Source organism: Leucopleurus acutus (genome assembly GCF_964270905.1).
Source record: "Leucopleurus acutus genome assembly, chromosome: 2".
Taxonomy (NCBI): domain Eukaryota; kingdom Metazoa; phylum Chordata; class Mammalia; order Artiodactyla; family Delphinidae; genus Leucopleurus; species Leucopleurus acutus.
In genome coordinates, this window is record NC_139143.1 from 173,183,393 (window position 1) to 173,248,405 (window position 65,013).

The following is a 65,013-nucleotide window of genomic DNA, read 5'->3' on the forward strand; positions in this document are numbered from 1 at the left end:
GCACAGAGGCTTCTTTAGCATGGTCAACTAAATATAATTTAAGTTCAATAGCTTCCTTGTTAACTTCATTTTGTTTCATTCTATTTTCTTTTTGTGATATTTAATCATAATATAGTAAATGATATTTTTCCCTTATCCTTTAGGATCTATTTTAAATACAGGCAAGGGTTAATGCCTTTGTCAAGAGGGATATTTAAACAGTTTCTACTCCAGACTTATAAAGTGAATATGAATTCCCAATGAAATGTAATTAATTGTACTGATTTAATAAGTGTGTGATTTTTATGTACATGAAAAAATAATATGGATTAATCATTTGACTTAATTTTTTCTGGAGCTATTAAACCATTAAATGACAAGAAGAGATTTTGTAAATTAAATGTTGAGACTGTTAAATTTAATATTTATTTTGTTGCTTGGAACAACATATTTTCCCAAGAAATTAATTTCTAAATGATCATAGATATCAATAAAAGTAGTATTTCAAAAATGAAACAACAAAAAGAGGCACAGGGCCTTCTTGTGATTTTGTGAAAGTGCCACCTCTGTCAACTTCTAAAGCCTGTCCTGCTTCCCAATCCACACCACCTGCTTCCTGAACTCAACTGTCCTCTCTGTAAGGTCCAAGCCTGTGTCTTGTGTAATATTGAATCTCCAGGGCCTAACATAGTAGATTCCAACCTGTTTCTGAATGAATAAATGATAGCATACTGTTGCCTGTATCCACCCTTTATTAGGAAACAGGAGTTAATGAAGTTGGAAATAATTAATGGTCAAAACAATATTATATGGACACATTTAATCCTAATTCTGAAATTAAATAGCTCTTGCCCATTCTGCAGAAGAAAGGAGATTTGGAACCAGTTGGCCAAGGCCCAACAACTTACCCTAAAATGAGAGTCATGGAGTCCCCATGTTGAAGCAGAGATCATCTGGTCAAATTCTTTCGTTTTACAAATGGGGGAACTGAGACCCATAGAGAAGAAAGCGACTTCTCACATGCACACATGCACACACACACACACACACACACACACACACCCCGTTTCTCATAAAGCCTTGAAGCTTTGTGGTCTGATAACACAGAAAAGGGGTCAGACAAAGTAGGAAAGTTCCCTGCTGTTTGTTGGCCATACCCTCTGCCCTGCCCCTTATCATATTGAGCTGCCCAATCCCACCACTGGAAGAGCTCCAGAGATGGGAAGGGAAGGTGGGATGAGGAAGCACTGCCCAAGGCTCAGTGGTCCCACTCCTAACCATACAGTAGTTGGGTCACACATGGATTCCATCTTCACCCTCAACCTCTCTGGTCCCTAACAAGAGGACAGACTACTTGTCTCTCCCTAAATCTTCCTCCACCCTATCTTTGCCTCAGGCAACTAAACTAAAGGCTAAGGACTAGAGTTGGGGGAGGTATCTGGGCAGGATTTTATCCTAGCATCCAGCCTATTGCCATCAGAAGAAAGATGGTCATCCAGGATCCTGCAGGAAAGAAAGAAATGATTATAAAGCAGAATTAGGTGGCTTTGAGAGCCTGGGAAACTTTTTAGGCTTAGATACTCCACTTCGGGGATTGTTTTGTAAGTCATTCATGCATTTTTTCAACAAAGCCTTCCTGGGACTCACCATGTGCCAGTTCCTCTGTTAGACTGGGGGGGGGAGGTGGTTGGAGACACAGAGATGAACTCTCTATCTCGGTGTGGACCCCACTCAACCCCTCTCACTTGTTGTTATCTTCATGGTCCTCTATCTTGAAATTTCAACCCCTACCCTAAATCATTTCTGGAAAGCCTCAGGTTCTGATGAGGGATAAAAGTCTAACTATGACTACCAACAACCTCACAATGACAACTCTACCATGTACAGCTGAGGAAGCTGAGACTTAGGGTAACTGACCTCTCCCAAGTCACATACTGTTAAGTAGGGACGAGATCCAAGACCAGCACGCTCCAGAAGCCAGTGTGCACCCCCAGACCCTGGCGCAGTCATCAGAACTTTATCACAGCAATCGCTGTGTACCAACCTGCCAAACTCCTGCTACTGGAGGCACTGGGCTCTGAAACCACAAAGGAAGAAAGATTAAGCTTAAGGAGGCATCCTGATAGTACCAGGTCAGCACACTCCCATCATTGAAAGATTGGGCAAAAAGAACCCTTTGTTGAAGCAGGGACTCAGAAAGGTGTGATGATGAACCTTCTGCCTCTAAAGAATGGAATTACTAAGAAGATAGGCTTTCCCGCAAGGGTCAGAGCTTTGGAAGGTTGTCAGGGAATAGAGAGAAAGGAGAGATGGTTTCAGACCAGCAAGGAGGATTTACAAAGAGCATACTGGCACAAGGGACAAACAGACTGGTAGAAGATTGGTCTGGTGTGGCAGGAAAGATGAGAATGGGAGGAGAGAAGCTTAATGAGTGAGAATGGAACCGGGACCGGGTGAGGGGAGGAGACCTCTCCAGAGCAAAGGAGGAGCCGAGGAGGATATGGGCTTGGGGAGGACATGGACTAGAATTGAGGGAGGAGTCTGAGGACATGCAGGTAGAAGGAGGCTCAGTGAAGGGTCGGGGTCTCAGAGCAGGTCAGTGGGAAAATCTGGAAGAGGAGTCAAGGAGGCCCCCCCATATGATCCAGTTACCACTTGATCTAATGGGCCCGAACACCATCCAGCCAGCGCCGCTCTCCAGACCCTCCCGAGCTGAGATCTCCCAGGCTCGATTCCTCCCAGGCGGACTCTTCTGACTACAGGTCTGCTGGGACACAACAGAAGGGTAGCGAGGTCTCTTCCCGCCCCAGCCTGGGCGGGCCTTTGTCCGAGACCCCCAGGTAGCCCCAGTGAGGTCTCCAAAATCTTGCCCTTTACGTCAATCCACAGGCCCCTCGCCCTCGGCCCCGCCTTCAGCCCCGCCTCCGGAGGGATAGGCCAATCCCCAGCACCGCCGCCCTCCAGGCCCCTCCTTAGTCAGGCCCTTATTGGTCCCCCTCTCCTTAGTCCCTGCAGGCCCTTCCTTAGTCCCTACCCGACTGCATTGCTTGGAGTCCGGCTCCTCAGCTAGCCACCCGGAGCTGCGGCCGGCGGAGGCTGCAGCGACTGCCCGGAGCCTCTAGGGCTGCCTGTCTGCTCACCGGCGGACACGGGCGTCCCGCCCGCTTGTCACACAGGGTCGCTTGGCTCTGCAGGTAGAGCGTATCGCTAGTCGAGAAGCGGAACAGGTTGAAGGCCAGCGTCACCTCCAGGGAGGCCCCGTTGGCCCGCAGGCCCCACGAGCAGCCTGTTGCTGACTGGGCAGCTGTGGGGAGAGGCAGCGTCACCCACTGCTAGGAGCCCCGGCAAACACTGATTTCCCATTTTTTGCTTGTCCTGTGGGTGTAGATGCTGGGTCTCATAATGAAAATTTGCATGCATTATTTCATTTCATCCTCACATCAGTGCTAGCAGGAAGACAGTTTTGCCCCCGTCCTCTTTCTTCCTTTCTTCCTCCCTCCCTCCCTCTCTCTCCCTTCCTTCCTTCCTTCCTTTCTTTCTCTCCCTTCCTTCCCTCTTTCCCTCTTTCCTTCCCTCTCTCTCCCTCCCTCCCTTTTTTCTTTCTTTCTCTTTCCTTCCTTCCTTTTCTTTCCCCTAACACATTTTCTCTCCCTCTGTCTTTTCCTTTCTTCTCCTTCCCCTCTTCTGTTATTATTTTGATGGTGTGGTGGTAGTAAATCATGACAAGATGACCTTTAATTTTCTTGTTTGTTTGTTTTTCTAAGGCCCTCCCCTTCGATAAAGTTTGCTTCTTGACTGGGCATAGCTTATCAGTGATCACTTATTAGCAGTAACTTCTCCACATTACAAAAGGAAACTTTAGTTACTGGTGGCAAACTCTGGTAGACATAGAAAATTCTGAGCTAAGAGATTCGGAGGTAGGCTTGAACTGTTCACGTTATTGTCATGGTGACTTTTTTTGAGGTAACGATAACCTAGATGTAACCCTTTCACTATAACTGGTAGTATTTGGATAGACCTGTGGTGTAGAGTCCATGGGCAGAAAGAAAGTCTTATTATACATAGGCCCTGTTCTAGGTGCTTGGGAGAATTAGAAAACTGAGTGAACAAAACAGACCAAACCTCCTATTCTCTTGTGGGTGAGGGGAGACACAATAAATAACTTAATAAAAAAAAAAATGATCTCATGTAATGTAGTATGAAAGGAGGTGATAAGTAGATAGAAGAAAGAAATAGGGATCTAGACTGGATGAGTGCAGGGTAGTTGCAATTTTACATAGCATGGACAGGGTAGGTTTCATTGAAATGGTACGATTTTAGCAAAGACTAAGGAGATGAGAATTTGCCATATGGGTATCAGGGAGTTGAGGGTTCCAGGAAGAGAAAACATCCAATGCAAAAGCCTAAGGAACAGCAAATTATCTTCCCACTGAGTTACCAGCCACACAGACGCTACCTCCTGTGGGCATTAGGGAGTCACCTCTGAACTCTGTCTCTTGTTTCTTCCTGAAGCCCATTTAGTCTTTTTTACCCTGTGATCTTTATTCCAGGAATCAAACTCACCATCAATAAGTCCATTCTAGTTTCCCCCCTTGATGGTCTTTTTATTTTTTAAAGATGAGGAAACTGAGGCTCAGAGAAGTTAAGTAGGTTGTCCAAGTTTCTTCAGGTAGCAACCTGGCTGCAGTGCCCTCCCATACCCTTAATCACTAGGTTCTCTTTCCTCCTGACAAAGGAAGAATTGCACACTAGGACTGTTTTTGAGGTATTTCAGAACCAGGACTCTGGAGCATGAGTAGACCAGCATTATGTCCTTTGTCTAGTCATTAAACTCTGTACCCTCTCTAATCCCCTCATCTTTAAAGTGGGGGAAATAATACTTCACAGTGTTGTTTTCAGGTATAAATGAGGTAATGAATGATTCACTGTGTTCTGCGAAGACTTGTTAATATTAATGAAATACAACCAGAAGACAGGAGACACAGCTTCCCTAGACCATGAGCTGTTGAGGGTAAGGACTTGGCCCAGAACTTAGCAAGATCTCCTACTTCGAGTTGTGAAGTTTCTCTATCTATAAAATGGGAACAAAAATATACCTATCTCGTAGAGTGTGTTGTGAGGCTTAAGTGGGTTAATATATGTGAAGTGATTTGAACAGGGTCAGGCATGGAGTAAATGTCAAATATATTACGTAGTGTATAGCACCCTGAAATGTTAGTTTTGTTTTTTTACTTTTATCACTGTAGGTCCTCAGTAATTGTTTGAGGAAAGAATACAAGGAATGAGTGTCATTAATTGGCTGTAATGTTGGACAGACCTTAATCTCCCAACGCCTTAATTTACTCATCTGAAAAATGGGAATGGTAATAATGCTTGAATATTTTTCAACAAACATTCACCCAGCACTTACTTTCTCCCACTGTTTATGTACCAGTGATACAGAGAAGAGTGACAGGATCTGTGCTCGTAAGTACAAAACCATCCAGCACAAGCTATAGTCCAAGAGCTAGTGTGGCACTGAAAAGAGGTTACCAGAGTCCAACAGGTACTTACCTCTCCTTCACAAAGTAGTAGGTGGCCTTAACAGCACCTATCCTGGAGATGCTGGTGCTGGTAAAGACCTCATTGGCCACCAGGGCAAATCTGTCTGGGCCACTACTTGTGGCTCTGAGGACCACGTAGAGAGGCTTGCCAAGGGAAACTGGTCTGTTCTCAAGTGGAGATGAGAGCTGAGGGTCTGTGAAGATGCCCAGGATGACAATGGTGTTCCCAGTGCCCATAATACGGATAGTGATATATCTGGAGAGGGACGGGAATGAGACCCTCACCACAAAACCCTAGAGGTAGGGGCATCACTCGCATTCTGCCTTGCACCCTAGGTCACTGAGCACTGGTAGCCATAGAGAACTAGGGGAGGGAAGGAGCAAAACTTCCAACTTTCCTCCTGCACCTCCTAAAAAGTGAGGGGCCACATCACAGATCCCCAGACCCCAGGACCCTTGAAGCCATCTGAGCCATCCTACCTCAAGGTAATTTACATAAACAACCCATAATGCATTACTTCACAGAACATCTTTTTCTTCCAGTAATACTCCGAGTCTCAATCTAAGAGGTACCTATGATGGGTGGGCATGGCGGGGCAACATCCTGAGGGTGTTGACTCCTTTTGCCTGGATTATAGGTAGTAGTGGGAACTCGAGAGCCTCCACAGGGCCCAGCCCAAGAGGCAGCTGACAGAAAAGAACTCACAGGAAAAAGACCACCGGGTAGGGGTGGGTCTGGCTGACATTTACCACCAGAGGGTACGTGCAGCTGAAGTTGAGCATTGTGGAACCAGTATTGGTATAGTCAGGGTGAACCTGCAGAAGCTGCGCCTCCAGAGAATAAAGGGCATGGCTGTTGTTGGTCTAGAAGACACAGGGAGGCAGCCATTACTCTCAGATCTCCAGGGGAATCACTTTCTTCCATCATCATTTGCTTCAAGTTGTTGATTTAAATAAGAGTAATGACTAAAGTTTACTGAGCGTGGGTTGTATTCCAGGCACTGTGGCCTGACCACTACTCTCTGAGGAGGGTTCTGTTATTAGTCCCATTTTACAGAAGAGTAAACTGAAGTTTTTTTTTTTTTTTGGCCGTGCCATGCGGCTTGCGGGATCTTAGTTCCCCGACCAGGGATTGAACCCGGGCCCTCAGCAGTGAAAGCGCAGAGTCCTAACCACTGGACCGCCATGGAATTCCCTGAACAGTAAACTGAGGCTTAGAAAGTTAAAAGATTTGCCCAAAGCAACTAACAAAGCCAGAATTCAACATCTCTCTGATCCCAGAGCCCATGTTCTTAAACTCCGTGCCAGTGGTTCTCAAATTTCAATGTGAATTTTAGAATCTCTTGGAAAAAAATAAAAGAATCACTGTGGGGCTTGTTAAAATTGCCAAGTCCTGGTCCTTATCCCAAGATTCAGATATCTTTTTGGTATTTCATTGTTTCCATAGGATTTTAAAAAAGGAATCAAAATGATTTGTTTTATTGCTATAAATCAAGCAGTTTATTAAAAAAAGAACACTGATAGAGAATTCTAGGGGCAGAGCCAAAGACTTAGCTATTACATGTTGAAACTACCGATTCTGTTCTATGACTTAGGCAAGAGAAACCATGACTCTGTGGGTGGCAGAACAAGACACTGGAGGAACTAAATCACCCACCCCACCCTGCCGTTAGAATGAACTCTAGTTTTCAAAGTGAGCCTGGGGAGCTCCAGAGCCTCTTTGAAGGGGCATTAAAGCCCACCTATGTGCTAGGGGGAAGCTGACCCAGCAGGGCACTCTTCCGCCCACTCCATTCAATCAGACCTGCCCTGCTTTTATATATTTATTTTTATATTTGGCTTTTATGTAAGATCCCTTCCAAGGAAAGGAAGTGACAGCACAGTGAGCAGTTAGGAGCACAAACCTGCTCTGTTAATAACTAGCTGTGTGACTTGGGAAAATCCCTCAACTTCTCTGAGCCTTAGATTGCTCATCTGTAAAATGGGAACCTCACAGGATTATTGTGAAGATTTAGTGAGATAGTGCACGTGAAAAAGAATTTGACCCACAGCACATGGTACACGGTAAGAAATTTATAAATATTGGTTGTGGTTGTGGTAGTTATTATTTTAAAGGATTCTGTGGCTGACAAGTTTGGAAACCGATTTCCCAGTCCATCAATCATGGCACCGTTTATAAAGGCATTCCCAGTCTGATGGGGGACAATGTGGTCTCTTCCCCAAAAAGACTGGTCTGACTGCCAAGACTGGACTCCATTCCAGATAATTATTCTTCAGTTAAATGGAAATAAAGTCACAACTGGTGCCCAATCATTCATTTCCCAGTCCCTCCCCCAAAACACACATACAGCCCAACTTCCTATCAGAGGGCCCCTCCCAGATGGCTCACAGAAAGGCGGAGTCCACAGGTACCCTCCTTCTTCTCCATTGTGAAGACCTGGACACTAAGACCCTCCTCTGTCTTACTGACACTGGAGCATCCTGAAAAGGCACCTTCTTCCAGGATCCAGTGGCAAGTCTTCAGGAAGCAGCTGCTCAGGACCACCTCAATTTCCTGCAGCTGGCAGCGCAGGGCCACCAACACCCTGGATAGTTCTGCAGGAGGACAAGAGCCAGGGCAGAGGCCTCCTGAGGCTCCTGGGATGACGCCATGGGCAAGGGTACGCATTCTAATCTGGGTGGAGGAAACACTGTGGGGATATTAGCCCAACCCATAACAACTCGCTTAAACGAAGACTCTCCCCAGCAGGAGGTGAGACCCCTCTGCCATGATTGCACTGGGAGACCCTGATTCCTGGACTTAGCTGATCCACTCAGAACCACTTTCCCAGGAACTGAGCCTGAAAGGAGGCGGTAGAAAGCTTGAGAGTTGTGAGGCAGCCCTTTTCTGCCACGTGGGCTGAGAGGCAGGACAAGCCAGTGTGTGGAGAAGGGAACAAAGCAGGTACAGGTGCAGAAGGGGAGAAGCAAGACTGAGAGAAGAGAGAGGCAACGCCCTGGGTTCCACCACATGCGTGGTTCCAAGTCCCTGGAGACCCTGGTTGGAGGCTACCCTTGGGCTCCATGAGATGCCCTTGTAATAAGTTCTCCTGTTTCCCCTTCTCCAGCCCCGCTGGTTTCTGTTACTTGCCTGGCAGATTATTTTTGGAGATATTAATTTGTTTTGTTCTTTGATTTCCTTCTCATTCCAGCAGGTAACCTGGGCCTTAGGGGTTTTTGAGGGACCTAAACTGTCTGAAATCAATGGCTCTTTCTGTCTTATAAAAGCCTAAACTCCCAAAGAGACATTACTGAGGGAGGAGAGGGAGGGAGTGCCTTTGAGAGCCATGAGGGAGAGTCTTCAAGTCCTTTTTAGGATTTCTTAGTTTCATGAGGCAACAAATTTTGTTTTATTTTGTTTAATATTTTCAATTTTTTAAATTAATTAATTAATTAATTTTCCTCAAGCCAGTTAGTGTTGATTTTCTGCCCCTGGCACCACATGGTGCCCTGATACATGTCAGGCACCAGTGGTTTCGGGTGATGAAGGAGAAGCTAATATCAATATTTAACCCTTCCCTCTTTCTATGTCTGCTCTTTCCACACTTGCTGTTGAATTTGGGATGAACTGCTTATAGTTAGTCATTAAAAGTAAAATGTTATGGAAATACTAAATATTTCTGGACTTGTTTTATTACTTTGAATTTAAAGATTTTGTTTTCCTTTCCTTTTTTTAAAAGCTCACTGATTCTATCTTGGAAGGCATGTTTGGTCAGAGGGATGGGCTGCAATATAAGAGCAGGTGCTTTGGGAGTTCCCTGGTGGCCTAGTGGTTAGGATTCCAGGCTTTCACTGCTGTGGCCCGGGTTCAATCCCTGGTGGGGGAAGTTTCCCCACCCAAAAAAAAAAGAGCAGATGTTTTGTACCAACCTGAGTTGGTGGAAGGGGAGCAGTATAAGTCAGTCACATAACTTTCTGCTATTGCAATCAATAGTATATTATGATATGGAATGCCAAATAATAATATCAGTAATAGCTAACACTCAAAAACTGATGCCTGGAAGTTAATGTGATCATATTATCTCCAGCAGAAGAAAATGAGTCATGATTCAAACCCAGACAGTCTATCTTGCAGAGTCCACGTTCTTACTCACAGGGAAGAAAGTTAACACGAAAAGAAAAGGTGTCTCATTCTCAATGTGTGAAAACACAATGATATACTTCCTATATTCTGTGGAGGGACACATGTTGCATTGTACAAGTGGGTACATAACCCTGGTCTCCCCAGGAGAGTTTGTTGAGATGGGGACAAACCTCTAATGAGCCAGAGTTTGACTAAAGCCCCCCTGGGTCAGACTTGTCAACCTGGTCACTTCTACCTTGCCCAGGCTGCTCAACTCTCATCTGAACTCCCTCGTTGGCAACAGGGTATATTCCAAGGTACTGCTTAAATGTTCCTAAGAATGAGATTTCTGGGGACACTCTTGGAAAATGCATGCCATAATCTGTTTTAAAAATCTGACTTTGAAAGGAGTCACAGTGAACAGTGGAATACTATATATTAAAGGCTCTGAAAAGTCCTGCAGTCAAAAAACAGTTTTGTTTAATCCAGTATTTCCAAAATATACTTGACAATACAACCCTTTTGTTTTAGTGTAATGTCTATTGAAATCCCATAGCATTGGTGTCCCACAAAATACATTTTGGAAAACACTGGCCCATAAGTTAAGCACTGCCTAGTTTTAAATGTAATAGGAGCTTCATCCTAAGGCTGGATTATCCAATAGACCAAAGCAGGAATGCCAAGGAAATATTTTTTTAAGAAATTTGATATTTTAAAAAGCAGGGTAGGACTTCCCTAGTGGTGCAGTGGTTAAGAATCCGCCTGCCAATGCAGGGGAGACAGGTTCGATCCCTGGTCCAGGAAGATCCCACATGCCACAGAGCAACTAAGCCCATGCGCCGCAACTACTGAGCCTGTGCTCTAGAGCCCACCAGCCACAAGTAGTGAAGCCTGTGCTCCACAACAAGAGAAGCTACTGCATTGAGAAGCCTGCACACAGCAACGAAGAGTAGCCCCTGCTCGCTGCAACTAGAGAAAGCCCATGCAGCAACAAAGACCCAACACAGCCAAAAGAAGAAGAAAAAAAAAAAGCAGGCTAGTCATTTTAGGAAAATCAGAATTTTGCTAACTTGAAATTTTTTGGGGGTTAGATTTATTTCAACTGTAGGAGGCATATGTTTGGGGGACACCATCATCTTTTTTGGTTCCCAGGACCCAGCTTCTGCCCTGCCAGAGGGTGAGCCTGGGAGTTAGTTGTACTGCTACTAACACAGGGAGACCCTGTGAACCCAGCCACACTGGTCTTGCCTCAACAAGATTTTTGCCTCCGTTTCCCTGTCTAGCCCTCCAGGCCTGTGTTGGGGCTACAGCCTTTTTCTTTGGTGGATCATCATCTACTCCCCCCAGGAAGGCTTAATCTCTAGTCAGTAATTAGAATCCTGGGAGCTGGGGGTTGATGAATTGTCCATTCTACCTCTGCTATATACTGAATATTTGTACACACCCCCACCCCAAATCCATATGTTAAATCCTAATGTCCAATGTGACAGTATTAGGAGGTGGGGCCTTTGGGAGGTGATTAGGTCATGAGGGTGGAGCCCTTATGAATGGGATTAGTGCCCTTATAAAAGAGACCCCAGAGAGCTCCCTTGGCCCTTCCATCATGTGAGGACACAGCAAGAGGACAGCTCTCTATGAACCAGGACGTGGGCCCTCACCTAATAGCAAACCTACCGGTGCCTTGATCTTGAACTTCCAGCCTCCAGAAATGTGAGAAATGTTTCTGCTGTTCATAAGCCACCCAGTGCATGGTATTTTGTTATAGCAGCCTGAATTGACTAAGACAAATTCATATGCTCAGCTACCTTTCCTCTCACTAGAAATCACCTCTGCCCAGATGGACTCTTTAGATGTCAATGTCTGACCAAACCTCACTGGCCCTCCCACACCCTTTGGACATGTGTTCATCTGGGCCTTCAGATGTGAAGAGAGTTGTGAAGAGTTCTTCACTGTACTGACATGAGTTCCTCAGACTTACCTGATGGGCATAGTAGCTGTTATTGCACATACAAACTCTCCTGTCCGCCGGGTATTCATCTGAAGTACAGACTCCTGCTCCAGGACTACTGTTCTCGGTGTGTTTAGGGGAGGCTTGACTGGCTCCAGTGCTGGCAGCAGATTTTGTCATCCCCGAGGAGCTGGGAATAAGGGTTGTTGAATGAGCAGCTGTTGTCTCAGGTGACTGGGCCATTGCAGTGCCAGCACTGGGGGCTGATTCCACTCGATGGGAAGGTGCTTGTGTGATGGTGTTGTGATGTCTTCTGGACAGCATGCTCATCGTGGGGGCTGTTATTGGGGTTGGGGGTGCAGCGGTAGTTACCCCTGCCTGAGTGCCAGGCATGTCTGTCCCCAGGTGGTCATGGTTAGCGAAGCGGTATAACTGCACTGCTTGTCACAGGTAAAGATTCTTTCACATCAGTGATTTCGTCCAATGTTGTGGGGGATAGCGTTGCAGCTGACTTCTCAGAGACGGTGGTTCTCATGGACCCCGATGATGTGACGTCATTGCCTGGTGTGTTTAAAGCCGTTGGAGCTGTGATCGTGGCTGACCTTTGGAGAGTCAGCGACCACTGATGACTGCAATCCATTGGCTCCGGAGCTTGATGCGAATGGGGTTGCAGCTGGAGCACACTGGTTCTGTTTTGAGGGGTTTGCTGAGGTGGCCATGCTGGATGAGGCTGTGCTTCTGGTTGTCCCTCCCTGGTCCTTCAATGTAGAAGTCACCATGGAATTTGGCAGCGTTGTGCCCTCAGAGGTTGTGGTGATAACTGTATTTAATCTCTCCTCTTGAGTCTCATGTGCTGGGGTTGTCTGCTCAGTGGACCCAGCAGAGCTGCTGGCTGGTAGTGAAACTGGAGGAGCAGCTGATGTGATATGCTGCTGGGACTCAGACGGTTCTGTCCTGCCAGTTGTTGGTGAGGTGTTAGGTGGAACTGCAGGGCCATTGTCTCTCCCATTGTTGGATGGAGATGAAATTGTGGAGGAACACACTATAGTTCCCACAGTTCCATAGTCTTCAGTGGAAGATGTTGTAGCTGACCCCAGGTTGTCATAATGCCTGTAAAACAAACAAAAAGAAACCTATATACCCATTCCCTCCACCAATCCAGAGTTCTTCTCAGATGTTCTCACTTTATCAAATATCCTTATTGGAAGATTAAAAAAAAATGATATCAACACCAACTACATGGGACTTCCCTGGTGACACAGAGGTTAAGAAACCACCTGCCAATGCAGGGGATACGGGTTTGAGCCCTGGTCTGGGAAGATCCCACATGATGTGGAGCAACTAAGCCTGTGAGCCACAACTACTGAGCCTGCGCTCTAGAGCCTGCGAGCCACAACTACTGAACCCACGTGCCACAACTGCTGAAGCCTGCACGTCTAGAGCCCGTGCTCCACAAGAGAAGCCACTGCAATGAGAAGCCCGTGCACCGCAATGAAGAGTAGCCCCCATTCACTGCAATTAGAGACAGCTTGCGTACAGCAACAAAGACCCAACGCAGCCAAAAACAAAAACAAAAAACAAAACACCAACTACATTATTACTGGCGCGCATTCATTTATGTGCCAGCTCTGTGCTAATAGATCTCAGCTGATGCATGCCAGGGAGAGCGAATTTAACTAAATCAGGCAACTATGTCTCATTCCACTCAAGAATTATTACAGAGACAGAGTCAGAAAAAGATGGAAATCTATTATCACACTTGATCTTTGATTTCTCGATGGCTTGTTTGATGTGTTTCCTACTGCATTGAACATGATTCTAATATTTAAAGATACACAATTTTTTTTTTACAACGTGACCCCTCATCAAAAGCCAAGTGCTTCATTTAGTGCAATAGCAGTCAAAGATAATTTTGACAACCTTTGGTTTTTCACCTTGTCTGAGTAAGGTGCTGTTCCAATGTGTAAGTGTTGGTGCACTGAATCTTCACATCCACCCTGAAGTAAGGAAAATTATTTCTATTTATCAGATGAAGAAACTGAGGCTCAGACAGGTGAAGGCATCTGTTCAAGGTCACACAGCCAGGAAGTGGTAGCACTGGATTTGAAATCAGATCCATCAGATCCCAGAGCCCAATGTCTTCCCTACCATGCTGCACTGCCTCACAAAGACATTGCTTCATTCTCATGTCCAAGCCAGCCACTCTCTCTAGAGAAAAAGGCCCAAATCAGCTACATTGAGCTGGATCCCTTGAAAACCTTCCTCTTCCCCCTGGGCAATGGGCAGAAATAGGCGCATCACCTGATGCCCTGTCATTGCAACCTTGGTCTTTGTCAAAGGACTGATTCAGAAAACTGGAGGTGATGGGCTTGTCCTTCCTACAACCTAGCTCCAAAGAGGCACTGATCCTTCTCCCTGACCCCGCCCCCATCTGGCATCTGCTCCTTCCACCTCCCACTTTCTTCTAGCCCTGAATAGAGCTAAGGGGTCACAACAGGGCAGAAGTGCTGGCCAGGATGCACGGAAAGAGTGGGGGATCTAGGCTCTAGACCTGGCTCTATTACTGACTTGCTGTGTAGTCTTGGGGAAGACCCCCACCACTCTCAGTGCTTCTACATCCCCCTCAGCGCAGTGAGGGACTTGGGCTTAATATCGCAAGAGTCCTCTAAACTCTAGTGATCCGTGGGTCTGTTTGCAACAAAATTCCATGCTGAAATGAACAGATGTCTTGCTACGGGAGTCTCGAGTTTTTATGTGCAGGAAGAGATGTTTCCACTGGATCTGATTTTATGTTTTTTCCATGTAGTTAACCAGTTGTCCCTGCCCCCTTATGGAAAAATCCATCCTTTTCCCACTGATAATTTGTGATGCTACCTGTTATTACGCATCCAGACTGATTTTCCTGCTCTTTTATTCCATTGGTTTGCTTGTCTACTGTTGCAACACCACCACATGATCTTACTTTAACGTAAGTCTTAGTATCTGGTAGAGTGAGTCTCCCATCTTGCTCTTCAAAGTTATCTTGGCTATTGCTGGCCTTTTGTTCTCCCTTATGTGTATTAGAATCCGCGTATCAACTTCTACAAAAAACCCTGTTAAGATTTTGATTGGAAGTGTGTCACAATTAAAGATTTGGTAAGAACTGACATTTATATGATATTGAAGTTTCCTGCCGACAGCAGCTCCTTTGAGAAGCAATGGAATGTGGCCTGAACTCTAAAGTCAGACCTGGGACAGACTCCCAGCTCTGATGAGGGGACAAATCACTTTATGTCTCTGAGTCTCGGTTTCCTTAACTGTAAGACAGCAGTGAAAACAATACCTACCTCACTGGTGGTCATGAGGATTAAATGAGATAGTGCATGTGAAGCACTTAGCACAGTGCTTAGCATACAGTAGGTGCTCAATAAGTAGAAACTGCTATTGATAATAATTATCCCCTTCTGTGCCTCTCACCAAAACTGCTATCTGCTTCCTGGGTGTTTTGCCAAGGATACTCCTGGCCTTGGAAAAAGTCATGACTCATGGGATTGCTAAGACATGCAATTTCCTGCCACCTCCCAATATCTTCCCCTATATTGTCCTAGGAGCTCAGGATCCAGGGCTGCACTCCTCCATCGGGCTCAGTGAGGCATTGGGGGTGGCGGCTGACCTTTGATGGAGTAGGGCAGGGGAGGGCAGCAGGGGTCCAAGCCCCTGGGCCCTCAGTTCTGGGCCAGATTGAGAGGGAACTAGCCTACTGAAACCCCAAGCTATTGGCCCAGCCCAATGGAAAGGACAGACAGAAAAGGGGAGACAGCTGAGATGACAGACAGAATGGAGGGAATAGACAGACAAATACAGCATCCTGGATGAGGATGGATGGGCAAAGCCAGAAGCTCTTTGGAGGTCATCCCATCATGTTCCTTCCCCCGAGCTCATTGGTGCCCCAAGCCTTTCAGACAATTTAGGGGTGGGTTGGGGAATGGCTGTGCTCACATGAGATCTTCCTGGGGATACTACTTGATCTTCCACCACCTTCTTCCCCTCCCTGGTGAGCCAGAAGAAGGCTGTGAGAGCCCCCAGAGGAGGATGGATGGAAAGGGTGTATGTGGCTACTCACCAGGCAGATTGAGGGCTCCATTCCCAATAAATAGCAGCAGAAGCAGCAAAAGCCACTGGCTGCCCATCCTTCTGCTGGTTGATGGTCCTGGAGTCTTGGCCCAAACAGGGGAACAGATTGCACTCCAAGACAGTGAAGCACTGCTGGGGTGCCACCTCTCACCTGCCTGCTGAGTGCACCACCCCTGCCCCAGTTGTCCAGACTTCTTCCCAGCAGGCCCCAGGGGGCTTTTCAGGGCTGGAAGCAATGCCAGTGGGAGGGGATGAAGGGTGGAGTTTCCCGGCACCTGCAATCAGTGGGCCTCTGGGGAGTCCCATTCCAACTGGTGAATATCCCCAAGGCCCCTAGTGGTCAGTCTTTGCTGAACAGCTGGGCAGAACTCTCACACAACACCTCTTCCAGCCTTCCCTTCACACAACATCAGGGAACCTGAGTCTCAGCCGTACAGCCGATCTCGTCAGTCTCCCAGCTCTGGGGCTGAGTGCTGGCCGTTTGATTTTAGAGCTGGTGCTCAATCTTATCCTCTCCCGATTGCACAGATGGGGAAAATGAGGCCCAGCGATTTGCCCAAGGATGAGAATCCACCGAGGCAGCTCTTCATAGTGCCCACGACTGCCACAGCTTTCTCAGACTCTGCATTGCCTAGCTGAGGACCTGCTGTGGCTCTCCATGGTCTTTGTATGAAGCTCCCAAAGAGGTCTCACAGGTCCCAAGTTCTCCACCGGCCTTCATCCACCTGACCCTCAAATTCCTCCTGATGCCTTCCAGGAAGCTTCAGTGCTCTTCTTCCCCAGAGAGCCTGCCAGGACCCACACTTCGCCCAGCCATTCTCCATTGATCCAGGATAGAGCTTCCTGTACCTGCATGACTTGGTCGATGGTGACCCCATCAGACTAGAACTCCCCAGAATGAGGACCAGTCTCCTACACCTTCAGACACAGAGAGAGGATAGGGCGTCTCCTTCATAAGAGAGGCACTCCCAGCTGTGAGGAACTGTGAGGACCAGATTTTCACCCCCAGAATTTAGGACCCTGAAGGCAGGGATTACGTCTCTACCGTTAAGTCAAAATTTTTCAGGGTGTGGATTTTCTCTCCCATTAGACTGGAAGCTCTGGAGGACAGCCAGTGACTCTCCCATCGGACAAACAGGCTCTTGAGGGGCAAGGCTGCCTCAAGGGTTTGGAGATCCACCAGTCAGACACATTGGTCCCAACACAAAAGTTTATTGCTGATACAGATACCTGGCCCCACTGGCCTCACCTTTCTTCTCTTGGTGCTTGGGCCCACTTAGACTCCATCTAGTTCTGGTCTAGCAGGATACCAGGGATGCCCATCCTTAGGGCAAATCCTGGCTGCCTTGGCCAGCACCCCCTTTTGTGCTCATCCTGTGGTAGGGCTCCCACTCTCATCCAGCATCCTTCTCCATCCCGGCTCCTCTGGACCTGGGGCTCACAGGCACAAGCCCTAGAGATGCTGCCCCCTTCCATCCCCAGGCATCTGCCCGGGGGGTAAGGGAGAGGATGGGTTCAGGCCAGGATGTGCCAAGTCATGCTAGTGATGCAGAAGATGCAGTGGCTGGGTGTGTGTGCTCATGCCCATTGGCTCCCGTCCTGCCCTCTCAGCGGCTCAACTTGTGTTTGTTAAGGAGTACATTTGTGTTGGATTCCTGAACCTGCAAACCAAGAGGTCTTCTTGTCAATGCCCCCACCCTGACATGGCAGATGCCCCCTTACTCCCCTCCTTCAGCTCAACAGCTGTTCATCCAGGCCTGGCAGGAAGTCCTTCACGTCTAACTCTAGCCTGCCGAGTCTGCTCTCCGACTGTGGGAGCTCAGGCCGTGGACATTCACAAGGTTCCCAGTCTGATGGTGTGGGAAGGAGAAAGAAACTAAATAATGTGGGAGTGTGACTTTTTCTCCATAGAATCTTCCTCCCTCAGGAGGCTGCTCCTCTTATGCACCCTAGACAGGACCTGGGGGTCCTATGCCCCCAGTGGGCCTGAGTATCTGCCACTAAGCAGGGACTGAACCGCTCAAGTCTCACTAAGAAAGGGTAGGTTTGACGGTGCTGAAGATCAAGATGGCTCAGTGGTTGGAGCCCTATGGGAGGGGCGGGGCCTCCCGAAGAAGGAAAAGTTGGAACCTAACCAGATTGGCGGTGACTGCTGGGGTGCTTGGGAGTCTAGGGGGCGGACCAGATCTTGGAATAGACAGAGGCCTTGACTAATGGGGTTGAGGCTGAGCTGGGTGGCGTGGCGAGCTGAGTACCCATTGGGTAGGGGAAGGAAGCTGCACCTTTTCCCTGTTGACGAGCGCAGTGATCAAGTCTTGCTGGCAAGTCATCTCACGGGTGGCTATGGAGGACCCGCTTGCCCTCGACGGGCTCCACGACAAGTGCCTGTGCATCAGCTCCTCCTCCTGTTCCTGGTTGAAGCGGATGGAGCGTACTTCGTCCACTATCCTGAGGGCGGAGAGGTGAGTGCGTTCCGAGGGTGAGGGTTGGAAGGCTGCCCTCCCTTCTTTTCCCTGGTGTCCAGCCCCCTTCGCCCTCTCCCTTTACTCTGAGAGAGACCCAGGCCGAGGCTTAAGGCTCTTGTGAGATGCGAGGAACCGGGAGGTCTGGATTCCAGTTCCCTCACCGACAGGCTGGGGAAACCTGGACAATTCACTTAACCTCTCTGGGCCCCTGGGTCCGCATGATAAAATGGTGAGGGCGTGGGCTTCCCTGGTGGCGCAGTGGTTGAGAGTCCGCCTGCCGATGCAGGGGACGCGGGTTCGTGCCCCGGTCCGGGAAGATACCACATGCCGCGGAGCGGCTGGGCCTGTGAGCCATGGCCGCTGAGCCTGCGCGTCCGGAGCCTGTGCTCCGCAACGGGAGGCCGCAACAGTGAGAGGCCCGCGTACCGCAAAGGAAAAAAAAATGGTGAGGGCGTGAGGCCAGAAGAATCTGAGGCTCCACTTAGCCCTGACTCACGAGACTCGAGGGTACCCCCAGTACACGCCCTACGTGTTGAGCTCATCTCGGATCTCCTTGTACTGCATCAGGTTCTCCTGTATTGCCTCGAGCACCAAGCAGAAGTTGTCGAATGTGTTTTCTGAGAGGTTCGTCGGGAGGCCCCCCATAAACGGCTCCTGGGGGACGCCAGATGTCTCCAAACGGGCGACCACACAGTGCACCAGCGGCAGCTCGTTATTCCCATTTCCCTCCTCGCTGCCTGTCTGGGGAGGGGGAAATGGAGAGGGAAGGACAGCTCAGCCCGCACCCCCTCCCCTTGCCCCTTCCTGCTTGGCTTCAGGGAGGATGAGTCTCAGGTCACCAGGGTTCTAACGCCCCTTGTTTCAGCTCTAACCAATCTTAGGCTCTCTCCTTTGCTATGGGAGCTTAACTTGAAATGCGGAGCCCATCCCTCACCTTTTTGGAAATTCTCACCCCTTTTCAAAACCTAGTGCTTCCCCCACCATTTCACTCCTGATAAATCCTACCCAGCAAACTTCTGAAACCCTATCTACTCTCAAGTCACAGCCCACAGCCCTCAACACTTTAGGCAATACTCCACCCTACACTCTCCAGCCTTTCGGAAGCTCTACCCCTGAACGAATAACACTATAGCTAATATTTATTGAGTTCTTAGTATGTGCCAAGTACTGTTCGTTTACCCATGAAATTATCATAATAGCCCTATGAAGTACTATAATTATTTTCATTTTACAGGAGAAGAAATTGAGGCTTAGATTGGTTAAACGCCCTAAGGTCACTCAGCTGCTTAGATTTTAGTTGCCATAGAACAAGACACCTCGGAACTCCACACTCCTCAGAAGCCCCCGTTGGTGAGTTGGCCGTGGGCAATGCTGCCTCCGCATCTCAGGCTTGGCTTTCTTCAGGCCCTCGAGTGTGCACGCGCGCACAAACACACACGCTCAATTCAGCACTCATATACACTCTGCCTCACCCCCCTCTGCCCTCCCCATCTCACTCACCTCACTGAAGACTATTTGATGCTGTTGCGCCTGTTCGCCTGCCTTTATCATTTGCTCCAGATTGGTGGTGACCACGACGACCAACAGGTTGATGCCAATGAAGGCACTGATGGTGATGAAGATGGCAAAGTAGATGGCGCCCCCAATCTCCACTGCGTACTCCCTTGTCTCCATCCTGGAGATGGCAGTCAGGGGCCCTATCACCTCCCTGGCCCTTTGGGCCTCAGTTTCCTCATCTATGAGATGGGGAAATTATCTCAAGGCCCGCTGGGACTTCTGCTGCCTCACTGCTGTTGTGGAGCTCTAATGCCTTACTCCTAATTGTTCCCGCAGCTGCTCTTTACTGAGCGCCAGCTGTACTGCCAGACAGTGGGCGGTCCTCAAGCCAGCCCTGCAAGGTGGGGATTTGTACGTCAGCATTACCGAGTTTAATCTATTGGTTATATTCTTTAGTCATGTCGTTCTTATTATAAAAAGTAATTCAAGCTCATTGTAGAAAGATCAGAAGGAAAATATACAGGAAAAAAATCCCACCCACTGTTAATACCTATTATAAATCTCCCATAAAATATTTTCCCAAATAATAGTTTTCTCTCTCTTGCTATGCGTGTGTGTGCATGTGCGTGCACACAGTGCCAGTCTCTACTAATTCTCACAGCAATCCATGACATGGTTAATAATGTATTTTAATCCCCAGTTGACAGATGAGGAAACGGAGGCTCAGACGGCTGCATGGCTAGTGCAGTGGAGCAGACTCAGAACCCCAGGCCACCTTTATTGCACACTCCATGATTTTTCTACTGCCTACATCATAATGGGTAATGAGTGCAGAAGCCCCTTTACCAACTGGGCTTCTACTCTCACACGAAGGAGATATAAAGAAAATCAGTCACGGGGACCCACTCCCTGGAGGGGACTGGAAACAAATAGAGTTTAGGCTTAATGGGAAAGAGGTAAAGAACAGAACCCAGGCAGCCATCTGTGGCCAATAATGACCCTAGGCAGTGGGTCTCAGAATGAATAAATGAGACCCTAAGTTCTCAGGAGTGCAGGCAGTTTGGTGGGCTCCAGTGGGGGCTGGGAGGCTGCCTTGGAGCCCTAGATGCAACCACAGACCTGCTCCCTTGCCCAAGGCCTAGCTGCCCAGCTGCTGAGCATAATGGGAGAAATCTCCCTGAATAGCCTGCAGTGGGACCTTGAATGGGTGGAGTTTCATTGGGATGACTCTTCAAGTAGACTGCAAACCCAGAGCCCTCAGCTCCAGGGAGCCTGCTTTTCTCCAGTTTAAAGCCCCAGGCATCCCCCTCCTGCTGTGCCATCCTCATCCCAAGCCCTGGAGCCGCACTTCTCCCTCCCCAGTCAGTTTTTTGCCCCTGGGAGCCCAGCCCCTCCCTGGCTAGCTTGCCTGGACTGGGCCCCACCCCCCTCCCCTGGAAGCCCCATGGGCACTCACTGAAAGTTACTGTAGATGTCCACCCAGCCATCCTGGGTGATGCAGATGAAGAGGGTATACAGGGCAACCTGCATGTTCTGGAAATGCATGGGCACGAATGCACCAAAGAGAGTGACCCCGAATACTGAGAACACCTGCCAGAGAGACCAGAGACCCGCCCGGACTTCACCAGAGGGCCTTAGGGACAGGCCATGCAAATGAGCTGCCAGGGGAGTCACAGGGCTTCAGGCCCATAGCCTCTCCTCTTCTCCAGACACCCTGTATCCCCAGGGACCTAGGGGCCTGTTCAGGGAAGGGGAGTAGCCAGGGGCAGGGGAGGGCACTGACCAGCATGAAGAAGAGGATGAGCGCCATGATGTTGGCCATGTCGGGCACTGACTGCAGGATGACACGGATGATCCGGGCCAGGGGCTCCACTGCCATGCACACGTGCACCAGACGAAGTGCCCTGTGGCAGAGCCTCTCAGGGGTGCCCCTCGGCCCTTCCCAGACCCCTCCTCCTCACCATCCCCCCACCTGCCCAGAAAGGCAGAGCTGATCCCCACCTGGTAAAAACCCCTTCCTCTCCTTCCCAGGGTCCAGACAGGTCCCTCCTTTTCTCAGAGTTCCCAGCTTACCTGAGGGTGTAGGTGATAGAGATGGCACTGAGTTCATTAACGAAGAACCCCAGGAGCAAGATAAAGATGATAAGGAAGTTGAGGATGTTCCAGCCGTCCTGGGGGGTGGGCCAGCCCCAGCAGGGTCTGTCAGGCCCAGCCCATGGGTTCATCCTGGGTCTGCCCTCCGTACACCCCAAGGATGGGGGACTCAGTGGTCCTCTCGAAGCAGGGCCAGTCATCTGCCATGCACTGCTGTTACTCATCCTGCTGTCGCCCCAAACACGCCACAAAACATGCATGCGCTCGCTGTCTCATACATGTGTCAATAGTCAAGTGCAGTGTCTGAAGCACACAGTGGAGTCTCTCGTATATACACAGCCAGCTCCTAAGCTGAGCGCCCACCTTGGCTACTGTGCTGCTGACAATGGGCTTGCCCTGCAGTTAGGTGACCTGAGAGTGTTTGGATGCTCCAGCTTTGTGTGACACACACTACAATTAACAATAAAATGAAAATAAATACTGATTAAAACATTAAGGAACAGTGCTTCAATAGCCAGGTCAGAGGTGAACTAACTCTCACTGCAGAAGAAAGGCACATTTTGCAAGCCCTTTGTCCAATATGGCACAAACTCTTTTAGAATGGGGATGGAGGAAGGAAGCTCATGTGTATGACAAATTTGAGCACAACCACTACAGAGGAGAATTTGCTCTAATAAACAATCCGCATTTACCTTTGACCAGTGATCCCACTTCTCGAAATCCGACCCACACAAACTCTAGTACAAGTACAAAATGGCATTCGTAGAAGGCTGAAAATAACCAAAGTGTTCAGCAATTGGGACACTGGTTGAATAAACTACTGCACATTCAGTGCAGTATAGGATAATGAGAAAGGTCTCCATGTACTGATACAGAAAGATCCATTAAATGACAAAAAGGAAAGTGCAGAACACTGTTTACAGTATGCTACTGTTAGGAAAGGGAAGACTAAAAATATGTACATATTTGCTTATGATTGCAAAATAAACACTAGGAGGATAAACAAGAGATTATAAATAACGAAGATTATCTGAAGAGGGTGGGGGTGAGGGAAAGGGAAGAAGGGTCTGGAGTGGGAACAAGAATTCTGTGTGTGCCTTTCAGTACAGTCTTTTTTTTTTTTTAATTGTAGTATAGTCGCTTTACAGTATTGTGTTGGTTTCTGCTGTACAGCAAAGTGAATCAGCCACACGTACACATATATCCCCTCTTCCTTGGATTTCCTTCACATTTAGGTCACCACAGAGCACCGAGTAGAGTTCCCTGTGCCATACAGTCTGTTCTCATTAGTTATCTGTTTTGTACATAGTAGTGTATATATGTCAATCCCAATCTCCCAATCCATCCCACCCCCGCTTCCCCCCTTGGTATCCATTCGTTTGTTCTCTACGTCCGTGACTCTATTTCTGCTTTGCAAATAAGTTCATTTATACCATTTTTCTAGATTCCACATATATGTGTTAATATATGATATTTGTTTTTTTCTTTCTGACTTACTTCATTCTATATGACAGTCTCTCAATACAGTTTTGACCAATATATAGCTGCATTAAGAGAACTTTTTTTTGTTTTTAATTTTATTTATTTATTTATTTAAGGCTGTGTTGGGTCTTTGTTTCTGTGCGAGGGCTTTCTCTAGTTGTGGCGAGCGGGGGCCACTCTTCATCGCGGTGCGCGGACCTCTCACTATCGTGGCCTCTCTTGTTGCGGAGCACAAGCTCCAGATGCGCAGGCTCAGTAGTTGTGGCTCACGGGCCTAGTTGCTCCGCGGCATGTGGGATCTTCCCAGACCAGGGCTCGAACCCATGTCCCCTGCATTGGCAGGCAGACTCTCAACCACTGTGCCACCAGGGAAGCCCTATGTAGCTGCATTAAATATTCAAAAAGAAAATGATTTTTAATGGAGAAAAAGTTCTTAAATTTATTAGGCAGTCCAATAAACACAAGCCCTCCTTGTGTTTCACATTCAAAGTGTCGGTGCCTAAACATACACAAGGAGACACAAGTCTGCCTGTCTACAGATCCATCCCTCTATCCATTCAGTATTAAGCTCCTACTATATGCCACACCTCATATCAGATCCTGAAGATATAGGATTTCGCCCTGCTTGGCTCACAGACTATTTTGAGGGAGGTGGATAGACAGTAATTTTTTTTTTTTTTTTTTTTTTTTTTGCGGTACGCGGGCCTCTCACTGTTGTGGCCCCTCCCGTTGCGGAGCACAGGCTCTGGACACACAGGCCCAGCGGCCATGGCTCACGGGCCCAGCCGCTCCGCGGCATGTGGGATCTTCCCGGACTGGGGCATGAACCCCTGTCCCCTGCATCGGCAGGTGGACTCTCAACCACTGCGCCACCAGGGAAGCCCCAGACAGTAAGTTTTAACTCCAGGTGAGAGGTGAGTACACAGCATTAGGGAGACAGAGCAACAACTAACCTAGCCTGGGAGAGACAGGAAGACTTCCTGGAAGAGAAAACATCTGCAAGAGTCTTAAGCTGTAAGTAGGAGGAAAGCAAGTGAGTAAGTGGCAAAGAGATTTTATAGACTAGGGGTCAGCATGGGCATGAGGTGAGAAACAGCAGTGTGTATGTGTGTGTGTGTGTGCATGCACTTGAAAGTGTGTGTTGGGGAATGCCACTACAAGCAGCTTGATGTAGCTGGAATACCCAAGGGTAAAGCCAGGAGTGATGAGGCTGCACAAGCACGCAAGAGCCACATCATGGAAGGCCTTAAGCACAGTGAGGCATTTAGCCCTGATCCTAGAACAATAGGGAGCCACTGGAGTAGTTTAAGCGTACTTTGTCTTGGGCCTTCAGAAAATTACTTTGATGGCAGGTGGGGTACACAGGAAGCCATAGTAACATCCTGGTGAGAGAAGACAAGGTAAGAGCTAGAACAGGGTTAGCAGAGATGCAGAGGCAGCAAGAAATCCGAGAAATATTTAGGTGGTGAAATAGTAATTAATAGGCTATGGAGGTAAGGAGAGGGAGGAGCCACACCAGGGCCACGGAAAAGGGGGCACTAGGGGCAAAACTCTGGGGAGCCCCACGTGCCTGGGTAATATTTGAGATATTAACTTGCAGACTTTCCTCCCTCCCCTGCATTCTCCCTTTCCATCTACCCACTCAACAGGGAGCAGTCCTTGTACACCGGGACCAGGGGAGGGGTTGGGGGTGGGGAAGGAGACAGCAGAGAGCCTCTAACAAGCCCTGGCTTTTGGCCCTGGGAGGCTAGCCTCAGATGAATGTTAGGGTTTGGGACATTAGTTCTCAGCCATTAGTTCTGGAGGGTGGTTTTGCCTTCCAGAGGACATCTGGCAATGTCTGGGGACATCGTTGATTGTCACAGGTAGGAGGGTGCTAATGGCATCTAATGGGTAGAGGCCAGGAATGCTGCTAAACAATGCACAGGACAGTCCCCCAACAACAAAGAATTATCCAGGCCAACATGTCAACTGTGCCGAGGCTGAGAAATCTTGCCCTTGAGAGGACAAGCAGAGTGGCTTGGAAGAACAGAAGATTCTCAGGCTTGCTCCAGTTCTCTTGTGTTAATGAAACAGAGCTTAGCTTTGAAAGTGCAGGCCCCTTGAAAGTGCAGGCCTTCCTAACTGCTGCTAAAAGTGAGACAGGCTGGGACCTGGGACCCTTGGCTGCAGTGCCTGCACCTGATACAAGACTCCTGGAGCAACAAAATACAAAGAAACTATAAGGGACTAAAAATAACTGCACGCATGAGCAGCTGGGGCAAATTATGGACAAAAAGATACAAAAGGTCCAAATGCCACTTCTGAAGAGCAGGGAGCAAAGGTAGGGGGTTGGGATCAAAAGCAGGGTACTGTGCATGCCCCTTGCACACATCACCAAAGGGGTGGGCAAACCACCCAAGCCACAAGCTCATCCCCCGCTCTGAAGAGAGTGGGCAAGGGAACTTGTTAATTGTTCTCTCTCCCCCCTGCTGCAGCAGGGGCCCCAATAAAGCCTTCCCTGAATTTCTTGTCTGGCCTCTGATCAGTTTCTATTAATTAAGGAGGCCAAGAACCCTGGCCGGTAGCAAAAGAAATCTCACGTCTACAGGAAGGAAGAAATGTTCTCTCATGCAACAGATGTCTGCCTGTAACCTAGAGCTAGTTCTGAAAAAGTGGTGCATTGAAATGTTCACAAAAAGCATGGTACCTATTCTCTCCAGTGTGGAGACATGTAAATATGCACCATCCTATTCTATTTTCTGTTAATAAACATCCTCCCAAGTGTTGTTTTCACAAAGCATTCTTTAAGACATCTGGGGCTTCCCTGGTGGCACAGTGGTTAAGAATCCGCCTGCCAATGCAGGGGACACGGGTTCGAGCCCTGGTCCGGGAAGATCCCACATGCTGCGGAGCAACGAAGCCTGTTCACCACAACTACTGAGCCTGTGCTCTAGAGCCCGTGCTCTGCAACAAGAGGAGCCACCGCAATGAGAAGCCTGTGCACCGCAATGAAGAGTAGGCCCTGCTCGCCGCAACTAGAGAAAGCCCGTGTGCAGCAACGAAGACCCAACACAGCCAATAAATAAATAAATAAATGTATTAAAAAATATATATCTGGACTTAAGAAATATTGTTCTAGGTTCTACATTCTGTGTTCTATGAAGTGACACCTCTAACCCCTGGAAAGCTTGTAATTCTAATTGGTTTTCCTGGTAAAGGTATTTAAATGATGATTCCTTTTTATGAAAGGTATAAAAATCTGATAGGTGTTTCTTTTCAAAGCCTCTTCTTGCACATGCCCAAAGGCAAGATAAATCCCTTGACTCCAGAAATCCCTTAACTCTATAAGTCCTATTGAAACAAAGAATTTGAGTCTTTGTCTCATTTTATGTAATGTTAAGATCTGTTCCCACCCAGACAGCTTTTTGATACCCTCCAGAAGAGGGGTAGGCAAACTATAGCCCAAGGGCCAAATTGACCAGCAGCCCCTCTTTTTAAAGACCCTCAGGTTTAGAATGGTTTATATATATATATATATATGTTTTATGTTTTGTGACATGTGAAAATTACATAAAGTTCAAATTTTAGTATTCACAAATAAAACTGATTTGGAACCTAGCCATGCTCATTTGTCTATGTACTGTCTATGGCTGCTTTTGTGCTCTCACAGCATAAGTGAGTGTTTGCAACAGAGACTGTATGGTCCACAAAGCTTAAAATATTTATCTGGCCCTTGTGAAAATTAATAAAGGGAAACCTCACTACAATGGAATTGGGAGGCCAAAAGGGGGAGCTCTCACGCAGTATCACTAGATGTCAATTACAGGAAGAATTGTCAATTACAGACTTGAACAGAAAAATCCCAAAGGGGAAAGAATCATCAATTACAGGCCCCAACAGGAAAAGATGTACATTGCATCTCCTGCAAGAAATCAACTATTCCAGCAACTCAGCCAATGAGAGACCATCATCACCCTGAACTCTCACTTTTCACCAGTAGATTTTGGTTCAAAACAACCCTTCCCAACTTCCTCCTTTTTCTCTATAAAATAACGTTCCTCTCAATTGTTTGTTGGACTAGTCTATGGCTTATGCTGTCGTTTGCTAGTCCTGATTTGAGATTCCTCTGCTATTCCCAGATAAACCCTTTTTTGCTGGTAAAATAACTGTTTTATTCTTAAGGTCAACACCCTTTACAGAAAATCTTTACTGACCCCTGTTCTTGAACCCTGTAAATTAAGGTGGATACTCTCAACTGTATTTCTCTGATAAGGAAATCAAGGTTTGCCCAGGATTGCAGAACTAGGGAAGGCTGGGTCAGGAACTGGAACCCCGGGAGGCTACACTTCTAGTACAAATTACTTTCTACCACATCACAGACATCTCAGAAGTAGTTAGTTTCTCCTTCTGCATGAGCACACATGCACACACATGCACACACACCCCTCCCCCTGTGCACCTTGCAGGGCCAGGTGGATGGGGATGGGGATGGGGTGGGGTGCTGTCCCTAAGGAGGAATAGATGTGATGGCAGGGAGGGCCCAGGATCTCACCTTCCAGAAAATCCAGAAGCCATTTAACCAGCCGAGGAGAAGTTCACAGATAAGGATAGTCAGCACAATGTCATCTATGGTAGAGAACAACTCATAGTGTTTCTACATGGAAGATAGAGAAAAGGAAGGGCAGAGAGGTGAGTAGGGGGTGGCAAGACCAGGGAGAGAGCATGTCTTCAGGGGAGGGGAAGCCCAGATTCTTACTGCTCTTCATCAGCATCTTTGTAGCTCCCTTTAGAGCACCCCTTCCATGTACGTGCTAGGCACCGTGCTAAGACCACAAATGTATTATTTAATGTTACCATCACCATCGTCCTAGGAAGTAGGTTTAATTTCCATCTTGCACTTGATGGGAACCTCAGAGAGGTGCCCAAGATCAGACAGTTAATGATAAAGACTGTTGTCTGACTACAAACCCTTGTTCTTAACCTCTAGAGTAGGAAAAGGGAGGTGGAGAAAGGCAGAACAGACTCCAGGATTGGGAGGAAAAGACCTGGCCCTTGAGATGGAGGACACCAAGCCCCATCCTTGCTTCTCTGATTGTCCCAACCACTCCTGCTGCTCCAGCTCCCAAATCCCCCCAGCCAGGCCTGACCAAGCTCCTGGGTATCCCCCTACTCACGGGTCCAAGACATGTTCCTGGGTGGACGGATTGATGGATGGATCCATGACTTTGAGTTCTGTTTAAAACCCAACTCATGTTCACGCAATCTCCTGTTAAGCTGTGACTCTGATATAGTTTGGGACATGAACAGCTCCCAGCCCCCAACTCCACCCTGGCAGTTACCAAAGTCACCTGGACTCCTCCCTTTCCTCACCTCCATGACCCACAGACTCAGTGCTTCAAGCCTCTTGCTCCCCACACCTTGCCACCAATCCCATCCACCAGCCAGTGCGAGGCTGGGCAGAGTTTCTTCTTTTTTTTTTTTTTTGGCCACACCACGCAGCATGCGGGATCTTAGTTCCCTGACCAGGGATCGAACCCAGGCCCCCTGCAGTGGAAGCGCGGAGTCCTAACCACTGGACCACCAGGAAATTCTCTGGGCAGAGCTTCTGAAACTCAGATGGGAGCTAAAGTTTATGGGCTTCCAGCCTGTTCCAAATTCCCAAAGGGCATCATGGGCCAGGGACATCTGCCTACAAAAAGGAAGGGCTTTCTTTCCCTTCATCTTTCCCTTCAGCTCTACCCCACTGGCCACTGGTGGCAATAGGCTCTCCTTACTATTTATTCAAAGAGCTTCCTCAACAGTCCCCCTGCCTTCTCCAAGTCATGCACATCTGTGGCTAAATCAGAGTTGCCTTCTCCACCCACAAAGCTTTCATGGCCCCCTATGGCCTGCAGGGTGAGGTTCAAAACCAGTCTGGCATTCACAAGTCTCTAGGATTTGACCTTCATGGGCACATATCCTATATCAGGGATTTTAGCATTTTTGACTGGGACTCAAAGAAATATATTTTACATTTTACACCATAATGCTTTCTCTCCCTCTCCCCTCCTCCCCTCCCTCCCTCTCCCCCACTACAATTTCTACTTCATTCTTTTTCATTTTATTTCATTCTACTTCAAAATGCTGCTATCTACACTCTGAACTCGTTTCATGAGCCATTGATGGGTTTTGATCTGCCCTGTAGTCTACGCATTCTACAAACCTTGGCAATTGGGTTTCTGCCTCCACCACATCACAGGCAGCTTGTGTCAAGGTCACAAGAGCTAAACAAGGGATGCTTCATAGTCCTTTCCTTGCCTTGTCTCCTAGCCATATCTGACCCTGTGCCTGCTCCCTTGGTAATGTGCTCTCCTGGGGTTCCTCCCACTCCTCTGGCCACTCCCCCTCAGCATCCTTTGGCATCTCCTCCTCTATTTTCTGCCCTCTACTTGGAGGCTCTCCTCAGAGCTCTGTCTTGGTCCTCTTCTCACTCAACACTCTCTCCAGGCAACCTCATCCATTCATTGAGCTTCGGCAACCATCCACCTAGATGCCAGTCACTCTCATGTTGCCATACTTTAAACCCTGGCTTTCCTGGATAAACAACAAGTCCTACTGTATAGCACAGGGAACTATACAATATCCTATGATAAACCACAGTCAATATCCTATGATAAACCACAATGGAAAAGAATATAAAAAAATAATGTATAGGGCTTCCCTGGTGGCGCAGTGGTTGGGAGTCCGCCTGCCGATGCAGGGGACGTGGGTTCGTGCCCCAGTCCGGGAAGATCCCACATGCCGCGGAGTGGCTGGGTCCGTGAGCCATGGCCGCTGGACCTGCGTGTCCGAAGCCTGTGCTCCGCAGCGGGAAAGGCCACAGCAGTGAGACGCCCGCGTACCGCAAAAAAAAATGTATATATACACATATATATATATATATATATAACTGAATCACTTTGCTGTACAGCAGAAATTAACTCAACATTGTTAATCAACTATACTTCAATTAAAAAAATAAAAGTAAAGTAAAATAAAATAAACTTTGGCTTTCCAATGACATAGGATAAAACCCATCCTCTTTAACGAGACCCTGTGTGATCTGCTGCTGACCACCCCTCTGAACTCATCAGTCACCACACTGGACATTTTAAAGATATTGATTTTCAATAGCACAATCCACGTATGTGGTAGACTCCTTGTAAGAAATTAAAACATCAAGGGTAAGACCCAAGCCATAGCAGACTTCAAGCTGGACACACAGAACTCACTTCCATGCTGTTTGTTCTGCCCAAGACACTCTTCTCCACCTCTCTCTGCCTGGCCAACTCCTATTCATTCTTTGCTCTCTGCTTAAATGTCCTTTTCTCCAGGAAGCCTTCCCTGACCCCCAGATTAGGGTCAATGCCTCCTCTGAGCTTCCACATACTCTGTGACACCCAGGCATTTGGAATGATATGTCTGTCTATCTGAGACAGAACTGGGTCTGTTGTGTCCGTACCTGGCACTGAGTGCAGTATCTGGTACAGAGTGATTCTCACTTAGTGGCTATTGATTAAAATGGGATACCCTTCCCCACAAGGCACCCATTTGCCTGCCTCTGCTCACACCATTTTTCTGTTGTCCTTCCTCTGCAAATCCAATGCCTTTCTCAAAGCTGGGTCCCCCCTACCACGAAGTCTTCCTTGATCTTTAAGAAAGTCAGCACTGACAGGCCCTTGAAGAGCATCCAATCCAACCATCATGAACAGATGAGGAGCCTGAGGCCCCAAGAGGGAAGTGACTTGCCCAGGCCCCTGTTAGATCAGTGGGTCAGAGGTCAGGCTGGAGTCCCACCTGGTCAAGAACGGAGTTGGTGCGGAGAGCAATGGTGATGGCATTGACCACCAGCAGCACGGCCAGCAGCAGGTGGAAGGCCGGGTGTCGGAGCAGCTCCTTGACATACATGCGAGTGATGAACTCCTGCATGTCCCAGGCATCCTGGGAGAGGGTGGGGGACCTTCCTTCAGGCAGGTGTCACCGTAGGAGGCCTCTGCCTGGAAGTTTGCTCTCAGTGAATAGGGACCCTTGGGGGCCACTCTTGGGAAAGAAGTTGCCTGAGAAGGGATCATGGAACGGGGGCCTCAATGTAGAGGTCACTACCTAAATGGCCACTAAAAGCGGGTCACTGCTGGGTGGTCTTTGTAGGGGTCATTGTAAGGGAGACTCTTTTGGGGTCTCTGCTGGGGAGTGGCTGTCATTATATAGGGGCTCCTGTAGGGGCACTGCCGGGTGGTTACTAACATACCATGGCAGGGGCGGTCACTGCAGGGATCACAGCTGGGACATTTAGAAGGCAGAAGGGGCAGAGGTATTCTGAGGGCCGGTTGCCCCATAGACACAGCTGCACAAGGGTCACTGTGGGGGTGACGATTGCTGCAGGCCCCCCGACAGGCTGCAGGCCCGGCCTCGGCCTTACCTTACTGCTAGTGATATCTCGGCAGTTGACGAGCACTTGCTCCTCTGGCCGGAGGTAGGGCTCGTGAGCGGCCCTCTGCAAGGGCGAGGAGAGGGCCCATCAGTGCAGCCACTGCCCCTCCGGACTCAGTATGGTCCTCCAGTGCCCCGTCCCGCCCCAGGATGCCCAGCTTGGGCAGTGCAGCCAGGCAGGTACCACCTACCATGCGGTTCAAAGGATTGATACAGGTGGTGTCAGTCCAGTGCTGCCACCAGGTCCTCTGGTTATGCGCCATAGTTGCTCAGTGTCCCTCCCACTCCTCAAAGAAACTTCATTCCAAGCTGTCCTGCCCCCCTTCGGTGATATCATAGAGGCTTCTGTGACCTCCACCTGTCCGCATTCCACCAAGGAATTCCCACACCAAGAGAAGCTCTTCCCACTGACTCCCCTCAGTATGCCACAGAGGAGGCCACGGACACCAAGGGGCTGGGTGGGGTCAGAGGTCAGAGGCTGATAAGAGCAGGTCAGGTCTCCTGTGCAGCCTGGACGGAGACACAGGGGCGGGTCCCTGCTCTGTATCTAGGAGCTGGAGGTGGGACTGGGCTAAGGAGAGAAGAGGAGAAAGGTGTTTCGTTCTGTGGTCCTCCTCCTAGCAGACCTCAGCCTGCAACCCTGCCCACCAGCTACCCCATCCCACCACTCCAGTCTCCAGGGCTGCAGCCCTGGCCGCCTTTCCAGGGAAGGTACATTTCCCCAGCTGTAGAGTGAAAGGCTGTTCTCTTATTTTTCACCTTTCGCCCCTGGAGATGGGGCAGGAGAGCACTCCGGCCTCTGAAGGGCTGGGGAGAGATGGGCATGGGTAGAAGTCCCCACCACCCTGGAAGGCATGGGGCTTCAGGTACAGAGCCCAGGCTGGTGGGCCACACAGTGGGCTAGTTACCAAAAGCACTCACCCCCCCCCTGACAGCTTTCATCCCAGTCCCCTCCGGGAAACTGATTCCAGATTCTAATACAGAAGTCAAAGGCACATGTAGATTTCTGTTAAAGAAATTGACTTTATTTAGTTGAAAAGCATCTCCTGGGTAAAGTGAAGAACGCCCATACAGAATGGCTTGGCAAACGAAGTGCTGCGGGGCGGAGGGGGCAGGTCTGTGACCCCACAGAGCACAGGGTAGGAGAGAGTTCTTTCGGCCCGCCTCTTGCTCCTTCCTTGGCACAAAGCTCACTTCACTTCACCCCACTCCAGGGGAGGGAGGAGCAGAAATGGCAGCAGCTCAGGCAGAGGCAGTCAGCTTGGGACAGAACCATGGACAAGCACTACTTCCAAACTGGAACAGAATGCAGGGATGCTCTGTCCTAGATGTGTCAGAGGTGGTCCTCAAGGCCAGAGGTCAGGAACTAGGGTACTGGCCAGTTAGAAGTCAGGAGGTCAGAGGTCACTCTCTGGGGTCAGGGGGCAGAGGCAGGAGTGCTCCTCAGGCTGAGAGGGTGGGGGGTGGGAAGACGGTTCCCTGGAGTCAGAGTTCGGGACTTAGGAGCTGCCCTCAGCCCGCTCCACTCCGCAGGCCCCCAGGCCCTCTGAGTAGAGCTCCTGGTTCTGCTCCTTCCACCTGCGGAATTTCTCCCCAGTGAGCTCGGGGTCGCCTAGCACCTCCTCCAGGGCCTGCAGCTCCTGCAGCTTTGCCTGGAAGAGATGTAGGGGTTAGGGCCATGATCACCCGGGGAGCGAGCAGAGCCTGAGTCCAGAGCTAGCTCTGGAGTCCAGTGGCCTAGAACCCAGCACCTGGCCCGGTCCGGCCCCCATCCTCAAATCGAGAGCCTGGTTCCAGGAACCTAGAACTCAGCCCAGTCCACAGCAGAGCCCAGGGCTGAGGGCCAGGAACCGAGCCGAAAGCCCCGAGCCCAGCCCTTAATGGTGCCCTGTGCCCGCCCCCGAGCCCAGCCCCTAATGGTGCCCTGCGCCCGCCGACCTTGAGCGTGCTCTGCAGCGCCCGCACGCGGTGCGCTCGCTCATTCAGCTGGGGGTCTCGGTTGCGCCGCATGAAAGAGCTCCGCCATTGCTCGTGAGTGAGGGGCTGCGGCCTGCCCAGGAAGGACACGCCACCCAGCCTCAGCCCCCGTACCATTCCTTCCAGGGCCCCTTCGCTGCTGTCTGTGGGAGGGGAAGCAGGGTGAGCGTGTGCCTGCCCCCAGCCCTCCATCTCGGCTCCCAGCACCCCCGCCCCCCGCCGGCTTGGCTTGGCACCTGTCGGAGAGCCGAAGGAGGTCCGTGGGCTGCCCTGCGTGAGGGCGGCCACAGGTGATGTGTCTCCGTGGAGGGAACTCCCAGCTTGGGCCGGGCTGGGCTGCGGGCAGGGTGGAAGGAGAGAAGGGTATCAGTCTGAGTTCCACGCCCTGCTCTTCACCCCACGCCAGCTCCCACTCACCGAGGCTGAGCAGGATCCAGCCTCATCGTCGGGGTCTTCTGCTTCCGTCTCACTGTAGCAGTCTGGGGTGGACAAGAGTGGCTGGGGAACCCACTCAGCTTCACAGGGTTTGGGCAGGCCAGGAGGTGGGCTCGGGGGAATTGAGCTCCCAGCCCCCATCCCAGGGAAGGCAGAGGCTCAGGGAGAGACCCAGCCCTGTGAGGCACCCACCTTCCTCTCGGGGCAAGGGGGCACGGCCTGGAGACCGGTACTTGGAAATGCAGGTTATGAGATGGCGCACCCACCTGTGGAGGGGCAGATGGGTCTCAGGGAGTTTCCACTTACTGTACGCCTGAGGCTTTCGCCTGTATCATCTTCTAATTTAATCCTCAGAGCAACTCTGAGAGATAGGAATTCTCACTAGTCCATTTTAGAGAAGATGAAACTGTGGCTTAGAGGAGTGAGTGTCTTGATGAGCCCTGTCAGAGAGCTGGGCTCTGAATCCAGGCTCCTGAGCCCAGACCCCCGGGCACGCCCATGCAAGCTGTGGAGGTGAAGGGGGTGGCACTCACATGCTCAGGTCCGTCAGGGTATCAGCAGCGAAGATGAAGGGTTTGTACACGTTATGGGTGAGCTGGAACACACTGCCAGGGAGCAGAGGGGCCTCACTCACCTGGGGGTGCCCATCCAGAACACAGAGAGGCTGGACGGGGCATCCCAGCTACCTACCGCCCCCACCCACCCCTCCTGTCACCTACCTCTCCCTTTCTCTCCCCACCCCCAGCCTGTCACACCTCAGGACTTAACTATTTTTTCTTCTGATCTTGTCCACTTTCCAGACTGTAGTTGGAGACATTGATGAGGCCCTCAGCCTTCTCATCCTGGGGAGATCACAGTTTGAGGGTCAGCTTGAAGCCCCAATACCCTCAAGGCCCAGTCAGGCTCCTGAGGGTGGGGGAGGGGAGAGGGCATTTCCTGGGCTCTCTAACCGCTCATCTCTCAGTGCCCAGAGCTCAGGGCAGGAAGCTGGGCTGGGGTCAGGAGGTGTGACCAAGGGGTGCCTCTGAGCCTGGTAAGGGGAGCCAAAGATATCCAGAGAAACAGTCAAGGAAGAGGAAGGAGCCCCCTCCTGCATTTGCTCCATCACAGGCACAGACAAAGCTGCTTTGCTCCTTTCCCTGCCTGGCCGTCTTTCTCCTTTCCATCCGACTAACCCTCAGGCACTGATTTTTCAGGAAGCCTTCACCACTCTTCAGGTGGACTAGCCACCTTTGCTGGGTTCCCACCCACCCCTGGCTCTTCTGCCATCATAGTATGTGTTCCCATATTGTCCCTGAGTGTGTATTCATCCCTCTCCCCACCGGCCTGAGTAACGGAAACGGTCCAATTCTTCCCTGTGTCCCAGGGCCCAGCCCAGAGCTGGGTGTACAGTAGGCACCTTGAATGTTAGTTGAATGAATAAACAATTGCTTGAACGGCCCATAGCTAGGATGAACAGATTAACAGAAGAGGAAGGAAAGGCGGGTGGAATCAAAGAGATTCTACCCGGCCTGTGATACCTTTTCCAGACCGCTTTTATACACACATCGGCTCAGTTCTCTCTGAAGACTGTCCCCGTTTTACACATAGGAACACTGGGGCACACCTGCGACCACAGATGGGAGTGGACCGTGGAGGAGGGACAAGAGCTGAGGCCCTGAGGTGACTCACTTGCTTACCTGTGTGTGTATGGGGTCTCACCTGGGGCTGGCGGTACCAGTAGAGCGTGTGTCCCTTGAGCACAAACCAGCAGCGGCGCCAGCGCGGGCCCATGAAGCCCCCGGGCACCTTGCGCAGCAGGAGCCAGCCGTCACAGTCAGGCCGGCCCAGCTCCCGGCAGGACACCCGCCGGCGGCTCAGCTGCGTCGCCACGCCTGCAGCAGCACAGCGCGGCTGGTCAGTGAGGGGCTGGCGGGGTGTCCCGGACCCCCAACCTGCTCCCTTGCCCCCCACGAGCACCCCCAGCTGATATTTCTGAACCCGTGCTCTGGGCTCAGAATGTGACACGTGTCACTTCTGAGGTGGGGATGACTCTTCCCATTTTAGAGCCAGGGAAGCTGAAGATCAGAGGACGAGCTGTTTGTCCAAAGTCACAGAGCTGGCGAGAGGCCCAGGCTGGGAGCATAGGTCTGTCTGACCCCAGAAACAGAGCTGTTTCTAGGAGAGGCTGTGTGTGAAGTGTGTGTTGGTAGCGGGGGCGGGTCTTGCCCAGCACTGTAAAGACTTGTAAGAGCTCCTCATATCAGGGCATCACCCCCACCCCGTCAGGTGCATTTCATACCTTTTGATTTCTTGCGGCCAGGGACAGGACTCTGAAAGGACCACAGGAGGTTAGAGAAGCATATGGGTACAAAGCCACAGACCCCTCCTTGCTAAGCCCCAGAGCTTACCTTGTCAGGGTGTTCTGGGGGCTCTGGAGCATCTGCTACCCCAGCTAGGAGTGTGGCTGAGGGTGCATGGGGGCTGGGCAGGGGCTCCGGGTCAAGGGAGGTCGAGGCTGTCAGGGAGGGAGGAGAGAGAGGGAGTGTCCCTGAGCTCAGAACCGGGCCCAGTGGTAGGGTGGGGGTGTAAGAGTCCAGGGTCAGGCAGCCCACATGCCTTGTCCAGGGCATCTGCTGACTGGTGGGGCTTTGAAATTACCTGTCCAGGCAGCAGGGCTGGGTCCTAGACTTGGGTTTGAAGTCAGGTCGGAGGCGAAGACATCTTCCGATGGGGCCCTGGAGAGATCAGGGAGAGATGAGGTGAGCCATGGCCCACCTGCCAAGACCTACCTGGGGCCAAGACCTACCCGGGGCCTGAGCCTGTCACCTGGGAGACGGCAGGGCCGAAGCCAGCGATGGGCTCACTGGGCGTGGGGGGCCTGGGGCCTGAGGAGGGGTCTGAGGAATAATCAGAAACAGGTGATGGAGCTGGCGACAGACAGGGGTCTGAAAGCAGACTGGGGGCAGGGGTGGGCGGCAGGTACCTGTGAGGGTGTCTCCGGCACTGGGACCTTCTTCAGCACTAAGCTGACCCCGTCTGGCTCCCGGAGCAGCTCCCTCACCACGTTTTTATGGGGCCAGCCCACCTGGGGGACAGGGCAGAGGGCAGGGCAGGGATGCTGGGCGGGACTGAACTGGGCAGGAGGCTCTGAGGCAACCCGACAGCCCTCGGCCTCGGAGCACTCCCTCAGCCTCACCTTGTCCTCCTCCAGGAAGCCTCCACGAGCCCCTCTGACCTGTGTGAGCTGGTTGGCTTCACGGAAGGCAGCTCCCACAGCCCTGGTCTCCCCAGGGGAACCTCCCCACCCACCGACCTGAGTTCTACTCAGGACCCCCTTCCTCCCACCACGCTCCTCCCCTCCCCTCACCACCACTTGCTCATTGATCTGGACAATCTCGTCTCCAGGCAGGATCTGCAGCCGGGAATCAGTGGGGACCTGGTGGGGGGTGGGATTCAGAGAGTGCACCCTCATGGGGCTGGAAGCGGGCTTGGCTGGCAGGTTGGAGGGCCACGGGGGTGGGCGGCTGAGAAGGGTATAGGAGCCTCACCTGGGTGCCCACTCGAGACACAAAGTGCAGGCAGTTGCTGGTGGTGTAGATCTCCAGGCCCTGCAGGGCAGAGGCTGCAGTCACTAAGGGTGTGGGGACCGCCGGACCAGGACGCCTGCTAGGCACCAGGACTCACAGGTGAGTGGAATGGGGGAGAGAGCTGGCCTAAGCTTGGCACCGCTCGACTTGTCATGTGACTTTGGGCTCACCACTGCACCTCTCTGGGCTCTGCCTCTTCCTCCCCTAAGGGCTGAGGGGAGCAGGTTGCAGACTTCTGAGGTATGAGATTCTCAGCAACTTTCCTGAAGAATCTCATACCTCAGGGACAGGAGCGGGACAGGGCAGGGCTGGGGCCTCTGGTTTTCCCAACTGGTCAAAGATTAAAGCAAAAAAGTTCATGTCCTCTCCCCTCTCCCCTAGGTCCATGTCCCAGGGCTGGGATGTGTCACCTGAGACCACACCAGCTGCAGCCCCTCAGGACCGGAGAAGGGGCTGAATGATGGTGAGACCCCAGGGAAGTCCCCTGGGCCTTTAACATCTGTACAAAAATTCCCTGGAAGTCCAGTGGTTAAGATTCCACGCTTGCACTGCAGGGGGCGCAAGTTTGATCCCTGGTGGGGGAACTAAGATCCCACATGCCACGCGGTTTGGCCAAAAAAAGAAAAAAACAGGGCCTTCCAGCTGTGACAGTATAGGATTCTGGTTCAGTATAGGATCCTAGAACCAGAGTTCAGGGCCCAGACAAGGCTGCTGAGGGGTCAGGGGTGAGAGTTGAGGGGTCAGGGCTCACCGAAGGATCGTCCAGCGGCACGTGCTGTAGCACGGCCTTCTGCTCCAGCAGCTCCTCTGGGCTGCAGCTCAGGATGTTGTGGCAGATCCCGGCCACGTGGCTGCTCTGGCGGATGGAGAGCAGGATGTCTAGCCTGAGCCCCGTCCCACCCCATCCCCACACCCCACTCACCCCCCAGACTCACAATCCTCAAGACTTTGCTCTCCTTCTCAGCCGCTGGACAGTCCTGGAAGCAGAGTGAGAGAGCAGGGGCCTGCCCTGAGCAGGGCGCACTGCCTTCGCCTGAGGGCAGGGGGATTTCCTGCAGTCCCTCCCGGCGTCCCGTACCCTGGCCCCCTTCCCAGAACTACATGGCCTTAGAGCTTTCGCCCCAAGGTCTCATCCCCCTGACGCCAGGCCCCCAGAAGTCACCACACATGCCCTCCCCTGCTTCACCCCCTCCTGAGAATCAGACTTCCTGTGCTGCCCTCGCCAGCTAGGAGCTCCCACGCCCCCATCACCCCCTACCCAGTGGCCGGGCCTCCTCTCTTTCTGCCCTCGCCTCTTCCGGCTCTCACACCTGATCCTGTGCTGATTCACAAGTTATAAAAAGCTCTAGCCTGACTTGGTCTCTACAGCCTGGGCCAAGCCTGGCCTCTGGTTCTCCTACCTCCTGCAAGGCCTGGCCCAGCTCCCCGCACAATTCCCCAATCTCCTGGCAGGATGAGAAGTCATTTAAGTGGGAGAAGAGGTACCTGGCAGAGGGAAGGATGGAGCAGTGGTTAGGGAACTGAGCTTAACAGTCAAGCCACTGAACCACCCTGCACCGGCTACACATCTGAGACTCTGATGGGTTTTGATTTGGGGTAAAGGAGATGACTGATACATCTAAAGGCCTTAGTCAAGTGCCTAATAAATGCCAGGCCCTGTTCTAGGCACTGGGGAGACAGACATTAAACATATAATTACATCAATAATGATTTAACTTCTACTGCTGTGAAGTGTAGGGAGCTCTGAGAGTGTGTAACAGGAAAGGCTTCCCTGAGGAGGTGACATTAGAGCTGGGACCTATGGGACAAGCAGCGGCCAGTGAAGGGGGTAGAGAGCTCTTTATATAATGCTGTTGATGTGACTGTCATGATTACAAGCAGGAGGTGGGGTGGGAACCCAGGCAACCCAGGGCCCCTACACAGACCAATTAACCTCTTTGCCCAGTTCCACTATATCTGAACAAATAGAGCAAAGCTCTATTTTTCTCTCCCAGGTCCCAGAGGAAGCCAAGGATGAGAAGGGTCCCCTCACCAGTTACTCAGACCCTAGGAGGAGACCGAAGTACCTGTTGAGCCAGAAGAGGAGGGAACGGGCCTCATGCACCAGCTCCATGGCCGCGCTGAGGACATCTGCAGGAGGCTCAGCACAGCCCCCCAGGCGACCTTGGACTAAGCTCTGGAATACCCGGATCCCCTCCAGCAGCCCCTCTGTCAGGCTCTGCAGGTTCTCTGACTGTAGCCCGGAGCTCTGTACCGCAGAAGGGCAGGTTAATTCCTGGCAGCGGCCAGGCCCCCATCAGCACCCCAAGGTGGGTGGAAGCTGCAGCCAGTGTGGCCACCGTTCACTCACCAGGGCCCGGAGCTGTTCCACCCCTTCCAGGATGAGCTCCTGGTGGCCCAGAGGCCACACAGTTAGCGCTTCCAGGCTTCGGGGGCAGAGCTGGAGCAGGTACTTGCCAGGCAGCTCCCAGTCCTCAAAGTGATAGTCCTCCAGGGAATCATCGAGGCCTGGTGGAAGAACGAGGGTCAGCATGGGGGAGCCAGGGGGTGTCAAGGCCTTTCTGGTCAGTGCAAAAGTCCTTCTCCTAATGACCCTGAGACCCAGGCAGTGTTCTGCCCTGCCCATTTCACAAATAAGCCTACTGAGTTGCGAAGTAGGGTCACATAGGGCAGTGGTTCTCAAAGGATGGTCCCCAGACCAGCAGCCGCAGCCTCACTGGAAAACTTGTTAGAAATACAAATTCTGGGAAATCCCTGGTGGTCCAGTGGTTAGGACTCAGTGTTTTCACAGCTGTGGCCCGGGTTCAATTCCTGGTCGGGGAACTAAGATCCCACAAGCTGTGTGGCATGGCCAAAAAGAAAAAAAAAGAGAAATAGCCAAAACATGGAAACAACCTAAGTGCCCACTGACAGGTGAATGGATAAAGAAAATGCCACACACACACACACACACACACAGGCATAAAGAAGGAAATCTTGCCATTTGCAGCAACATGGATGGACCTTGAGGGCATTATGCTAAGAGAAATAAATCAGAGAAAGACAAATACTGTATTATCTCACTTACATGTGGAATCCCAAACACCCAAATTCATAGACACAGAGAACAGATTGATGATTGCCAGAGGCAGGGTAGGAGGGGGTAGGGGAAATGGGTGAAGGTGGTCCAAAGGTACAAACTTCTATTTATAAGTCAGTTTGGGGGATGTAATGTACAGCATGGTGACTACGGTTAGGATTCTGGGCTTTCACTGCCATGGCCCCGGCTCAAGCCTCAATCCCTGGTCAGGGAACGAAGATCCCGCAAGCCACACGGCATGGCCAAAAAAAACAAAAACAAACGAATTCTCACATCTGCTGAATCAGAACTCAGGGGCAGGGCCCAGCAATTTGCATTCTAACAAATCCTCCCGGTGTTCTGATGCTGCTGAAGTCAAGCTTGATGGGGCTTTGGAGGCAGGGAGACCTGAGTGACAGCGACTGAGCTTAATTACTTAATTACTCCGTGCCTCAGTTTCCTCACCTATAAAATGGGGAAAATAAAAATGCCTACCTTCTAATCATGTGTATTAAATGACACGACACATGTCAAGCACTTGGCCAGCTGCCTTGGTTCATGGTAGACAGTAACAGCCCCCGTATTATTATCGCCAGACTCTTTACCGTGATTCCCAAGGCCCTGTACGATCCGGCCACCACCTGCCTCTACAGTCATCTCTTGGCGCACAGCCCCTCAAACAACACTTCAGATCCAGAGCACTAACTCCCTGCAGCTCTTGGAATGCTGTCTTGCCTCAGGGTCCTCAGATGTGCTCTTCCTTCTGCCTGGAGTGCTCTTCCAGCTCCTTCACGTCCTTTTTCATCTTACTCCTTCCAGGACGCCTTCCACAACTCCGCAGGCTGGGTTGGGGTCCTCTGCTGCTCTCACTGCCCCTTGCACCTCCACAAACCCCTGCATCAAAGCACTAAGCTCTCCTACTTGATCACGAGCTCTGCAAGGACTGGACCTTAAACAAGTGTTCATCTCTAATTCCAGCTCAGGCCTCTTACAAGGTAGACACTCACAAGTAAGAAAAATATCTAGTGAATGCTTACTATGTGTTAGGAAAAATTTAAGGGCTTTATACATATTAACACATTTAATCCTCACCGAATCTAGAAAGCAGAGATACTGTTACCCTCATTTTACAGGTGGGAAAACATACAAATAGAGGTTAACAGTTAGCTTTCTCACTCTTTGAAGGAACCCCTGCCATTCCAAGCCAGGGTCTTTTGTGATCAATAGCTCTCCCTCATTCCCTGTGTGACATTAAGAGCACTTGACTAGGAGTTCGTGAACCTGTGGCTCCGTGGCTCTGGGCCCTCGAGCACCTCCCTGTGCACACAGCAAATGTGCTGTGCTGCCTCCCTCCCAACAGACCCTGATGTGGAACTGCACGTGCCAGGCCCTCAACCTGGTTGTCTTATTTGGTTCACTTCATGAGATCAGAGTTGCCTTTCCCATTTGATGGATAGGGAAACTGAGACTTGTGGTCACAGAACTGGTGAGTGGAGGGGCTGGGCCTGGAACTCAGTCTGGGAGTCTGATGCCAGCCCTGCATCCCTGCTTTCACCGGGGCTGGTCACCCTGAGCCTGCCCTCAGTGGACTCCGGCAGCCCCCTCCACTCTGGCTCCTCCCTGTAGGAGGAGTGTCCTGACTCACCTCCCGGCTCCCAGCTGCAGGTCAGAAGGTCTCCACGTCTCTGAGTTGGCTGACAGTCTGGGACCTTTCCCACCCAACTGGGCTCATCCCCCCTGGAGGCCTAGGGAGGGGCTGTGCTGACCCCTCCAGTCAGGCCGGGGCTTCCGCTCTCACTGGGAGCTTCGGGGTGGGGGGAAGGGAAAAGACACCCCACCGGCCTTATTCCAAAGCCTCAGCAAATCACTTCCTGGCTCAGTGTGTAGTTTTCGGCTTCTGAAAAATACGTTTAATAAGAGCCCACTGCGCCCTGGGGCAGAGGGAAGATGAAGGAGATACAGTGGGGGCGGGCAGCTGGGGAGACACCGTCTGTGTTCCTTACACAACCACTGCCTCCCCATTGCCACCCTGGAGGCTTCTTGGGCTTCTGGGGGGATGGGAGACCTCCTCTGGGTCCTCGGGGGGGCCCCCCCGGGGTCACGTCCATTATCCTTCTGCCAGGTTCACGGCAGACACTCTGTAAATACCTGTTGACTGACTAACCAACTGACAAACTCGGCACGTCCTTTGTCCTTTTCCTCTCCCCGTCCCAGTGCCCCTCAAGCCCGACACTGCCCCAGCCCCACCCACCTCTCAGCCAAGCCGCCACCTTCCCGGGGGTCCAGGTCGCTACTGGCTCCATGGCCAAGCTCGGCTTCTCGGATCCGCACCCGCTCCGTGCTCCGTCTCGCCCGCGCAGGAATTTCCGCTCCCAGAGCTCTGACCTGGGGAGAGGCTGGGCTGGGCTGGGGGCGGAGCCACTAGCATACCTGGGCCCACAAAGCTGGCTAGGTGAGGTGCTGTGACAGCCATTGGCCTACTGCCTGTCCCCCTCCTGCCCTGCCCTTCAGGCATCCTAGGGCAGCTGGGCTGCCAGACCTGGGGGTGGTGCCACTGATGTGTGACCCAGGGGACCTCAGAGCTGGCCTGGGATCCCCGCCCAAAACTGACCTCAAATGGCAGGGTGCGACCCTGACCTTCAAGGCTCCTCAAAAAGGGGCCAAAAAGTGAGCAGTGAGCACGGCAGCAAAGCGCAGAGGTTAGGAAGCCAGAGCCTGGGTGCAAATCTTGACCTGGCAGCTTGTTAGCTGTGTGACCAAGGGCCAAGCTTACCCACCAGGCATCACTTTCCCTGTCTGTAAAATGGATATAATAGTTCCTACTTCAGAGGGCTGCTATGCAGAGTACCTGTGTTAATAGCTCTACAACCTTCAGAACTGGTTTTTAGCCCCCTCTTGTTTTGCACCGTGGACCCTTTTGGCAATCTGGTGCAAACCCTGGACAGTTTCTTAGAATGAGGCTTTTAAAAGCATAAAGCAAAATGCTGAAGATTACAAGGAGGACAGTTATTATCGAAATATATTAAACCCACAAATTTGTGATACAGTAATATGCATTTATCAGCATTAAATAACAAGACTGGCAAATTAAATTCCTTTTCTAACGATCAGCATGTTGTTACTCAGCATGAATAACACCGAACTGTGGAGGTGGTCTCTGACGCACCTCCTGGCACTTATTGATCAGCAAACACCTACAGATAGGGGATGCAAGAGAGTCACAGATAAGCTGGGTGACCAATGTGAGAGCAGATGCATTCACCATTTGGTCACTGACCCTCTACTGGGCACCATCAATGGCAGCTATGCTGCAGGAATGTCTGAAACAGTGTGATTTAGCAGTGGGTTAATAACTGTCACCATTTTGAGATCGTTATGAGCGTAAGTGATATTTTGGGATACTTGTGATAACTACAATTTGATATGAAAATATCTGTGATTTCTACTGGTGACAAAGCCACAGATACTGCTAATATTTCAATCCATAAAGAAGGAAATGGTAAATTTTAGTTAGAGGTTAGTGAAAAGAAATATATAATTTTTTTGCCATGCAAGTTTTAGGCCCCCTGAGTTGGGAAGCCCAGGTTAAGAGCTTTCCTCTAGAGCAACGTCTGACACAGACTAAGTGTCTGCAGTTATCATCATCATTATCGTCATCGCAGGCCAGGGGACTCCCAGGACTTTGGAATCAGGCAGAATCAGTTCCACTTGTTTGAGATGAACATACACACTGTTATGTATAAAATAGATAACCAGTGAGGACCTACTATATGGCACAGGGAACTATACTCAATATTTTGTGCTAATCTATAAGGGAAAAGAATTTGAATACATATGCGAGAATATATATATATTCTTGGACTTCCCTGGTGGTGGTGGTTAAGACGCTGCACTTACACTGCAGGGGGCACGGGTTTGATCCCTGCTCAGGGAAGTTTCGCATGCCATGTGGTGCTGCCAAAAAAAGAAAAAAGAAAAAAATATATATATATAATATGTATTTATATATATATATATATATCACTGAATCACTTTGCTGTACACCTGAAACTAAGACATTGTAAATTAACTACATCTCAATTTAAAAAAAAATTAGTTCCGGGACTTCCCTGGTGGTCCAGTGGTTAAGATTCCATGCTCCCAATTCAGGGGGCCTGGGTTGGATCCCTGCCGGGAACTAGATTCCACACGCCGCAACTAAGAGTCCACGTGCTGCAACTAAAAAAGATCCCGTGTGCCTCAACTAAGACCCAGGGCAGCCAAAAAAAAAAAAAAAAAAAAATCAGTTCCACTTGCTATGTGACTGAGCCCACCCCTTACACCTCTCTGAACCTGTTTCTTCCTCTCTAAAACCCAGGGGCTGGGGGGTGTGTGACTAGACCTTAGCTCTGTGAGGATGTCTTTTAAATATTTTGAAATCTGTAATATGAGGTAGATATGAGTTATTATTGCTTTAATTCCGTGGGGAGGGGCCTGGGAGGCCTGCCCCCTTTGTGTCACCTAACTTGGAATCTCTACCAGCGCCCCAATACCTGGCCTCCAAAGCCTGTCATGACCTTGATTGTCACCCAGAGACCTGAAGTCTGAATTTGGCCCACAGACGTCCATGTGGTGTGTGTGTTTTGTCATCATTTAACAATTTCACATACAAATTGAGTTCTCTGCAACTTGGCCAGCTCTGTTCACCCCATCCCACCTTCACACGTGGCATCAAACATGAGTGCACGTCATCGGCTGCTTCCTTTCGAGGGGACTCCAGTTCACCAGGTCCCCATAGGACTTGCTCCCTCATTTGTGAACCAGTAGGCTCCCAGTTTGCAATTTGACCCTCACCTCTCTGGCTTTGTCCTTGGCCTCACGTCCTCATACGCTACACTGTGTGTATCCCTTTAACACTCCTCGGTGCTTTCCCCTTTAACGTTTTTGCTTCTTCTTACACTGGCCTCCCTGTGGCACTCTGGGGAAATCCAATAAACACAGACCTATCTCCACCATCCTGATTTCATCAAACACCTACCCTGGGCTGGCACAAGATAGAGGGGAGAAGCCAGCCAGCCTCTGCCCTCCCTGAACTCACAATCCTGTAGGGGAGAAACCAACAAGAACTCACCACGTGTACTCAGATACTCCCTGTAAAGGACTGGGGTCCTAACAACCACACCAGTGCCTTTACTCTGGGTCCCCAACACGTGGCAGGGCTATAGGCAGTGAGGGGCACAGTAAACGGCAGCTTCTATTCTGAAGGGAGTTTTGTGAGTTTATGAAAGGTCTTTGGATCTATTTACTGTAAAAATTTCAGCGATAACAGTAGGTCATTAAGTGGAAGGAGGACATGCCCTTTCCCCAGCATGTCCCCATCCTGTTGCCCAGGTTGGGCCACTGTTAAGTTTTCTGGGTGTTCTTCCATTCTCTCTATATGCAGATACTCTACATGCTATTCTGGAAATATGCTTGTCCCCCCATTTTTATGAGTTAATCAATACCAAATGAAATCATACGAATAATGCCCAGCACAGTCAACTACTATTTTTTTTTGGCCACACCACGTGGCTTGCAGGATCCAGGTATTGAACCCAAGCCATGGCAGTGAAAGCCTGGAATCCTAACCACTAGGCCACCAGGGAACTCCCAGTCAGCTACTATTTTTTAGCACACCTCAGACAGCTTTCTTTTTTTTTAATGTTATTATTATTTATTTTTATTTATTTATTTTTGGCTGCATTGGGTCTTTGCTGCTGTGCACAAGCTTTCTCTAGTTGCGGCGATCGGGGGCTACTCTTCGTTGCGGTTCGCAGGCATCTCATTGTGGTGGCTTCTCTTGTTGCGGAGCACAGGCTCTAGGCATGTGGGCTTCAGTAGTTGTGTCACACGGGCTCAGTAGTTGTGGCTCGCGGGCTCTAGAGCGCAGGCTCAGTAGACGTGGTGCACAAGCTTAGTTGCTCTGCGGCATGTGGGATCTTCCCGGACCAGGGCTCAAACACGTGTCCCCTGCATTGGCAGGCGGATTCTTAACCACTGCACCACCAGGGAAGCCCTCAGACAGCTTTCTTAAGATGCAGATCTTTTATTATTGTCCCCAAGCTGAGGTAAGGAAGTCTCTACAGGAACTCCATCTTGGGGAAAGGGGTGGAATGTGCCTTCCCCCAAGGTAGGTGTGGTTGATCCAACAGAAACCAAGTGAAAAAGGCCTATTCCTGTTTGGAGGGGGTGCTAATAAGGCACCCAACCCCTCCTTTGCTGAGAGCTGACTGGTGACATCCAATCGTCTGAGGTAGGGTTAGGGCCACGACCAGGGCTGGGAGGCCCTCCCATACCTGGTCCAGGCCTGAGACTTCTCAACACTGCCAGGCAAGGCCTCTCCTGCCTACCCGGCCTGGACTCCCTGGTGGGTGGGGGAGGTGCTGCTCAGGCCTGATGCTGATCTCTCCTGACAGCTGCTCCTAAGGCTGGCAGGGCGGGCAGGAGGGGGAAGGGACAGATTTAAAGGTCTAGCTGCCCCGCCCCCTGCCAGACCTGGGAAGGCAGACGCTGGTGAGCATCCTCTCTGTCCTGATTTCCGCTTCTTGGTACCATGAACGCCACTGGTCCTCATTCCCGCTTCCATCCCACAGGACATCAGGAAGACTAGCGGCACCCACCATGCGATTTCGACGCCTGACACCTGGCTACTTCCGAGTGCTACAGGTAAGCACCCCAAATGGTGGCTTCTGGGACCGACCCCTTCCTCCCCCTACCATGGCTGGGATGATACCCAGCAGCCAGGCTGTCACATTCCCTGCCGCCTGAGCAGCCAGGGCCCACATAGCCCACATAGGCAGTGAAGCGAGAGAGATTGGGGTGGAATCTCCCTGGGGCAGCAATGGTATCCATATCTCCTTGCCACAGCTGTAGCTTCTCAGCCCCTTTCCACCCCCCACCTTCCCAGAAGTCTCAGCTGACCCCTCAGGTGGACCCTCTGTGAACCTCCAGATGCAGATAGCCGGGGACCTGAAGGCAGAGCCCCGGAGTCCGCTGGTGGGGATCGTGGCTGCACTGCTGGCTATCCTCGGGCTGGGCGGCTCCTGCTATGCTGTCTGGAAGATGGTGGGGCAGCGGCGGCCGCCACAGGCTCCATGATGAAGTAGGCAGCCTCTCACCTGGGCCCTGGGGGGTAGGTGACTCGCGGGGGCTACAATCTCAGAAGCCTACTTCTTTTCTGAGGGGGGGTCACTCCCTGCCCTCATTGGAAGCAAAGTAGTATAAACCTGATCCTACCCATCCCCCACACACACCTGGGCTGCAATGGGGGGCTTCAGCTCAGATGCTAGGACCCCTGAGGGAAAGAAAGAATGCAGGTTCTAAAGCTGAATCAAGTAGGGAGCAAACACCCTGGGCCCTGTACACAGGAGTAGAGAGAAACCCTTACAGGGCTTGAATTTGGAGGAGTGGCCTGGAGGTTAGTGAGTCAGAGGCAAGCTCTCTTTATCCAGTTCTTTTATTGGGAGGGAGGGCACCCGGCAGAGGCCACCTACTTCTCAAACCAAAAGAGACTGGCATAGTCTCTCCCAGCCTGGCCCTTGCATCACTGTCCATGGGCAGCTCCTCTGCCTTGCATCCTCAGGCCATGTCAGGTAGACGTGTCCATCTCAGGGACCGCGGTGGATACTTCTGTGGGCACTGCCAGCCTTTGGGGAGGAACATAGGAACCCATACCCGCTGCCCTCTCTGCTTCTTCCTGACTGTAGGGCTCCACACTCAGCTGCTTCAGCCTGGGAAAAAGAATAGGAGTTGAGAGCTGACCAGATGCAAGCCCTGTCTGCCCGGGACACATCCATCAATCCTCTCCTTACTACTTCATACCTTTTCTTGTGGTCTTTGGATCGGAAGTGGGTCTTCAGGTTGGCAGAATCGATGAAGTACCTCCTGTAGGGATGGGGGGTAAGGAGGATAGTTAGAAGGTGATGCCTCTCAGGTACGCCTATTTCCCTGACTCTAGCTCATTCCCTGATGCTAGGCTCCGGGCTTGAAGGGATGGGAGGCCGGCAGACCCACTGGTCCCAGGAGAAGAGACCCTGCGCGTCCCGGGACCCGGATCTCACACCCCCGTCCCGTCCCGCGGACCCTTCTCCTCCTCAGGCTGGGCCCGGCCGTAACTCACGCGCAGGCCAGACAGCGATGCAGGCCGCCCCCTGGCAGGTCGGGATCGGGTTCCGCGCTTGGGTCTGGCCGGGGCCGTGCGGCATCCTGGAGCCGCAAATCGCGGTGAATCTCATCCAGGTCCGGCCGCCGCCGCTTCGCCTTCATCTGGCGGGCCAGGGAGTGCGCTCGGTGCGCGCCCGTCCGGCGGGAGCGACCCATGGCGGGTGACAGCAGGACTAGGGTCCCAGAGCCGAGCTGGGAGAACACGTGTGGGCGCTTCCGGACTGCTCAATGACGCCTTGTGACGCCCTGGGAATGATCAGGCTCTGCCAGACCGCCTCTGATGACGTCACTTGCGCGGGCCGCGCCTCGAGCGACCCCAGGCGGCCGTCGATGTCAGTGACGGAGCTCGGGGCCGGGCCCCACGAAGCGTCCTCTTCCGTCGCTGGAAGGGCAGGGTGGTGCGTGCCCTGGGGGGATGCCGGCCCGTCCGCTGCCCTGCCCGCCCCGCCTGGCCCACAGCACCGTCCTCTGGCCTTATCACCCCTTCCTGGTTCCCAGATCTTAGACTCCACGTTGCGCGTGTGGGGGGGGATGCTGCATCTTTGGGAGGCACTGAAAAATGTCTGTGATGTTAATAAATTAATAAATGAACGAGAGTGAATAACTTTGGGATCCCGGCCCCCACAGAAATACCTCTAGTCCCTGAGAAAGCCCTCGCCACTTCTCACCCCTCCCCAGTTATTCCTCTCCAGAGATCACAGTGCTTAGGCGTACTGTCAGACTCAAGAGGGGTCGGCTCCTCTCACAAGAAAAGGAGATGCTCACAGAAGGACCTCCCATCTTTGAGCCCCTTCTCCGAGCCCTGGACTCCGAGGCGTGGGCTGGCATCAAAGGGAGAGATACAGCCCAGGTGTTGTGTGCTCAGAGTGGGGAGAGGGCCAGAGAGCCTTTTCCCATGCACCAGAGCCTGGTGCCTTCCAGGCTGACCAGAGGAACTCAGCAATAATTCAGGGGCTCCGGTTCTTTGGAACCTGTTGCCAGGAAACAGGGAGACCAGCACGTGCATCCCTGGGGAGAGGAATCAGTTTCCAGCCCAGACAAAGCGGTGAAATGTAAGCCCAGGGCACCGACTGGGAGCCTTTGGGACCTTCCCACTCCAGTTCACAGAGGCTGAGTGCAGACATAGGGCAGAGCCCTGTTGAGGGCACAGCTGGTATGGCTACAGTCACAGGGGGAACCACTGTGGGTCCTGAGCCCAAGGACTTTGTAAATGGAATTCGTGAATGGAAGAGAATATTTCTGGAGCCATTCCAAATGATCAAATTCAAGAACTCCTAGGCCCAGGAAGGAGGCTTCTGTGGAGGGAGTCTTCATTATACTTGGCGAATATGGGTCAAGACGAGGGGCTGAAGTGGCAGAAGCTGGCTCTCACCACAGACTCCTTTGGATCGGGTTCACCTGCTGGGCACTGTGCCATCTGGGGAGGCTGGTGCATCTTTAATGAGGTCACCTGATCCCTGGGACAGGCTCTCAGCCTCTCCAAGTTCCTGGAGCCAGACACACTGGGTGCTTCCCGTGCCTGGGTGCCGGGCCCATTTCCCCTGCAGCCATGAACCAAACCTTCTGGAAAACCTACAAGTCCAAAGTGCTACAGACCCTGAGTGGGGAATCTGAGGAGGATCTGGCAGAGGAGGTGGGTAATATCCTGCTTGCTGGATGGGGCATGGGTAGAGGGGCAGCAGGAGTGAAAGACACTAAGAAGGGCAAGGGACTGGCTATGAGAGAGAGAGAAGAGAGATTTGTGCAGAAGCAACTGTCAATTCATGGATGACCAATGGCACGGTGCAGTGTCAGAAAGTCAGGACGTTCCAGAAAACCAAGGAAGAAAAGACTTGGGGGGCACTGGAAGAGTGGCCACTGTCTCCAAAGATCTCAAGGGCTGCCACACGGAAGGGATCCTTTTAGGACCAATGCACAGTACCCACACAGATACGCTCAGCTTGACACAACTTTCTAATGGGCAGAGCTGAGCAGAAGCAGGATGACTCACCTTGAGAGGAAGCAAGCCCCCGGGAAGTAGGGGAAGTGGCACTTGTACACTGAGGGTTACTGTAGCAGCAACAGAACAGAGCCATACTTGGACCATGTTTATTCTGACATTTAAAAAGAAAAACTGAAAAGGCTCCAAAACAGCCTTACCTCTGGAGGCTGCGATAAATGGCAATTGCACAAACAGACATGGCAGAGGCAGGAACTAGTGCTGGGGTGTGTGTATGTCAGTGTGAACACGTGTCTGTCTACACAGGTTGGTGTCTAGGGCTGGCCCTGTGTAGAAGTGTCTGTGGGTCAGTATTGGGATTGGCGTCCATGTGGAATCCCCATTTAAGGTGTGTGTGCAGGTGTGAACTGGTTACAGGTGTTTTCAGGTGTGTTTTTGGGGGGCAGAAGTCTACAGAGGCATGCAGGCACTCGCAGGTACTATGTTTGTATGGCATGTGTGTTTGGGTGTGCGTGAACATCTGTGTCTTGGTGTCTGTGGATGAGTGGAGAGGTTGTGTGTGCTGTGAGTGGGCCTCCGTGCAGCTGTCTTCAGTTGTGGAAGTGCACAGGTGTGAATGGTATAACTGTGTAAGTGTCCTTGTGTAGGTGCCTCACAGCACATATATCTGTGTACATACAGGGGAAGAGTTGTAGCCATGCGGAGGCACGCTCCTGTACAGGTGTGTGTCTACACTGGCGTGCAAGCCCTTGTCCACATGTTTTGCATGTATCTGTGGGTGGGCAGTATGTGAGCTCAAAGGTGTCTGCGGGGATTGACTGTACAGGAAATGTGTGACAGGTAGATTTACGTAGAGGTACAGCTGCGTGTATTTTTGGAGGGTGTCAGGGGCCTAGGTGTGCGTCTTGTTCCATGGGGTTTGGAGGTGCCAGGTCTATGTGTACCAGGCTAGCAGTGGGGGAGGGAAGTCATATTCCTCTGGGGCCTCTCTCATGCTGGGTAGGGGTCTTGTGTCCCAGAAGGAGAACCCAGCGTTAGTGGAGTCTGAGGCAGCAGAACCAGCTGAAGAGGCCTTCAATCCCATGTCACAGCTGGCCCGCCGGGTGAGTTCTCCCTTCTTCCACCCCAACCCTGGGGAGCCTGGCAGAAGCTGCTGTGGAGTCCTGGGAGGTGGTGCTGGGGGCCCTCCTTGACTCCCAGCCCCTCTCTCCCAGGTTCAGGGGGTTGGGGTGAGAGGCTGGCTGACAATGTCGTCTCTGTTTAACAAAGAAGACGAGGACAAGCTGCTGCCACCAGAGCCCTGTGCTGACCAGTACGTGTGTGTGTTGAGGGGGTCTGGGATGGGCCTGGGGATCCCCTTCTCCCATGTCCTTTCCTCTGGTTTGTTTGTCTTTCTGACTACGGAGGACTGGGGAGGGCCAGTCCCTGGCTGTTTCTGTTTCTCTCAGCAGGAAAGAGGCCCAATCAGCATATCTGGGAGATTAGGTTAGATCTCAGGAGGAATTTACCAGCTGTTGGGATTGAGATGCTAAAAGGTATTACGGGCTCTCTCTCCCCATCCATGTGGGAGGGGTCATCTCCCTAGAAGAAGGGAACCCAGGAGAGAAGTTTTAGGTGTTTGGAACACAGAGTGGTTCAGATCAGTGGTTCCCAAGTATTGGTCTAAACCCTCATCCTCCCAGGGAACTTGAGACAAACACAAATTCCCAGACCCTCCCTCAAAGATTTTGATTCAGCCGGTGTTGACTGAGGCCTGGTATCTATATTTTCAGCGAGGTCCCTGAAGACTTGAGGACAATAGTTTAGGAACCACTGTCTTAGCACGTCTTTGATGCTGGGGGCGTAGAGGGTCAGACCCGGGGCCTTGTCTTCCTCCTAGCTCTATTTTGGCACACACTTCATCTCTGCCCTTTCCTCCAGCCCAGTCACACTTCCCTTTTGGCATTCCCCTATTCCTTTCTTCCCTAGGTTCCCCCTGACCCACCCATCTCTCCTGCCCCAGGGTTCCTTTTCTCCCTCCCGCTCACCCCCTCTCCCTACCTCAAGCCTCATCACTGCTCCTTGATTGCCCTTTCCCCCACATCTACTTGCTACCTCCCTAGTTCCCCTCTCCCGTAAGCCTTTGATCTAGGCCTTTCTCCTTCCCTCGGGGTCGCTCCACCCATCCTTCTACCCAGCGACCCTCATTTTTCTGGACCCTCTTTTCCTCCATCCCGGAGCCAGAACCCTGTCCCCGCCCCGTCTCCTTCCCCAGGGCTCTGCCCTCGGGTTCCGGAACGACCGCCCCCAGAGTCTGACCCCGCCCCCTCCCCGGATCTAACGTTCCCATTCGGGTCCCACAGTCTCTTCGCATCCTTCCGCCCGCCCCTCTCTCAGGGCTCCTCCTCCTCCACCTTCCCAGACCCTGCGCCTCTGGCTCCCCTCCTCTGGCCTCGCCCCTCTCCTCTACCCTAAACCCCTGACCCCAGCTCTCTCCCCAGGGATCCTGATCCCGGTCCCCTCTTCCCAGACCCCTCACCTAATCCCCTGACCCTGTCCCACCCCAGCCCCCTTTCCCAATGCCTCTGAGCCTCCCCCTTGCCTCCAGGCCCTGCCGCCTGTCTCCCGGGCCCCTCCAGCCCTTGACCTCACCCGGGCCCCACTGGCCCCACTACTGGTCCCGTGACCCCGCCTCCTGTCCTTTGTCCTCTCCGGGGCCTCTCGGCCAGCCCCTGACCCCGCCTCTCTCCTGCAGCCCGCTGGCGGCGCAGCCCTCCTCTCAGGAGGCGGCGGAGACGCGCGGGACCGGGTTCTGGGACGTGTTCGCCAGCAGGTGGCAGCAGCAGCAGCAGCAGCAGCAGCAGGCGGCGGCAGCGTCCATGCTGAGCGGCGCGGAACCCACTCCGGATCGGGACCCTGAAGCCGGGGACGAGGCCGCCGAGCGCCCCGAGCCGCGGGAAGCCGATCCCGCAGCCGGCTTCAAGTGGGGCTTTCTCACCCACAAACTGGCCGAGATGAGGGTGAAAGCTGCGCCCAAGGGCGACTAGTCTGCCGGCCTAACTGGGCGACCGCTCCTCCCCTCCCACGATAAAAAAAAAACCCTGGCCCGACACTCCGTGTGACCGCGTGCTTTTTTCCATACGGCGGGGAAGGCTGCTTTTGGGTAGGCAACCTCAGGGCAGGGTCCAGCTGGAGTGGTCCTCGCCTTCTCCCCCCACAAACATACAAGGATAAAATGACCAGAGACCTCTTAGGTATCAGGGTAGATTGTGTTCGATTTAGGGTACAACTTTCCAGGAATCTGGGGAACCCTAAAGGACAAGTCCCGCCGCCCTGTCCAGCCCCTTTTAATTCGACAAACGTTTCTTGTGGCCTTGCTACGTGGGCTGTCCCTGTACTAGGGGAAGGTCAGTGACTAACAAGAGAACCCAGACTACCAGCGGGTCCCACACAAGGTGATAAGTTGAGGCACAAAAATAAGGCTGTAGTTGGGAGCTCAGAGGAGATGACCCCGGCTGGGAAATTCAGGAGTTCCTGAGAGAGAATGCGTATATGTAATCTTAGAAGGATGAGTGGAGAGAAAGGGGAAGGTAACCCAGGCAAAGGGAGAAGGCCGTGAACAAAGACTTACAGGTGTGAACGTGTGAGGAAACAGGTGACCTTGTTTGTCTTTGAGGGAAAGGAAGACGGTGACAAGATATGAGGCTGCGGGTTGCAAAGGCCTGGTTTGAAGAGTCCTTTATTGTCCTCGATTCTGGATCCTCCACATCTCAGCCCTTCATATCTAGTAACCAAAACGGGTAGCAAAGCTCCAGGAATGGGAGCCTTCAGGGGCTGGTGAACCCCAGATTTCTGGAGCAGACCCCTCCCCAAAACTCCCCAAACGCGCGATTCCTGGCTCCCAGCTCTAATTTGGACCCTCCTGGAGGGGGTCGGTGGCGGAGACGATCATAATAGTGTTAGTACTAATTCTGTGGTGGTCATAGCGGCTTCGTTTATTGAGCACTTCCTATATGCCAGGAACTTTGCCAAGCGCTTTGTGACCATTTCAAATATACTTTGATCACCGAGGGGTGTGTCTGCGGTCCCGAGAGGCACAGTCTGCCTGGAACCCACACTCCAAAACCCTCGCGCGTCTGCTCTGTAATCCAGCCTCTCGACTCCTTTAAATAACTTTTTGACTTTATTCAGCAGGTTCTCTGATCTCCCACCCGAGTCTTCACTCGCCCAGTCTTCACTAGCCTCCCGGCCTCCACAGGGGCCACGAGGCCGCCCCCTCCCCGTCCGCCGCCTGCGCTGGGAAGGGCCTTCGGGATCTTTTTGTCTCATCCTCCCAAGGTTCACGAGGGGAAACCGAGATCCAAAGGGAAGGGTTTGCCCAAAAGCACCCGGCGCGTGAGAGGCAGGGTGTCCCCGCCCGTGCCTGGGTCCAGCCCCGCGCTCACCCCTTGCCCTTCCCCGGACCCCGGACTCCACCAGAGCCTGCTCACGAGCGGCAGCTGTCACACCTCGGACTCGCGCGGCGGGCCGCGGGCGCGCTGGCAGCCGTACAGCCACTGGATGACGCGCGCGTTGCGCTCCACCACCGACACCTGGGGGCGCCCGTCCCGCGCCGAGCCCGCCGCTTCCGAGCCACCGCACTCCGCACGGTCCCGGCGTTCTGCGCCGCCGTCGCTGGACGTCCAGTCGCTGGCGTCCCCAGAGCCGGGCGGCGGCGACGTTCCGGGCTGGGGGCTGGCGTCGGCGCCCCAGCTCTGCGGAGAGAAGCGCTCGGCGCCCAGCACCTCCACCAGCGCGCGCTCCAGACCGCAGTAGTTGAAGAAGCGCTCCTTCTCCGACAGGGGCAGCGAGCACGTGGGGCACAATGCCCGCTTTCCCGCTGCGTCTGGGGCATCTTGGGGCGCGGCCCAACCCCCAGGAGCCGCGGGTCGCTCCGTTGAGCCTGGGCTGCTTGAAGCGACGTCTCGGGGGGCGCCCAGGAAGAGGCGACGCACGAGCCCCTGGCCCTTGGCGTTCTCTTTGTTCACTGAAGCCTTGCATTCGCGCTTCTGGCGGTAGAATATGAGGGAATCAGGCCTTGGCAGCCGCCTGCCACTGCCCCGGCGGGCAGGTCTGGGCGTCCTGGGCGATGGAGGGGGCCCCAGCTCGTTGCAGGGGTGCGGGGTGAGCGGCCCGGGACCCCCACGCAGAGCTGGCTCCTGGCGTCGCGCTATCACTTGGTGCGTCTTGACATACTTGGCTTTGTCGGCCTCCAGCCTCTCCACAGCGCTGGGGGTCCGTCCCCTGGATGGGGTGGAGGGAGAGGCCAGGAGCATCTTAGCAGAACTGGGCAGGACAGTGCCCCATAAGCCACTGGAGGTAGGCAGATAGTTGAGGAGCTGAGAGCAATTGGCTGGGGCCTCCTGGGACCTGTGGAGAAAGAGGAATGGTCAGGGGGAGAGTAGGAAATGTCCCTGCCCCTCTCCTGCAGGCATTCCTGGGAATAGGCTCAGCCAGCCACCCCTCCCCCATCCAAGTCAGCCAGGTGCCATGCCCAGGGGGCAGAGGCTCAGGTATCCCTCCCACGCCTATCCCTCAGAGACAATGGGCAGGGACTCCCTGGCCACCCAGAAGCATATGCCCCTTTGAGGGTGCCCCATTCTGGCCACAGGGCCATGCCAAGCAGGCATCGGCAAGCAGGACACTTGGAAAAGGAAATGGGGCTGGTCCCTGCCCAATTCCCGACAGTAGCCTCAACCGGAAAAAATACCTCTTCCCAACCTAGCAACTTTGAGTCCAAGACAAGGAGGCTTCCCAGCCACATGCTGGCTCCAGCAGGACCCACCCATCCCGCCCCCAAACACAGAGGTCAGGGATATAACCACAGGGTAGGAGCCTCCAGTAATTGCAGCCAACTGCCCTACCCAGGCCCAGCAGGGCCATCAGGGAAAGAGGGAGGTGGTCACCAGGTCACTTCAGCCAGCTACCTGCCACCTGCTCTGTGCCCCTGCGAAGGGAATTCCACAATGCCCAACTGTATACCTTGTTTACCTCTGCATTTCCATTTCATAGAAGAGAAAACTGGCCCAGGGAGGAGGAGGCTTGTTCAGGCCTTACTGAGAGTTTGGGCCCAGGACTGGAACCCAGATCTCTTTGCTTTACAGTCCAGAACTAGTTCCAAATGAGTATCTCACTTGCCTATCAAAACTTTCCTCTATGTTTTGCTTCTATTCCTGCTGCTGTAAAACCAAGCACTTTTTGCTAGAGATTGGCCCCTTATCTCACTAAAAATTTCCTTCCACTAATTCTTCCCAATAACCTGCGCTCCCAGAAATCTGCCCTCAGGGTCCCTCGTCCTAAAACCCCGTGACCCTTCTCATCCAGCTCGCTTCTGCTGGGGAAGGGGGGCCGGAGGGGTTGTAAATCAAGAGCTGACAGTTCCCCTGGCAGTAACAGAATGGGCCACCCACACGGCTCAGTACACTCTACCCCATCCCTGTTTCCCTGCTCCCCCCATCCTCCATTCAGCTGAGAGGGACACATCAGTTCTGGGGGCTGAGGAGACCTAGGGTCTGCAGGCAACAAAGGAACAGAACTTGCCAGGGATGGGGGAAGGGGCCTTGGGGCAGAGACTGCCAACCCTACCCACCCCAGGGCAGCCTGTGTGTATACACACACACACACACACACACACACACACACACACACACACACACACACCCATCTAGGGTCTAGCAAGTCAGTCCATATGTAGTTGGTGACTGGGAAACCAGGCAACAAGGAAAGCCTGGCAGTGCCCTCCTTCCTGCCTCCCAAGGACTAAACTTGGCAATAGGTCAGATTCCAAGGTCCCAGGAGGGCACTGTGCTTGTCTGACCTCAAGGGTACTCTCCTGTCCCCTCCTTCTCTTCCGAGCCCTGAGCAGGCGGCTATAAAAAGTTCCTAAACACAGGGACCAAAATAGTTTGCTGTCCACTGCCTCTTCCCTGCCTTCTGGGCTGCCTTGGTGCCCAACCACAGACATTCCACCCTAGAAGCCTGGCAGACATCTTTGCGCCCGCCATCCCTTTGCCCACCCTCTCCCGGTACTGGGGTTAGTGGTCCGAACTTTGCCCAAGCATTTGGCTTTGGACGCAGATGCAGGCTAGGGGACTGTGCTCCCTGGCTTGGTGCCAGCCTCCTTGCCCTTGGGTCCCTGGGTGCCCTCCCACCCCAGCCCTGGGCTCAGGATGCACTCACCTCTGCATGGTGAGGCTGAATGCCAGGGTCCCCAGGCAGGTCCAGACTGAAGGCAGGAGGGACAGCAGGGACTGGAAGTAACTTTGGTGGCAGCCAAACCTCACTCTACACAGGAAAAGCCAAGAGAGCCTCCACCCCCCCAGGTTAACCCTTGCCTTCCTGACCTGGAGCCTGGCCTCTGTTAACTCCTTCCTGGTCACAGTCTCAGTGCTGGAGAGGACCTTTGGACCACGTCCAGCTCCTTTACTTTATAGATGGTCATACGGTCCCTGACAGGTTAAGTGATTTGCACAGAGGCACAGTGAGCTTGGGGCACAGCCAGCACCCCAAACAAGGTCTCCTGATTCCCAAGCTTCCTCCAGAGCCTGGGGTGGGGACATGCGATTCACGTGGGGTCAGCCCCCTCTGCTGGGCCTTGGCAGGTCATCCTCATTCAGATGAGAAGGCGCAGGGTTCTAGTTAACCAGCTTTTTCCCTCTGTAGCAGGTTTAGACCTGTCCCGGTCCAGGTGTGTGGATGGTGTCAAGCTTGCTCTCCCAAGGGGTGAGGCCAGGAATCTGCAACCTAAAGGCGGGGGGCAGTGGTGCTGCAGATGTGCCGGGTGAGCCCCTCCCAGCAAGTCTTGTCATGAAGGTCACAAGGGAGCCCATTGGAGCTGCCTCTGCTCAAGGTCCTCTGATGGCAAATGGGATTGTCTGGGAAGAGGGTGATGAAGGGATGATTCTGGGGCCAAGCCTGGGTAAAGGACCCCCTTCCTTCTCTGCCCCCATTGGGAAATTCTAGAGCTAGCACAGCTTCTTATTTGACACCTCATGTCTTCAGGGGGAGCCCTGGCTCCACAATTCTGGTTCCAAGAGAGCCCCTCTTCTCTCCCCAGTGGGTAAACTCTGCAGTACCCAGAGCTCAAAGACCAATGTCCTTGCCAAGCGGTTCTTGCACCACCACCCCATGGCCACTTTTCACAAATCCCTTTCCCTCCCTTCTAGCACTTTTTAATGTTTGCAAAGCACATTCACACCTGTGCTCTCTGATCTCCTTTGTCCCTCCCAAGGACCCTAAACAGAGGACCCAGCAGGAGTGACCACCCCACTTTATGGGTAAGGAAACAGGATTAAAGGGGGGTACTTAATTCCAACCCCAAATCCACTCTTTCCAATGCACCCTCTGCCTGTCAAGTAAGGTAATAAGTCTGAAAACCAGAAGGCCCATCTCCTGGTAAGAGATTTTTATTACCTAGTTAGAGGTAATAAAATAAAAATTTTTTTGTTGTTCATGATAGATAGTTCCATATTGTGTGGTTACAGCACTCTACAAAATGCTCCCATATACATGATCACAATTCATCCCCAGGACTATGTTTCGGAAGTAGGTTTGTTATTTTCTCCATTTGACTGCTAAAGAGACTGAGGCTCAGATACGTGAAATGACTCACCCAAGCTCACACAGTTAGGAAGAACAATTAATTTTTATTGAGAGACTAATATATCCTAGGGCACTGTTCTGAGTACTTCACACAATGATTAACACATTTAATCCTCAAAACAACCCAATTATTTTCCTAATTTTATAGATGAAGGTTGCAGGTGCAGGCCAGTAGCCCTGAGATCTGGTCATGAAGGGGTTAAGCATGAGGCCGGGCAGGGCCCAGCTGGGATGCTGTCAATGGCAGGAAACCTGGCCTGTGAAGGAGGGGGAGGATGGGGCTGTTGTGTCTGACTCTTATACAACCCCCATCCCTTTGGACTTAAAGGAGCATCCGGGTTGGGTGGCAGGGCAGGCCGGGGCCTCCTTCTCAGCTCCAGACAGATACTGGGCTACAGAAAGAGGGGGATTCAGAGTGCAATGCAGGTGCTGCCCTGGGGTAGCCCCCAGGCCGATGAGGGTGACTAAAAGTGAGCCCACCTCCCCTCAGGAGTGCTCAGAATAGGGAGACACAGCCCCAGCCCTGGAGTCCCCAGTCAGAAGGGCTAGACACAGCCCTGCCCTCAGGAGTCTGGGGGTGGGGACTGGTCAAAGAGCCCTGCTTTCAGGAGCTCCCAGTCTGAGGGGTGACGGTACCCTATCCCAGGATGTCAACAGACACATACTACCGTCCTGGAGAGCAGAGTCGTGGGGGCGAGGTTTGAGTGGGTTGGCTTTCGGCTGAGAGAGCCCTGAAGGAGTCAGCCCTGAAAGAGGTGGGAGGTGGAGGAGATCATGAGAGATCCAGCTGCCTGCCCTGCCCGTCGCTTGGTCACACTTGACTTGAATCGGATCATCTGTCTTTCTGGTCATGGGTCCCCAGGGAGAGCCTTAAAGTGACTCCTTCTGGCCCTAGAGCCAGGACCTTTGTTGAGGGGGGAGGCCAAATCCGAGGGATGTTTCCTTCCTATTTCCGAGCTCATTCCCGGATCACCTTGAGGATGAGGGTAGATGGGAATGGCTGAGTCAGAACTGGCTCCTTCCAGGAGAGGGTGGTGGGAGGATGGGGACACATCTCTGGTCAGTGTCAGGAGTGATGAGGACAGGTCGGGAGACCCTTCAGCTCCAGCCTCAGGCCCCAGATCCACACTGTCGCAGAGGAGAAATGTGTCACTTCCCTCACCAGCCAGCTACTGCCCCCCTCACCACAGGCAGCCACACCTCGGTGCCTCTGATTCTAATCCTGGTCAGTCAGTCACTGGCTCTGTGGCCTCAGGCAAGAACTTAACCTCTCTGAGTTTCCTTCTGTGTAAAATGAGAGCAAGACCAGCTTTTGTGTGGCACAAAGAAGTGGTGCCTGAGAAAGCACCTGGTGCCTCAGGTGCTTGTAAATTTCAGGAGTCTTGGCTTCTCAGGTCTCGCCCTCCAGCGCCTTCCCCGACACTGACGGCCTAAGTCTTTTTTTCTAATCCCACAGTCTCACTCTCAGCCACATCACCAAGTCGTTCTGAACACTGCCCTGTGCAAGCAGCTGCGTCAGACCTGGCTTTTGCTCTCAGGGAGCTCACCCTGCTGCAGGGGTGGGGGGAACAGAAGTGTGAAGGACTGATCACAGCTCAAGTGTGAGCAGCGCTGCTGTTACAAAGCTGAACAAAGCAGGGCACACTGGGGGCATCTGTTCTGCCCGGGCTGGGGTGGGAAGCTTTCAAAGAGGAGGGGGCGTCAGATCTGGGTCTGCAGGGGATTTCTGATGGGGGTGGGATGGGAGGGAGGGGAGGCTGTAGAGGGCAGGGTCGGGGGGGGCCGTGTCGTTGAGGGAGGGATGGTGAGAGCAATAGGCTAGGGGACGGCAGGAGCCCGGGTCTCAGGGAGGGCAAGAGGCGGGGGAAGGCGGCTGCTGAGAGGGAGGCGGGGCCGGTGCTCAAGAGGGCTTAGAGACAAGAGGGCGTGCAGGGAAGAGAGGGGTTTCTGTGAGGAGATGGGTGCAGGGAGGCGATGGGGACACCGAGCAAAGGCAGGCTCAGTGAGAGAAGGGGGCTTAGAGGAGAGGTGGCGCCTCAGGGCAGGGGACGGGGGTTCAGTGGGAGGTGGAGAGTTCAGAGAGAGGGAGGGGCTCAGGCTGGGGTCTGTAACGCCCGGCACCACAGGAGGAGCCCCCCTCCGCCGGCCGTGGGTGAGCCCCGCACAGATTAGAGCCGCTATCCCCTAATTCCGGGCTTTCCGTTTCGGAAGGAATCTCGACCACAACAATAGCCTGGCTCCCGCGCCCTCTCCCTCCGAGGGGTGTGGCTTCTGGGCAGAGCCGGCGCCGCCTGCTGCCCGCTACTCGCCGCGGGGGCGGCCGAAGAGGGGAGGAGGGTGCCATTAAACATTCTTCCCCCGGAACACCTACAAGATGCTAACGAACAACGGAAATAAAACAGATAGGATTTCTGCTCTCAGGAGCTTACCACCTAGAGTTAGAACAAAACCAACTGCGTTTACTGAGGGTTTACTCTGTGCTAGGCGCTCTGCTAGTGCTTGACTCTCAGTACCTCTCTTACTCCTCACAAAACCCCATGTGACATGGTGAGTAAACAGAGGCAGAGAGAGGCAAAGTAACTCACCTAGGGTCACACAGCTTGCAGATGGTAGAGCTGGGACTCCAGAGCCGGCTCTTACCCACTGAGCAGCACAGCCTGCCTCGATTCTACCCCTCAGGCGGGGCCCAAGCAAGTCTGCTCTCCCTGCCCGCTGGCCCTCCTGCCTTGCTTTTCTGTTGGCTGGGCAGGACTTCAAGTCTTCTGGACCCAAGCAAGGATTGGAAGGAGGTCAGCCCCAACTGCATTGTGCTCCAGGCCTTATCACCTACACTTGCATCATCCCATCTTTATCAACAACATCTCCAGCATTCCACCTTCCACCGCTGTCTTCACCAAGTGGCCTTTAGATAGAGCACAAGGAACAAAAAGCATCCAGTCTACACTAAGGAAAGTAGAGGAACACGTGGAAGGGAATCAGGGGCTTCTCATAGAAAGCAATGGCAAGAAATCTATCCTCCTACCTTGACAAATACGCTTTCATAATGACACACTGAAAAATATGTTTTGATTTTTTTATACAGAGAAAGTCATCAAAGTACCAAAGATGATTGAATTTAATTATCATTGAGCATACAGGGGTGTTTTGTTAGATGAGGGTCAGCAATGTTAGATGAGTGAAAAAACAAAGATGTGAATAATTAATACATTATTATATCTTCATTCCATAAAACCTACTTTCCTTGCTTTGATTTCAGCAAAATTACCAATTGTGTTGCTATAATTAAATTTTCACATAATTTGTAGTCTGCTGATAGTAATGTCTAATTAGACCACCTTTCCTTAGTCTGGTTATTTTTTTTTCGGGTTTTTAAAATTTCAATTTGAGGAAACTTTGTTCTGCTGAGGTAGTAGCAGTTAGAATTGAAAATAAATTTTCAATACTTAATACTTAAATTTAGAGATGAATTATAAGTGTTACATAACATGTTCAAATATTTAAATGGTGTGTATATGATAAATTATCATCAGCACAGAACATATTACAATGTATCTTAATGACATCATATAAATCCCTATATCTTATATCACGATTTTTACCATCTCATTAAGCAATGTCTAGATTCATAACAGTAGAGAATCGGCAAGAATATATCTTCCATATTATGCTTCACCTTCATTTACAAATTTAAGTGTAAAATGCATTGTTCAATGCTGCAGAACGTTCCTCAGCCATCATACGCCACTATGGCAAATACCACGCTACCCACTGGAACACGAAGTGAAGCAAGAAAATGGATGCTAGCATTTTCTGGGAAACAATACTTCCTTATGAAGGAATCTACACATTCATGCTCCCTGAGAGGAAAGATTTGACCAGTTAATTAATCTGCATTTTCTCTTACCTAAGGGCTTTCCCCAGTCTCCCCCACACTCCAAACAGTGGCTGTCTGCAATTTCAGCAGCAGTGGAAACCTTCCGGCAGAGCGATGCAATCGTCTTTTGTTTGGAGGACGAGGCAAGAGGTGTGGAGAAACGTCTGTTTCCCTGGGGCTGAATGGTGTTAGGGCTGAGTAGATGCTGAGGGTTTGAGTTTACACTGTGCAGCTCTGAGCACTGTGTCCTGAGTGGCAGATGCCCATGTGGTCCTTAATAAAGGACTTTTGGGGAACTTTTTATATCAAGGGCCCTTTATGGGTGGGAGCCTCTCTGGTCACTTGTAAATGTAACACTGAGCTATGTCCACGGAGGTGTTGTGTCACACTGAACATACCCGAAGGTGAGGACCTACCCTTTTATACGTGAAGAGGGCAATTCCCAGAGAAAGTGGAGGTTGAGGACTAGGCGGACACCCCAAGAGGTGGGCATTATAACCACCGTCTCTCACACCACCATTGCATTATAACCAACACCTTAACATCACCACCGGATTATAACCGCCACCTTCTCCAGGGCCGTTGTCAGGTTCCCCATCGTTCCTAGGACTGGGAACATCTGCAGTTTTGACCTTTCAGCAATTACTCATCTTTCTCCTGGCACTCTTACCCTGATCTTGGCCACTTTTCTCCCACTCTCAGTCCCTGTGCTCCCAGAGTGGGGTAACATGACTCAGTGGGGCACTTGACCTAAGTGTGGGTCAAAAAGCCTATCACATTTCTCTGGCTACAGTACGTCATTTAAAGCTGGACATGTAACTTGACTACAGCCGATGAGACTTTTGCTGCGACGACTGAGACAAAGCTTCCCTCTGTTCTCTGCTATGCAAGAAACTGGGAAGACAGAGCCCTGAGAGGACAGCCTGCCTGAGGACAGAGTCAGCAGAGAACAGAGAGTGAAAACCAACCTGGATGAGCGGAGCCTCCGTATCTCATCACGTGTGAAGCAAACCTACACGTGGTCTTGACACCGGGTGAGCCAGTACATTTCTTTTTGGCTTAACCCTGTTGGGTTGATTTTATAGTCCCTTACAACCAAGGTCAACCAGAAGGAAACACATCATTCTCTCCCAAACTAGGTCACCTTCATCCCAGTGCCTGTAGCATTGAACATGTGCAGCCTTGGTTTGCCCACCAGTCCAACCCATCTCCACACTAATGTCTCAGGTATGCTGACCAGATATTTCCAGGTTTGTGGTAAAGCTGGCCTGGAAGAGCAGCAGAAGTTCCCATAAGGAGTCAAGAGACCAAAGTTATGGTCCTGACTTGGACATGAACTCACTTTTGGTCTGGAGCAAGTCACTTTCTCTCTCCACCCTCAGATTCTGATCTGTTAAGAGGAGGAAAGTGGATCAGACCAGTGGTTCCCCAAAGCTGGTCCTTGGGTGGATTCCAGTTGGCTACATGAAGTTTACCTGGGATGGTTTTTTTCTGGCTGTGCTGGGTGACTTGCGGAACCTTAGTTCCCTGGCAGTGAAAGCTCTGAGTCCTAACCATTGGACCATCAGGGAATTCCCTGGGTTGCTTGTTAACAAGACAGATGCCAGGCCTCCATCCTTGGAGAATCTAATTGAGTAGAGCTGGGGTGGAGTCAAGGAGGAAAGACTACAACACTGGATCAGACTGATTTTATTGTTATGAGCGCCCT

The 65,013-nt window shown here is 51.8% G+C and overlaps 6 protein-coding genes across 6 annotated transcripts; 2 read left to right on the forward strand and 4 right to left on the reverse strand.

Moving 5' to 3' along the window:
- Positions 1–17,292: 17,292 nt before the first annotated feature.
- On the reverse strand, positions 17,293–31,916 carry CATSPER4 (cation channel sperm associated 4; the record flags this gene model as incomplete). The annotated part of the gene is made up of 11 exons (XM_082832298.1): positions 17,293–17,346; positions 17,968–18,133; positions 18,680–18,891; positions 19,651–19,825; positions 21,104–21,237; positions 21,431–21,551; positions 21,721–21,818; positions 27,758–27,859; positions 31,021–31,164; positions 31,643–31,717; positions 31,845–31,916. The coding sequence occupies 11 exons, from the start codon at positions 31,914–31,916 to the stop codon at positions 17,293–17,295; spliced, it is 1,353 nt and encodes a 450-aa protein (XP_082688424.1).
- An 822-nt stretch (positions 31,917–32,738) lies between these two features.
- Positions 32,739–42,995, reverse strand: CNKSR1 (connector enhancer of kinase suppressor of Ras 1; the record flags this gene model as incomplete). Its single annotated transcript, XM_082832627.1, has 21 exons — positions 32,739–33,305; positions 33,592–33,773; positions 33,867–33,966; positions 34,048–34,109; positions 34,258–34,331; positions 34,599–34,670; positions 34,834–34,907; positions 35,767–35,939; positions 36,347–36,377; positions 36,456–36,562; positions 36,706–36,782; positions 36,874–36,944; positions 37,031–37,132; positions 37,415–37,483; positions 37,596–37,655; positions 38,386–38,490; positions 38,570–38,611; positions 39,035–39,119; positions 39,701–39,882; positions 39,985–40,142; positions 42,944–42,995. 21 exons carry the CDS (start codon positions 42,993–42,995, stop codon positions 33,153–33,155), a joined length of 2,031 nt encoding a protein of 676 aa, XP_082688753.1. The 3' UTR covers positions 32,739–33,152.
- A 4,336-nt stretch (positions 42,996–47,331) lies between these two features.
- Positions 47,332–47,808, forward strand: ZNF593OS (ZNF593 opposite strand; the record flags this gene model as incomplete). The annotated part of the gene is made up of 2 exons (XM_082865200.1): positions 47,332–47,376; positions 47,662–47,808. The coding sequence occupies 2 exons, from the start codon at positions 47,332–47,334 to the stop codon at positions 47,806–47,808; spliced, it is 192 nt and encodes a 63-aa protein (XP_082721326.1).
- A 361-nt stretch (positions 47,809–48,169) lies between these two features.
- ZNF593 (zinc finger protein 593) lies at positions 48,170–49,044 on the reverse strand. Its single transcript, XM_082834142.1, has 3 exons — positions 48,830–49,044; positions 48,532–48,594; positions 48,170–48,440 (listed from the first exon to the last, which is right to left on the reverse strand). Exons 1-3 carry the CDS (start codon positions 49,027–49,029, stop codon positions 48,299–48,301), a joined length of 405 nt encoding a protein of 134 aa, XP_082690268.1. The 5' UTR covers positions 49,030–49,044; the 3' UTR covers positions 48,170–48,298.
- Positions 49,045–50,422: 1,378 nt separating this feature from the next.
- LOC309957266 (uncharacterized protein C1orf232) lies at positions 50,423–53,838 on the forward strand (the record flags this gene model as incomplete). The annotated part of the gene is made up of 4 exons (XM_082832428.1): positions 50,423–50,506; positions 51,832–51,915; positions 52,027–52,124; positions 53,547–53,838. The coding sequence occupies 4 exons, from the start codon at positions 50,423–50,425 to the stop codon at positions 53,836–53,838; spliced, it is 558 nt and encodes a 185-aa protein (XP_082688554.1).
- Positions 53,839–54,986: 1,148 nt separating this feature from the next.
- Positions 54,987–56,121, reverse strand: FAM110D (family with sequence similarity 110 member D). The gene has a single exon (XM_082833455.1). It carries the CDS (start codon positions 56,104–56,106, stop codon positions 55,294–55,296), a length of 813 nt encoding a protein of 270 aa, XP_082689581.1. The 5' UTR covers positions 56,107–56,121; the 3' UTR covers positions 54,987–55,293.
- Positions 56,122–65,013: the final 8,892 nt, after the last annotated feature.

Bases quoted from the DNA above. Each gene is read 5' to 3' on its own strand.
- ZNF593 (XM_082834142.1), bottom strand. From the start codon at position 49,029: ATGGGTCGCTCCCGCCGGACGGGCGCGCACCGAGCGCACTCCCTGGCC. The intron at 48,595-48,829 runs GTGAGTTACGGC...CCATCCCTACAG, and splicing joins CATCGCTGTCTGGCCTGCGC to GAGGTACTTCATCGATTCTG. The intron at 48,441-48,531 runs GTATGAAGTAGT...TCTTTTTCCCAG, and splicing joins TCCAAAGACCACAAGAAAAG to GCTGAAGCAGCTGAGTGTGG.
- FAM110D (XM_082833455.1), bottom strand. From the start codon at position 56,106: ATGCTCCTGGCCTCTCCCTCCACCCCATCCAGGGGACGGACCCCCAGC.